The sequence below is a fragment of the Macaca thibetana genome, chromosome 7, assembly GCF_024542745.1.
Source record: "Macaca thibetana thibetana isolate TM-01 chromosome 7, ASM2454274v1, whole genome shotgun sequence".
NCBI lineage: Eukaryota > Metazoa > Chordata > Mammalia > Primates > Cercopithecidae > Macaca > Macaca thibetana.
This window is the reverse complement of record NC_065584.1, coordinates 66,735,299-66,807,387: the sequence shown is the minus strand read 5'-3', so window position 1 is coordinate 66,807,387 and position 72,089 is coordinate 66,735,299. Positions and strand designations below refer to the sequence as shown.

Sequence of the window (72,089 nt, the reverse complement as noted above, 5' to 3'; positions counted from 1 at the left end):
AATATAAAACAAAAAGTAAAAATACAATGGGTGATTTTATTTTATTTTTTTTTAATTTATTTATTATTATTATACTTTAAGTTGTAGGGTACATGTGCATAACGTGCAGGTTTGTTACATATGTATACTTGTGCCATGTTGCTGTGCTGCACCCATCAACTCGTCATTTACATCAGGTATAACTCCCAATGCAATCCCTCCCCCCTCCCCCCTCCCCATGATAGGCCCCGGTGTGTGATGTTCCCCTTCCTGAGTCCAAGTGATCTCATTGTTCAGTTCCCACCTATGAGTGAGAACATGCGGTGTTTGGTTTTCTGTTCTTGTGATAGTTTGCTAAGAATGATGGATTCCAGCTGCATCCAAGTCCCTACAAAAGACTCAAACTCATCCTTTTTTATGGCTGCATAGTATTCCATGGTGTATATGTGCCACATTTTCTTAATACAATCTGTCACTGATGGACATTTGGGTTGATTCCAAGTCTTTGCTATTGTGAATAGTGCTGCAATAAACATACGTGTGCATGTGTCTTTATAGCAGCATAATTTATAATCCTTTGGGTATATACCCAGTAATGGGATGGCTGGGTCATATGGTACATCTAGTTCTAGATCCTTGAGGAATCGCCATACTGTTTTCCATAATGGTTGAACTAGTTTACAATCCCACCAACAGTGTAAAAGTGTTCCTATTTCTCCACATCCTCTCCAGCACCTGTTGTCTCCTGACTTTTTAATGATTGCCATTCTAACTGGTGTGAGATGGTATCTCATTGTGGTTTTGATTTGCATTTCTCTGATGGCCAGTGATGATGAGCATTTTTTCATGTGTCTGTTGGCTGTATGAATGTCTTCTTTTGAGAAATGTCTGTTCATATCCTTTGCCCACTTTTTGATGGGGTTGTTTGTTTTTTTCTTGTAAATTTGTTTGAGTTCTTTGTAGGTTCTGGATATTAGCCCTTTGTCAGATGAGTAGATTGCAAAAATTTTCTCCCATTCTGTAGGTTGCCTGTTCACTCTGATGGTAGTGTCTTTTGCTGTGCAGAAGCTCTTTAGTTTAATGAGATCCCATTTGTCAATTTTGGCTTTTGCTGCCGTTGCTTTTGGTGTTTTAGACATGAAGTCTTTGCCCATGCCTATGTCCTGAATGGTACTACCTAGGTTTTCCTCTAGGATTTTTATGGTATTAGGTCTAACATTTAAGTCTCTAATCCATCTTGAATTAATTTTCGTATAAGGAGTAAGGAAAGGATCCAGTTTCAGCTTTCTACTTATGGCTAGCCAATTTTCCCAGCACCATTTATTAAATAGGGAATCCTTTCCCCATTTCTTGTTTCTCTCAGGTTTGTCAAAGATCAAATGGCTGTAGATGTGTGGTATTATTTCTGAGGACTCTGTTCAGTTCCATTGGTCTATATCTCTTTTTTGGTACCAGTACCATGCTGTTTTGGTTACTGTAGCCTTGTAGTATAGTTTGAAGTCAGGTAGCGTGATGCCTCCAGCTTTGTTCTTTTGACTTAGGATTGTCTTGGAGATGCGGGCTCTTTTTTGGTTCCATATGAACTTTAAAGCAGTTTTTTCCAATTCTGTGAAGAAACTCATTGGTAGCTTGATGGGGATGGCATTGAATCTATAAATTACCTTGGGCAGTATGGCCATTTTGACGATATTGATTCTTCCTATCCATGAGCATGGTATGTTCTTCCATTTGTTTGTGTCCTCTTTGATTTCACTGAGCAGTGGTTTGTAGTTCTCCTTGAAGAGGTCCTTTACATCCCTTGTAAGTTGGATTCCTAGGTATTTTATTCTCTTTGAAGCAATTGTGAATGGAAGTTCATTCCTGATTTGGCTCTCTGTTTGTCTGTTACTGGTGTATAAGAATGCTTGTGATTTTTGCACATTAATTTTGTATCCTGAGACTTTGCTGAAGTTGCTTATCAGCTTAAGGAGATTTTGGGCTGAGACAATGGGGTTTTCTAAATATACAATCATGTCATCTGCAAACAGGGACAATTTGACTTCTTCTTTTCCTAACTGAATACCCTTGATTTCTTTCTCTTGCCTGATTGCCCTAGCCAGAACTTCCAACACTATGTTGAATAGGAGTGGTGAGAGAGGGCATCCCTGTCTTGTGCCAGTTTTCAAAGGGAATTTTTCCAGTTTTTGCCCATTCAGTATGATATTGGCTGTGGGTTTGTCATAAATAGCTCTTATTATTTTGAGGTACGTTCCATCAATTCCAAATTTATTGAGCGTTTTTAGCATGAAGGGCTGTGGAATTTTGTCAAAAGCCTTTTCTGCATCAATTGAGATAATCATGTGGTTCCTGTCTTTGGTTCTGTTTATATGCTGGATTATGTTTATTGATTTGCGAATGTTGAACCAGCCTTGCATCCCAGGGATGAAGCCCACTTGATCATGGTGGATAAGCTTTTGGATGTGTTGCTGAATCCGGTTTTCCAGTATTTTATTGAGGATTTTTGCATCGATGTTAATCAGGGATATTGGTCTAAAATTCTCTTTTTTTGTTGTGTCTCTGCCAGGCTTTGGTATCTGGATGATGTTGGCCTCATAAAATGAGTTAGGGAGGATTCCCTCTTTTTCTATTGATTGGAATAGTTTCAGAAGGAATGGTACCAACTCCTCCTTGTACCTCTGGTAGAATTCAGCTGTGAATCCATCTGGTCCTGGACTTTTTTTGGTTGGTAGGCTATTAATTGTTGCCTCAATTTCAGAGCCCGCTATTGGTCTATTCAGGGATTCAACTTCTTCCTGATTTAGTCTTGGAAGAGTGTAAGTGTCCAGGAAATTATCCATTTCTTCTAGATTTTCCAGTTTATTTGCGTAGAGGTGTTTATAGTATTCTCTGATGGTAGTTTGTATTTCTGTGGGGTCGGTGGTGATATCCCCTTTATCATTTTTAATTGCATCGATTTGATTCTTCTCTCTTTTCTTCTTTATTAGTCTGGCTAGTGGTCTGTCAATTTTGTTGATCTTTTCAAAAAACCAACTCCTGGATTCATTGATTTTTTGGAGGGTTTTTTGTGTCTCTATCTCCTTCAGTTCTGCTCTGCTCTTAGTTATTTCTTGCCTTCTGCTAGCTTTTGAATGTGTTTGCTCTTGCTTCTCTAGTTCTTTTAATTGCGATGTTAGAGTGTCAATTTTAGATCTTTCCTGCTTTCTCTTGTGGGCATTTAGGGCTATAAATTTCCCTCTACACACTGCTTTAAATGTGTCCCAGAGATTCTCGTATGTTGTATCTTTGTTCTCATTGGTTTCAAAGAACATCTTTATTTCTGCCTTCATTTCGTTATGTACCCAGTAGTCATTCAGGAGCAGGTTGTTCAGTTTCCATGTAGTTGAGCGGTTTTGATTGAGTTTCTTAGTCCTGAGTTCTAGTTTGATTGCACTGTGGTCTGAGAGACAGTTTGTTATAATTTCTGTTCTTGTACATTTGCTGAGGAGTGCTTTACTTCCAATTACGTGGTCAATTTTGGAGTAAGTATGATGTGGTGCTGAGAAGAATGTATATTCTGTTGATTTGGGGTGGAGAGTTCTATAGATGTCTATTAGGTCTGCTTGCTGCAGAGATGAGTTCAATTCCTGGATATCCTTGTTAACTTTCTGTCTCGTTGATCTGTCTAATGTTGACAGTGGAGTGTTGAAGTCTCCCATTATTATTGTATGGGAGTCTAAGTCTCTTTGTAAGTCTCTAAGGACTTGCTTTATGAATCTGGGTGCTCCTGTATTGGGTGCATATATATTTAGGATAGTTAGCTCTTCCTGTTGAATTGATCCCTTTACCATTATGTAATGGCCTTCTTTGTCTCTTTTGATCTTTGATGGTTTAAAGTCTGTTTTATCAGAGACTAGTATTGCAACCCCTGCTTTTTTTTGTTCTCCATTTGCTTGGTAAATCTTCCTCCATCCCTTTATTTTGAGCCTATGTATGTCTCTGCCTGTGAGATGGGTCTCCTGAATACAGCAGACTGATGGGTCTTGACTCTTTATCCAGTTTGCCAGTCTGTGTCTTTTAATTGGAGCATTTAGTCCATTTACATTTAAGGTTAAGATTGTTATGTGTGAACTTGATCCTGCCATTATGATATTAACTGGTTATTTTGCTCGTTAGTTGATGCAGTTTCTTCCTAGCCTCGATGGTCTTTACATTTTGGCATGTTTTTGCAATGGCTGGTACCGGTTGTTCCTTTCCATGTTTAGTGCTTCCTTCAGGGTCTCTTGTAAGGCAGGCCTAGTGGTGACAAAATCTCTAAGCATTTGCTTATCTGTAAAGGATTTTATTTCTCCTTCACTTATGAAACTTAGTTTGGCTGGATATGAAATTCTGGGTTTAAAATTCTTTTCTTTAAGAATGTTTAATATTGGCCCCCACTCTCTTCTGGCTTGGAGAGTTTCTGCTGAGAGATCTGCTGTGAGTCTGATGGGCTTCCCTTTGTGGGTAACCCGACCTTTCTCTCTGGCTGCCCTTAACATTTTTTCCTTCATTTCAACTTTGGTGAATCTGGCAATTATGTGTCTTGGAGTTGCTCTTCTCGAGGAGTATCTTTGTGGCGTTCTCTGTATTTCCTGGATTTGAATGTTGGCCTGCCCTACTAGGTTGGGGAAGTTCTCCTGGATGATATCCTGAAGAGTGTTTTCCAACTTGGTTCCATTTTCCCCCTCACTTTCAGGCACCCCAATCAGACGTAGATTTGGTCTTTTTACATAATCCCATACTTCTTGCAGGCTTTGTTCATTTCTTTTTCTTCTTTTTTCTTTTGGTTTCTCTTCTCTCTTCATTTCATTCATTTGATCCTCAATCGCTGATACTCTTTCTTCCAGTTGATCGAGTCAGTTACTGAAGCTTGTGCATTTGTCACGTATTTCTCGTGTCATGGTTTTCATCTCTTTCATTTCGTTTAGGACCTTCTCTGCATTAATTACTCTAGTCATCAATTCTTCCACTTTTTTTTCAAGATTTTTAGTTTCTTTTCGCTGGGTACGTAATTCCTCCTTTAGCTCTGAGAAATTTGATGGACTGAAGCCTTCTTCTCTCATCTCGTCAAAGTCATTCTCCGTCCAGCTTTGATCCGTTGCTGGCGATGAGCTGCACTCCTTTGCCGGGGGAGATGCGCTCTTATTTTTTGAATTTCCAGCTTTTCTGCCCTGCTTTTTCCCCATCTTTGTGGTTTTATCTGCCTCTGGTCTTTGATGATGGTGATGTACTGATGGGGTTTTGGTGTAGGTGTCCTTCCTGTTTGATAGTTTTCCTTCTAACAGTCAGGACCCTCAGCTGTAGGTCTGTTGGAGATTGCTTGAGGTCCACTCCAGACCCTGTTTGCCTGGGTATCAGCAGCAGAGGCTGCAGAAGATAGAATATTTCTGAACAGCGAGTGTACCTGTCTGATTCTTGCTTTGGAAGCTTCCTCTCAGGGGTGTACTCCTCCCTGTGAGGTGTGGGGTGTCAGACTGCCCCTAGTGGGGGATGTCTCCCAGTTAGGCTACTCAGGGGTCAGGGACCCACTTGAGCAGGGAGTCTGTCCCTTCTCAGATCTCAACCTCCGTGTTGGGAGATCCACTGCTCTCTTCAAAGCTGTCAGACAGAGTCGTTTGCGTCTGCAGAGGACTGTCTGCTGTGTTTGTTTAGTTTACTGTGCCCTGTCCCCAGAGGTGGAGTCTACAGAGACAGGCAGGTTTCCTTGAGCTGCTGTGAGCTCCACCCAGTTCGAGCTTCCCAGCAGCTTTGTTTACCTACTTAAGCCTCAGCAATGGCGGGCGCCCCTCCCCCAGCCTCTCTGCTGCCTTGTTGGTAGATCACAGACTGCTGCGCTAGCAATGAGGGAGGCTCCGTGGGTGTGGGACCCTCCTGGCCAGGTGTGGGATATGATCTCCTGGTGTGCCTGTTTGCTTAAAGCGCAGTATTGGGGTGGGAGTTACCCGATTTTCCAGGTGTTGTGTGTCTCAGTTCCCCTGGCTAGGAAAAGGGACTCCCTTCCCCCTTGCGCTTCCCAGGTGAGGCAATGCCTCGCCCTGCTTCAGCTCTCGCTGGTTGGGCTGCAGCAGCTGACCAGCACCGATCGTCCGGCACTCCCCAGTGAGATGAACCCAGTACCTCAGTTGAAAATGCAGAAATCACCGGTCTTCTGTGTCGCTGGCGCTGGGAGTTGGAGACTGGAGCTGCTCCTATTCGGCCATCTTGCTCCGCCCCTACAATGGGTGATTTTAATACATATGATATTAGGTATTAAAATAGTGACATCACTATAGAGTTTTCAGATATTAAAATGTAGTATGAAGATATTTTGAACAACTTTACCACAAGTAATGTGAAGTTTTACACAAAATGGACAAAATTAGAAGAAATGTAAAAATATTTTTTGTAACTTTGGCTGGTGAATTTTGACATTGTTTTTAATCCAGATGCCAATTGTTCTGTTCACCTCCTTGCCCAGGTGTGCTGTGGTGTCAGTCCAGTCCATAGGCTTACTGTTTGTGCACTTCATACTTGTATCTGATGCATCTGTTGCTACCACTCATCCTCTTGAGCTCCCTTCTAATTTTAGCCTTGGGTATGGTGGGAAATCCCATGTGGAATTAGATTGAGTTTCAGTTGACAACATCTCCCTTCAACTACTCTTGGTTTTTCCCCTGGGACTCCTCTGTCAGCACATATATCAGAGTTACTCAGGCTGCACACAAGTGAAATACTAAAGTGTGTAGATTTAATACCATGCGGAAACCTCTCAAGCTTTTGGAGATTAGGGGACTAAACAAATGAATTAAATGTTCCTGGCTCCTTACGCCATCCTTTAAGTAGAGAATCATGGCAGGCATTTGGGTGTTTCACAGGAGTTCCCAGCAGAATCTGCTACCTTTGCCCAGAGCAGTAATCTTAGTAATGCACACACAAGTTGCCTTTTTTTCCTCTCCTGCATCGCTAAATAAACTACAAATATAGAGTAGAAATTGAAGATAATACTAGAACCTGGAGATCATTTCTTTCTTAAAGAAATTACATCAAAATATACAGCAGATGCTCAGATGTAGGAAGTTCTAGTCCAACATAGAACCTCTGCAGACACAAGTGGAAAATACCTGACACTGAGCTTTTATGAAACAACATTTTTTGAAATTGAACTACATATAAAGTTATCTCACTTTCTGTGGGGAAAATTATTCTGACTAAATAACAAACCTGCATGTAATTAAATATATGTACCAAAAGTAATATTGTGGCTGCATGTCTATGGACAACACAATATGATTTACAAATCATTAAAATTAGAATGCCAAGATTATTAGTAAAGTATCTAACTAACACTGATAGTGCAAAAAGAAAAAAGGCTGTGTTTAATTTGACATCAATAAGCTACTGCACGGAATATCGTGCAGACACTTTTTCTCCTAACCTTCACTACAACACTTCCGTGTAGATGTTATTATCATTTTATAGATGAAATAGCTTCAAAAGCATTAAGTAGTTTTCTTAGAAAATGGCAAATCAATTCATTTGTCACTATTCTGTCTCAAAATCCATAATCTTTCAGCTATGCATGGCCTTACTAAATAAAGATCTATTTCTGTATTTCAGCTTTTGCTTCCATTTCTAATAGTCTGTCTCCTCCAGAATTAAAAAAATTCTGCAAGCCCTAATAATTTCCCATCATTTATTTAATTTAAGTGCTATTCTTTCTTCTATAAGCAATAACTCTATTTGTGAACATCCACTCTTCTCCAAGATTCTCCATAGTTGTGTGCTGGTGAGTAGCTTTGAAACCTCAGTGTTAACAGTTTAAATACCATGCCTCTTGTATCTAGGGAAAACCTTCGGGATTCTGCTCCTTAAAGCTGTTTAGTGCGCGCACTGCCCACTTCTTCTAAACATGAGATGTTCCTTGCAATGGGCTGATTCTCTACTTCTCACCAGCTGAGTCTCTTAGGAGCAGAGTATAATGAAGATATAATTATGAGAACATATGTAAAATAATTTTGTTAAAACATTGAAAAGAGAAACAGAAATGAACCTTAAGAAAGAAAATGATCTGCCAGATTATTAACAAATTGATATTAAAAAACAAGAACTAAAAATGAAGTTATTTCACTTTCAGTTTCTTTTTTTTTGTTTAAACAAAACCTTTTAAGTAAGAACTTAAAGAGGAATAAAATTAGACTTTCTGGAAACTCTAAGAAATGGGAGGTCACACTAATCCTAATGAGAAGTGACCTAATGATTAATTAGGTGCAATTTTATAAATTGTATCTAAGCATAGCTTCTGCATTTAAAGTGTTAAGTGGTAACAAACTGTGGTCATTTAAGTGACTAACACATTTATAAAACAACATATGCTTGACGTTTAAATATAAGTTAAATATAAGTTTTGACTAGGAGTCCAATACTTATTAAGGAAAAAAATATTGTGAAAATTGTTAATGATGGCAAGAAAGACTTTATCCAAGAAGGAATTATTACTGCAGTGGGGATTTGTAGTATGAAAGAGAGATTAGGCTCAACTCTGAAAAAAAGGAAAAATAGGGATTTATAGTCAAGGAAGTGGGGAAAATTTCTAAGAGGAAACATTAATGGCAAGGGGTATTTAGGATTCTTGCTGAAGTCAGGCCAGGGTGAAATCAGATGTTGCCTGTCGGATGGTAAGGAATTAGGTATTTGATCAAATATCAAAAATAATTAGATATCAAAGGAAAGGGTCCTGATTAAAATAACTTAGCCAAATTCTTGGGTAATGCTAAGACTGACAAGAAAGTCCAAAGGTCAAGGGCTTGTCTAGACCATGACTCGGTGGAGCCTGAGTAATGTTTGGTCACTAATCCTTCATTTTATTTTATAGTGTACTTCCTGTTTACCTCTGTTAGCTACAATATTAGCCTTAGAGTTTTGATTTGTAAGAAATACAAAATGTTAGAGTAGGAAGTGAACTTAGGGTATCACTAAACACAATATGTTCATTACATGTCACAAAAATTGTAGCGCAGGAATATGATAGATGCAACATTAGAACATATATTTTTAGCAGAACCAAATTTCTTAATTTTAGTTTTACACTCTTTTTGTTATATAATACTGAGATATGAAGCCACATTTTTAAATGTTCACGAAGTTTATCCCTTTTAGCAAAAGAATATTCAGTGTTCTTAAATGAAGTTATTCGATAACTGCATCCAGTGGAATAAAATTGGCTCCATTTGAAATTTACCAGTTCCTTAAACACTGACTTTGGGGTCCTACTTACAATGTTATATAATTAGTTTTAATTTCATAAGATTTTTTATTTGATTCTAGCTCTGTAAACCTTTTTCTTTTGTGAGGTTTTTAGGTACATGTGATTTATTATCAGCCAATATTTGATAATGTCATACTCTTATTTTTATAAAAAGATTTCAGCTACGTTAAATGTGTGAACTTAGAAGTTTGGATGGCATCAACTACATGATCAGTGTCATTTTGAAGTAAAATTGTGGAAAATTCCTTTTTAAAAACAACTTACATCTTCTATGGTCAATAAATTATAATAATAAAATTGTGACTTTAGATTATACAAGTTTCTTTGAATATAAAATAGTACAAATTAAGATTATTCAATTTCATATTACATACTATATTAGGATCTGATCCAGGTTTTAATTAATTTTAAATAACATGTGCACAAAAATTCCCTTAACTTTTATGAAATCTTAGTTATATTGTCATTGATTTACATAAAATATCATGTAGCAAGCACTCCATGCTTTATGAAATGTCTGTTTCCCAGGTTCCACTGATAATTCTGGCAGAAGCTCTCAACCATCATTTCAAAGCCAGTATTTATATTGAAAGCTGAGTAATTTAGCATAACTTCTACATAAAATGTCATCCTATAACATATTCTACCTTTGAAATTGCAAAGACATTTACAAATTGCAGTATAAGTTGCAATTTCCTCAATTTGGATTCCATTAGAATTACCAAAGGGGAATCAAAGGCAGTGAAAAAATTGCCTTGAAATATAATTGTTTTCAACATACTCTCAAGACCCAGAATGATTATATTAACTTCTTGCAACTATTTTTTAATAGTCTATAACTTAAACTTTTTAGCATCTCAGCAGAAAAAAATACATATTATCACCCACTACACTTTGTATACCTCAAACAGGCTAGTTTTCAGAGTACCTACATCATTTATTTATTTAAAATTTATATATGTTAGATTTATAGTTCTTGTTTCTGGCTACATAAGGGTTAACTGTTATTATTATTGCTATTAGCAGAACTTGTGAGAACCATTAAAAATTAATCATTCTAATTAGGACCCAATGTAGCTATAGAAACTTACAAGAGATAATAGTACTGACAAACATTTGTTAAGCCCTTACTTAAGGAAAGTACACAGTGATTTACAAATATAATTTAATTTATAATTTCATTTATTCTTCATTTAACCCTCTAGATGACTCTTCTGTTTTCCATTTTTGAAGATGAAGCCATCTAATTAGGTCAAGACCACACAGACATCATCTGAGCTCATGTTATCTGACATTTTACCATTGTCTGTACCTATACCCAAATTTTGAAATCAATCATACATTTTTTCTCTTTTTTTTTTTTTTTTTTTTTTTTTTTCTTGAGAAGGAGTCTTGCTGTGTCGCTCAGGCTGGAGTGCAGTGGCGTGATCTTGGCTCATTGCAACCTCCGCCTCCTGGGTTCCAGAGATTCTCCTGCCTCAGCCTCCTGAGTAGCTGGGATTAGAGGCATGCACGTCTGGCTAATTTTTGTATTTTTAGTAGAGATGGCGTTTCACCTTGTTGGCCAGGCTCGTCTCGAACTCCTGACCTCAAGTGATCCACCCACCTTGGCCTCCCAAAGTGCTGGCATTACAGGCGTGAGCCACCGTGCCAGGCCAGAAATTACCATACCTTCATGAACATGCACACATATGCAGAAACTATATCAGCATTGTCTTACTATGTTTTTGTCTACTAGTTGGCAAAATTTTAATAACAAAGGTAAATTTTACATATGTCTGGGAGCAATTGGGACTTGAGAAGGCATTAAATGAGAGAAGAGGGTGGAAATGTTCACTTTTAGTCAATGTCATGTCAACAGCTATAAGTTAGAAATGAAAGAGTGTGAAATGACATTTAGGTTTTGATGATACTGATAATAGCTATTATCTTACAATGAATGCCCAGCATGTGTAAAGCACATCACATGCATCATTTTTTCCAGCTTTCACTAAACTCTTAGACATTTATTATCCCTGTTGATGATGATCAATCCGAAATGTAAGGTTAGTTTATCAAAAATAACCCAAGAAGTTAAAAGTAGTTAATGATAGAGCCATAATTAAACCCATAGAGGGAAGATATTCACTGTAATAAGAGAATAGGAGAAACTGCCACATGAACTTTTGGCTATTATTTTGAAGGCTGCTGTAAAAATAAAGGCTAGATGACAATGGCTAAAAAGTATATGTCAGCAATTAAGACTATTAACACAAATAGATAAAAGATATTGATCAAAATATATGTTGATACCAATGGGGTAAGAAAAATTTATGAAATAATTATATTCAGTAAATATATTGAGATCTTAATAATATTAATATAAAATGATTCCTTAATAGTCTGATGATTTAATTTTGCCTTATGATTATTTAAATCAATATTTAACTTTTCTATCACTGCTTACTAAAACAAAATGATAACTCTGGGGTATCTGTAGTGTCAGTTTTACGATATTTATAAAAACATGGAAATGTTTAAATATGACATTTGTATTTCAGAAAAATTTTTTCACACTGAATTTGAATATAAATGAGATGAATAAATTTACATTATTGACTTACATTTACATGTCTAGGAAATAAGCATAACATTTTTCTTTCCTTCAGGCAAAAAGTTGATATGCATCATGGCAATGTTCCCTAGGCTTGCAAATGTTCTTGTGCATACCAGAAGTCATTTTTATACTGTAATTTTGCAGAGTTTAACTAAACTATAGGGGTACAAATGTAAGCCTGAATTTCATTTTCTGTCTTTTCTTGACATCTGATACATATATGTGTGTATATATATAAAAAACAATGAAATTAAAATACATTGTTTTATATTATTTTTAATATGTTTTATATGACATACAGCAACCATAAATACTTCATAGTCACCAAAAACTGAGAATTGAACTTTTTTTAAAATGATGAGTTCCTGAGAAATACTTTGGTACAATTGAATCTTAGATAAATTCCACAACTAATTTTTAAAAACATAGACTACCTGAAATATTTAAAATATTTAGAGCCACTAAAACATTCTACAAACATTATTTTAGAGTACAGTTGTATTTTGTAATAGATAGGCTATGCCTTTTGAAGTCAGACAGTTGGCTTTGGAACTGTGCTTCTTTACTGACTAATTGTGTGGAGTTAGCCAAGTAATTTAATCTCTCATTCTCAGCGCTCTTGTTTGTGGAAAACAAACATAGAAAAAAGAAAAAGGAGGGAAGGAAGGAAGGAAGGAAGGAAGGAAGGAAGGAAGGAAGGAAGGAAGGAAGGAAGGAAGTTAGTTGAAGGAAAGAAGGAAGGAAGTAAGAAAGGAAATATTTTTGTCAAAGCAAACAGTGCCCAGAGAAAATTGATGTTGGTTGTACACTGCTGAGGGGAATGAAATAATATGATCATGTTGGGATATTCCTATGTAGGAATATGTTTTTGTTTTTCTCTTCCTGAAGTTGTCTACTATTTCTTCTAATGGGAGTTTTTATCTGTAAGATTCAGCTTTATTTTCCTTGTGTTACTTCAAAAATTCAGTCATAGCTAATTCGTGGAGATTAGAGCCAAGTATAGTGACTGTGTCCCACCATCTGAAAGTATAACAGGGCTAGGGATTTTATCATGATATGTATGCACTCTACTGTGCCTAGCAAAAAAAAAAAAAAAAGGTATGTGTATACGGAACCAGTGTTCATTGTATGACACTGTTTAGTGTACGAAATATTCTTTTAATCATCTGACATGAAATTTGAGGATTTAGCTATTTTCTACCAATGAAAAAAATAGTTCTAATAATGTAGCATTTAATATAATATATGCTTATGGGTAATGTGGAAAAGATTTTTTTTTTATCACATTACCTATGTTTATGTGATGCAAATATGAACAAGTCTTATGGACATTGGTTTGTGAAATCAAAAGGATTTTGCACTTCAAAATATCACATCATATCCCACAATATCCGAGGTATCATTTCCAGAAAAAAGCTCTGTCACTTGCTTTTATATATTCTACTGCTAACCATGATCATTACCTAACTCTGATAAACTTTGTACAAATAAGAAAATGCACTTATATAATACAGCTCCAATGGGGGATCCACTTTGTGCCAGTTTTAATTGTTTAGATGTTGAAATAAATTAAACTGAGTTACACGGTCTTACCATCAACGTGAAAGCTCCTTCTCTGAGCTATAGGCCAGAGACTGAGTTTCTGAAAAACAAACAAACAAACAAACAAAATGGTATGAGATGTGTATTAGTCCATTTTCATGTTGCTGATAAAGACATACCCAAGACTGGGAAATTTACAGAAGAAAGAGGTTTAATGGAGCCCTCACAGTTCCATGTTGCTGGGTAAGTCTCACAGTCATGGTGGAAGCCCAGGAGGTACAACTCTTGTTTTTAAAACCATCAGATCTCATGAGACTCATTCACTATCAGAAGAACAGCGGAGGAAAGACCTGCTCCCATAATTCAATCACCTCCCACTGGGTTCCTCCCACAACACCTGGGAATTGTGGAGTTACAATTCAAGATGAGATTTGTGTGGAGAAACAGCCAAATCATATCATTCTGCCCTGGCTCCTCTAAATCTCATGTCCTCACATTTCAAAACCAATTATGCCTTCCCAGCAGTCCCCCAAAGTCTTAACTCACTTCAGCATTAACTCAAAAGTCAACAGTCCGACATCTCATCTGAGACAAGGCAAGTTCCTTCCACGTATAAGCCTATAAAATCCAAAGCAAGTTAGTTGCTTCCTAGAAACAATAGAGGTACAGGCATTAGGTAAATACAGCTGTTCCAAATGGGAGAAACCGGCCAGAACACAGGGGCCACAGGCCCCATGAAAGTCCAAAATCCATCAGAGAAGTCAAATCTTAAAACACCAAAATGATCTCCTTTGACTCCATGTCTCAAATCAGGTCACACTGCTGCAAGAGGTGTCCTTCCATAGCCTTGGGCAGCTCCGTCCCTGTGATGTTGCAGGGTATAGCCCCAGCTCCTGGCTGCTTTCACTGGCTGCCGTCAAGAGTCTGTGGGTTTTACAGGCACGCAGTACAAGCTGTTGGTGGATTCTACCATTCTGGTGTCTGGATGATGGTGGCCCTCTTCTCACAGCTCCACTAGGTGATGCCCTAGTAGGGACATTGTGTGGTGGATCCAACCCCCTATTTCCCTTCTGCACTGTCCTAGCAGAGGTTTTCCATGAGGGCCCTGTCCCTAAAGCAAACTTCTGCTTGGGCATCCAGGTGTTTCCACACATCCTCTGAAATCTAAGCAGAAGTTTCCAAATCTCTATTCTTTTTTTTTTTTTCCTTTGAGACAGAGTCTTGCTGTCACCAGGCTGGAGTGAAGTGGTGTGATCTCTGATCACTGCAACCTCCGCCTCCCAGGTTCAAGCAATTTTCCTGCCGCAGCCTCCCAAGTAGCTGGCACTACAGGCCATCACCACCACGCCCAACTTAATTTTTGTAATTTTAGTAGAGATGGGTTTTCACCATGATGGCCAGGATGGTCTTGACTTTGTGATCCACTTGCCTTGGCCTCTCATAGTGCTGGGATTACAGGCATGAGCCACAGTGCTGGTCTCAATTCTTGATCTCTCTAAACCCACAGGCTGAACACCACATGAAAGCTGCCAAGACTTGTGGCTTCCCTCCTTAGAAGCAACAGCCCAAGCTGTTACCTTGGCCCCTTTTAGTCACAGCGGGAGCAGCTGAGACACAGGGAGCCATGTCCCTACACTGCACACAGCAGAGGGACCCTGGGTCCAGTCCATGAAACATATTTTTTCCTCCACCACTGGGCCCTTGATGGGAGCGGCTGCCACAAAGTTCTCTTACATACTCTGAAGACTTTTTTCTCGTTGTCTTTGTGGTTACCTTTCGGCTCCTTGTTCCTTATGCACATTTCTACAGCTGGCTTGAGTTTCTACTCAGAAAATGAGATTTTCTTTCTATCACATTGTCAGACTGCAAATTTTCCAATCTTTTATGTGCTGTTTCCCTTTTAAAACTGAATGGTTTCCCAAGTCACCCTTTAATGCTTTGCTGATTAAAAATTTCTTCCTCCAGATACTCTAAATTCTCTGTCTCGAGTTCAAAAGTTCCTCAATCCTCTACAGCAAGGGCAAAATGCTACCAGTCTCTTTGCTAAAACATAACATGAGTCACCTTTGCTCCAGTTCCCAACAAGTTCCTCATCTCCATCTGAGACCACCTCAGCCTGGACCTTATTGTTCATATCACTATCTGCATTTTTGTCAAAGCAATTCAACAAGTCTCTAGGAAGCTCCAAACTTTCCCACGTTTTCCTGTTTTACTGAGCCCTCCAAACTGTTTCAACTTCTGTCTGTTACCCAGTTCCAAAGTCACTTCCGCATTTTTGGTTTTCTTTTAAGCAACACCCCACTGCTGGGTATTACTGGGTATTTACTGTATTAGCCCATTTTCATGCTGCTAATAAAAACATAGCCGAGATTGGGCAATTTACAAAAGAAGGAGGTTTAATGGAGAACTCACAGTTCCACTTTGCTGGCCAAGCCTCACAATCCTGGTGAAAGCCAAGGAAGTACAAGTCACATCTTACTTGGATGGCAGCAGGCAAAGAGAGAGTTTGTGCAGGGAAACTCCCATTTGTAAAACCATCAGATCTAATGAGACTCATTCACTATCACGAGAACAGTGCAGGGAAGATCTACCCTCATAATTCAATCACCTCTCTCCAAGTTCCTCCCACAACAGGTGGAAATTGTGAGAGTTACAATTCAAGATGAGATTTGGGCGGGGACACAGCCAAACCATATCAAGGTACATTCAACTATTGATAATGCAGAGAATGACTTTAGGGAAAATGCTTCTACGGTTGGTTGACACCATGATGACACACAGACAACTGAAAGATACAGAATGTCTAAAAATATTTTTGTTAGGAATCTATGCCTTTAAGAATAATTAGGTGGGATTGAGTGAAACTTTAAATGGAAATTGATTTGTCTATTTATCTGAGACTACTGTTGTCACTACTTTCAATGGTCTATTTTCTAGTGGTAAAAAGTCCACCTTCCTTTTTTCCATAATTTACATTATCTTTCAACATCGTTTCTCAAGGTATACTTATGCAATCTAGAATTAACACTCTCTTGAAAACCCAAGCCTAAAAGACAATAACTTCAGCTACTGGCTTTTTAAAATTTCTTTTTGATTGGTTTATTGTTGTAGCAGCTACCTCAGAATCCATTAAAAAATATAATCCGGGTTTCCGCTGATCTACATTTAGGAATAAAATTAGGAATAAAAAGAAATTTAGAAACTAAATTTGTCAGAATAATTTTCACATTATTGCAGCATCCCATCAGAATCAAGAAAATACATAGATTTCCCTGGGTGGAATATAAGAAAGGAAATTATTAAGTAATAAGCTTAAAGTGAAAAATCACTAACACAAGCAAATGTGTCTCAAGAGAACTGAAGCATGATGCTTGTAATAATTGGAATTCAGAGGAGTGTTTTACAATAGACCAAGCTTACAAAAATCATAACCATTTTTATAAAAAGACATTGTGACAAATTTTACTCTTTTAAACCACATCACCTTTGAAAAATATTAAGCATATTTCTAGGTAATTGTTCTGTCTGGGTCAAAAATAATGGTGTAAAAATATAGGTTTATAACAATAATAAATGGTACAAATATTATTTGAAGTACCTTTATGATTCATTTTATGCTGCATGGAAATAAAGTTATGTTTTTAATTTTTGTAGGATTCAATCCTCCTTTATCCCTGATATAATTAAATTAACCAAGTTTGTGGGAAAAGTTATTTCTAGATATATTTTATTTTGTTATATGTGAGAAAAGTCACTACTACAGACCAAGATTTACCCTTCATATGTGGATATACATATACATATATATATGTGTGTATATATGTATATACATATACATATATATATGTGTGTATATATGTATATACATATACATATATATGTGTGTGTATATATGTATATACATATACATGTATATATGTATATGCCTATATCTTCTCCCAGAATACTGGTCTAATATTTTCTCTATGCTTTAGTTAGAGTTCAATTCATGTGATGATAACTCACATTAACAAACGTGAAAATCCCTGAGGAAAAAGTACTGTATTCTTTATTTCTGTCCTCTAAACATAATGGTTGATAAAGAAGGAAAATACTATTATTATTATTATTATTAAATATCTGGGAAAATAGAAGCAATAAAAATATGGCGCTCTATTCTTTTATTTAAGGAATTTTCTTGGCAGAAGTTAATTCTCTTGCCTGTACTTGTATGCATCACTTAGAACCAAGCTAGGAGGATTATGTGTGTTAAATATCATTGCACTCTCACACACACACACACACACACACACACACACACACGTACATTTTGTGTGTATGCCGAAAGGGAAAGAAAAAAATAAATTCAAGCATGCAAAATATAAAATTCTTGGTGTAAAGACTACATGAAATATATACCATGGAAGCTGAGTCAGAAGGAGATTTTGTTTAGAAATTCTCCCTTAATGTAGTAAATTTATGTAATGGAATCATATCAATGTATATACAGCTGTTACTGTTAGTCATAACAGTATGCTTATTGTATAAATTAGACTTTCAGCTGATTTTCAACATGGATATGAAATTTAAAAGACAATCAAATAACAAATTCAATTAATACTTTTCACACACACACACACCCACCCACCCACACACACACACACACACAAATTAAGCAGATCTTTTCTCATTGGGATTAGAGAAAGAAAATTGTCCCAAATCTCAGTGGTACAGAACATTTTTGCATGATGTAATTCAGCCCTTTGTGGATATAATTGGTATTCCACATTAAATACTTGAGTGATATTCTTATAGACTTTAATGAGATTAAAAACTCCTTCTGGGAAATTAGGGTTGCATACTCAACTGACTGACTAGCTTAATGATCTTTAGGCAGATAGTCCTGCATTGTATTATTTCTTTTAATACTATCTCCTTTCCATACTGCTCATCCTTCAAGGCCTATTTAATTCTCTCTTACTGCAAGCTTCAAATATAATTCTGATACATGGTTAAAATATTCTTTCTGATATATTTATTCACTATCACATACATTCCAATAAAGAAGAAAGTTTATATTCATCAATGTAAACAGTGTTATGCATTAGGGGTTTCAAAATAAAGAGCCACCACAGATGTCTTAGCTAAAATCTGCGCAGCTTATGCTATATGAAAAACCCTATTCTAACCTTTTATGTATTATATTAACTCATTCATCCTGAAAACAACCCTGCACATGAATGTGTTACTATTCTCACTTAACAAGTGAAAGTCTAAAGTTCAATGAGATTAGGAAGTGTGCACAAGTCCTCACAATAATGAGAAACACCTGATATATGTTCAAATTTTGATTTATTGCAGGAAAGAACAAAAATACATTCCCGGTGGTAATAATCAGAGCCATCATGCTGTTCAACTCCAAAAATGACAATTTATCCAATCATTGAAGATAAATCATATGAATTTATATTTTGCATAGTCTTTGAAAAAGAAGTTTAAATGTGATAAAATATGTAGAAGCACTTTATATAAAATATATATTTTTGTGGGTTAATGCAGAGAAATATATTCATGGCTTCAGAATATTACACATTAGTTAAAATATTTCATGGATCGGCCGGGCACGGTGGCTCAAGCCTGTAATCCCAGCACTTTGGGAGGCCGAGACGGGCGGATCACAAGGTCAGGAGATCGAGACCATCCTGGCTAACACAGTGAAACCCCGTCTCTACTAAAAAATACAAAAAAACTAGCCGGGTGAGGTGGCGGGCGCCTGTAGTCCCAGCTACTCGGGAGGCTGAGGCAGGAGAATGGCGTAAACCCGGGAGGCGGAGCTTGCAGTGAGCTGAGATCCGGCCACTGCACTCCAGCCTGGGTGACAGAGCGAGACTCCGTCTCAAAAAAAAAAAAAAAAAACAAACAAACAAAAAAAAAAAACAAAATATTTCATGGATCTTACAGTAATAAATTGTGAACTGTTTCAGTATTATAAAAGTAATGATTTATATGTTACATATAAAAATACATATATAGTTGGGTTTCCATATAAGCTTCTTTATTAATATTTTACCCTTTCCCCCCAAAACAGCATGAAATATTGAATCCATTGAAAAGCTTATATACATACACACATATATTTAAATATTGGTGGATCTTATGTTACATAAAAGGCAATAAGCATGATTGGTAAAAATGTTCTATTTCTCTAGTAAACTGCTCTAAATATATATTAGAATTTAGTTTTGATACATAATACATAATAATTGCACATATTTATGGGATACATGTGATATTATGATACATACATAGAATATGTCATGATCAAATCAGTTTGTTTAGGATGTTAATCCCCTACATTATTATTATCTCTTTGTACTAGGATCATTTGAAATCTTCTCTTTTAGCTATTAAAAAATATACAGGCTGGGCATGATGGCTCACACCTGTAATCACAGCACTTTGGGAAGCTGAGGAGGGTAGATCACTTGAGGTCAGGTGAAATGCTCTTTCTACCAAAAATACAAAAATTAGCCGGGCGTGGTGGTGCACCCCTATAATGCTAGCTACTTGGGAGACTGAGGCAGGAGAATTGCTTGAACCTGGGAGGTGGAGGTTGCAGTGAGTCAAAATCGCGTCACTGTACTCCATCCTGGGAGACAGGGCGAGACTCCGTGTGTGTATACATGTATACATACATACACACACAAACACATATATATAGTTACCTATAATCACCCAACCATGCTGTTAAGCTCTAGAACTTATTCCTTATAACTCTATGTTTGTACCCTTTAACTAACTTTTCTTCATTTCCAAACCCCACCCTTCCCAACCTCAGATAACTGTCATTCCACTCTCTACCTGGCATAGTTGAGAGGCTATGTTACTAATTCAATATTATTACTCATTATTAATCTGTTCAGGTTTTCTATTTCTTTCTTATTCAATCTTTGTAGGTTGTATATGTCCAGGAATTTATTAATTTCCTGAAGTTTTTTTTAAATATTTTAGTGTATAGTTGTTTATAATTATCTCTGATGATCTTTTCCTTGAAATATTTTAAGTATTATTTTCCTGGGTAATATACTTTTCCTCAGTCATTAAAGTGAAATATGACTGAGCTCCCAATTTTGTACTTACAGTTTCTAGGGATAAAGTAGGGGACAAATCATAAAATGTCCCCGCTTTCATGCATCCTATATTTTAATGGTAAAGGTTAAAAATAATGAATAAATAACAAATTTATATGTTAGATATAATTATATTAGATATAATATAATTGACATTTTGGACCATTCATTATTTTTGTTATGGGCCACTGTCTTGTTTATGTTTAACAGCATCCCTGGCTTCTTCCCACTAGATGCTGGAACACCTGACCTAATGTTCATGGGAATCAAAAATATCTCCAGATATTTCTAAATGTTCCTGAGGTTTAAGTTGGGGGATAATATTGCCCCCAGTAGAGAATGACTGGGGTAATGATACTGCGATGGAAAAATACAAATAACTAGAATAGGACTGAACTGTGTGTTAGGTGAGTTGATTGAGATCTTAAATAATGCCTTCCTAACCCTAACCCTCATGATTTGCCATCTTATAAAGAGTGCAGGAATTCCGACATGTCTTTAGAGGCAATGACACTTGGCTGAAGGTCTTTGCCTGGCTGTGTGTCTGCCTGTGTCAATTACCATCCTGTGTCAAATCTCATTCATCCCTTGCTGAGCTGAGAACAGACACTTACAGGGCAATTTAAATATCCAGTTATGGCACAAACTAATATAGGAAAATGCCTTGATGGCTTAGATTTACAGTTCTACACAAATTTGATCACGAGCACTGGTCAAGCACAAGGCTCTATGTGTCCCCCTAGCAAGTGACATTGTGCTGTATCCTTAAAATGCTGGGTCTCTCTGCCCCCAAAATGTACTTAATTGGCCAGATGCAATGATTCAGCCTGTAATCCCAGCACTCTGGGAGGCTGAGGAGGGCGGATCACCTGAGGTTGGGAGTTCGAGACCAGCCTGACCAACATGGAGAACCTTCATCTCTACTAAAAATACAAAATTAGTTGGGTGAGGTACTGCATACCTGTAAACCCGGCTACCCGGGAGGCTGAGGCAGGAGAATTGGTTGAACCCGGGAGGCAGAGTTTGCAGTGAGCCGAGATTGTGCCATTGCGCTTCAGACTGGGTGACAAGAGAAAAACTCCTCCGTCTCAGGAAAAAAAAAAAAAAAAAAAAAAAAAAACATATATATATATATACACACACACACACACACACACACACACTCTTAATCATAAGTATTAAGTCAATGATCAATGACATCCAGAAATGATTGTTATTTTAAGCAGTCTACATGGGTTATCGCAATTAAAATCCCAATAACATTATGCTCTTACTCATTATATTAGTTTTCTGTGGCTTCCATAATAAATATTTATGAATTTAATGAAGTAAAATAAGGAAAATCTATTCTTCCACAGTTGGGTTCAGAAATCTGAAATCAAGGTTTCAGGGGGTCCATACTCCCTCAGAAGGTCCTTGATGAGAATCTGTTTATTACTTCTTCTGGATTTCGATGTCTCCAGGCATTCCTAGTTGTTCCTTGGTTTGTGGCCACATCACTTCAATTTCTGCCTCCATCTTTGCAAGACCTGTGTGTCTCATCTCCTTTCGTATCTCTTTCCTAAGGACACTTACAAATGGTGCTTAGGACATGCTTGGATAATTCTAGGTAATTTCCTTCTCTGAGATCCTTAGTTTGACCACATCTGTTAATTTATCAGGTAATATTCACATTGACCACTCTTTTATCTACCTAGACCCTATTGTTTTTTCAAGACTATGAATAAACTCGATTTGCTCAAAAAGTTTCCCTCTGGGTATTGTAGACAACTTCAATATTTCGTTTAAAATTTATTTGAAATTATAACATAATATCTCACCATACTTTTTCCTTATTTCAGGAATCATATCTTCCCTGTTTCAAATAACAAGCATTGTGATAATGTGGACACTAAGGAGCAACAATTTATCTAAAGGTAAGAATAAAGATAGACTTTCAGACTATGAGATGGGCCTGAACAAATATCTGATCAAGCTACTCAGTTTTACAGACAAAAGGGTGAAGGCTGGAAAACCTAAAAAACCTGTATACGGTTCTCAGATAGACACTATGTTGTCTGCTTGAATGAAGAAAATTTGTTAACGATTGCGGATCTTAATCTACTCTACATTTTTTTTAGCTTGTCAACTTGAACAAGTGTTTCAATTATTTCCTTATTTATTTTCTCTGATAAACTTAACCTAATCCTGTAAAAGGAATGTTTTGAAAAGGTATATCTTAAAGGAGCATTTTCTAATTTAATATTGACATTTTATTATTTGCTGAATCAAGGAAGTTATGCATATTTTGCATAAATATGTGATACCATATATATGATAATATTTTTCTCCATAGTCACATATTAATCTGTTCTGACATTTTTCTATAATAAACATCATTATCTTAGACAGAAATGATGGAAAAATTTTATCCATTATAATGATATCTAATTAAAACTTGTGTCTAACCTTAATTGAAATATATATATATATGTATATATCTATATCTATATCTATATATTTCAGTCAGTGAAAAAAGAAAGTCAGTTGATGTTGCATTAAGTGTCAGCATTATTACAAAGAGATTGGAAGACATTAGGTACAAATGTGAATCTGCAGGAGTACCATTTGTATATTGCTAATTACTTGATATTGTGTCTTTTTGAGAAAGCTGTTGCTCTTTATTCACACTAGAGCATTTCAGACAATTAATTTGGCGTTCATTAATAAATAACTAAGCATTTTGTCTCTACGTTGCTTGAAAGGAGTTGTAAATTACATCTTGCCCGTGTTACTAATTAGCTATCCAGGAAATGGATTTGCCTGTGGAAATTTTGTCAATCAAGCGTATGATATATTGGCCATAGTTTGTCTGTCTTCCAATTCCTCTTAGCTGTTGATAATGCAAATCAAGCCACATGAATGATAACCTAACAGAAGACACTGTTTTGAAAAGCTATATTCATATTAATACAAACTGTTCAGAATTGTTATGTGGAACATTTCTGTCTATAATTAAGAAGATAAACATGACAAATAATATGCTGCTTCATTAAGTTTTGCATGTGAATCATTTCCAAAGTGAACTTTGAAAAGAGCTCCATAAATTCCATCAGAAAAGAATGAAATAAAACATCACAGTCCTTTACCATAGCTAAGTCAGCAAATAAATATCAGGTATGAAAACTTATATTGATAAAAACTAAACTCTACTTAATGTTATAGAAGTCCAAATGATTGTATCAAGATAATATGTAAGTCTAATTTATGAATCTATAATAAAAAATTCTGAGGCTGAGTGTGGTGCCTCATGCCTGTAATTCTAGCACTTTGGGAGGCCAAGGCGGGCAGATCACCTGACGTTAGGAGTTTGAGACCAACCTGGCCAACATGGCCAGACCCCATCTCTACTAAGAATACAAAAATTAGCCAGGTGTGTTAGCTCATGCCCATAATCCCAGCTACTCAGGAGGCTGAAGCATGAGAACTGCTTGAACCTGGAGGCTGCAGTGAGCCGAGATCATGCCACTGCACTCCAGCCTGGGCAACAGAGCAAGACTCAGTCTCAGGAAAAAAAAAAAAAAAAATCTGGTCACACAAATTTCTAGAAAATCAGCCTATTTCTGAGATAGCCCAGAGGTGACATCAACTGACTAACCCACTGGGAGTATGTTTCATTCTTTGCTGAACTACTAGAACCTAGACTACAGCCTCACATGCAGAAAACATTCAGTAAAAATTATATTTACATAAAATTACTACAGGACAATAATTATATCTTATAAGTGGGTTTGTTTAAAGGGTTTATCATATATTCTAAGTCACACATTTTGCTCAGAAAAACTAGCTTTGTCCTGGAAATGTGACTTAAATAGAGAAAAGGAACAAGAACATACGTTCAAGCCAAAATAAGCAAAGCTCTGTCTCAAGAAGGGTTGATGGAAACAACAGAAAACAGAAAGTGCTGCAGTTTAATCAGTTACAGACTGCTCATCAGAAAACACAACAGAGACATATAGTACATGTCTTTCTGCTAATATATTCCACTCTTTGTGCTAAAACTAAGTATGGATGTTACTTTGGAACATTTTGAATGTGGAAAATTAGTTTCCTCCTCAACATTGTCCTCTACTACTTTTCAGAGTATAATGTGTATGACAAGCTCCCAATAAAATTTTGAAACACTTAATAGTTGAAGGTTAAACAAGAGTAGAAATCATGTTAACACCTTACTACTGGGAAATTTTTGCATAGGAATATACATAATTTCCAGAAAATTACATTTTTATAGAGGGCAACATACATAATAACACCTTTTGACTCAAAATAGAAATTATTTTTAAGCTTATACTTCTGCCATACATTAGAGCAACTACTGGTTTATGTTGTTCTGTTTTACTGTTCTACAGTCATTCCACACTTGACTCTTGGCATCCATAATCAGAAAAGTAAATCAAGAAATGAACTATAAACTCATCAATGTTTTATGATTTTCCTTATAGCCTTTTATTTTACCTTGAGGAGTTTCTGTATGTAAGGCACTTTAGAATATGAATGATTTTCATGGCATACACATAAGGGACTATTAAAAACAATTGACATGTTTTTGGTAAAGTATTTGACTGTATATTCTTCATGTAACTGAAAATATTCAGCATTGAAAGAGTTTGCATTTAATGATGGCTACAAAGTTGACATTTACATTCTGGTTTCCTTAAGGCAGGAACTACATTCTGCAGAGGGCAAATTTCAAAAGACAAAACTTAATCCTTATACTAGCAAAAGTTTGATTAGATATGTTCTACATACTTAGCTGCTTACATAAGTATAGGTGTCTGAGGCTGAAAATGAATGCCCCAGGAAGAAGTAAATCAACTTTAGAAAAATTATCAAATGGCGTAATTATGGGCACACAATGCCCTCCACCCACAGCTGTTCTTGCATTTCCAACATGAAAGGCAGCACAAGACAGAAGGGAAACACTGGCAAATAGATTGGTTCTGCCATTTCCTCAGTATTATGTGCCCTGTCACTGTTTGAGTTACTTAGATAAGATGCAATTTCTCCTTAGTTTTTAATGCCCTTTCAGATATTTTTTGTTACAGGATTCGTCACTGTGAATCCAAGGGACTTTATTTTGTCACTTTGGCAGAAAGGATTGGACTGCTTAAGCAGAACTAATAAATAGCTTCCATTTCCTACATGAAAAAAGTAATACATGCTTATGCTGTGTTCCTGGATTGCACATGTAACTGGCAGCAAGAAACACCCTGAGAAAAGTAATCATAAAATATCCTTGTTTATTCCAAAGCATAACAATAGAAATGTGTGACAATCTGAATTTCTTTTGTATGCTGAAATACGCTGAGAAAGTATTAATGAATGCTGTGCCATTCTAATTTTGTATTAATGAAATAATTTATTATTTTTTCAGTTTTAATTAAAATTGGCTTTGCATCAAACCATGCTTATCACATTGATCAGGTGATAAAAATAAAATTTTGTCATGTATCAATAAAAAATGATTATTTGTATTATCTAACCATTAATGACACATTTTAGAGTGTGAAGATGTTGGTACACATTTTCATTTTTTTTGTTTCCTGAAAAACTAACTTATTATTGCCATGTTTATAGTTCCATCGTGTGCAATTAATTATTACACACCAAGGCAACATTAACGAAACTTCTGATAGTAATACAACCAGTCAGACTGAAATTTCAGTCTTTTGGCTATTAACATAAGTTTTATATCAGTAATAAATTACATGAGGTGTCAACATATACTGAAATTAACATTATCTATTAATGCATTGTTTCAAATTATGACATGTATTGATATGTTAAAATATATTTACATAATCTGTTCTTAAAAATTTCAGTAATCTTTTCCATTTTGTAATGCAATTGTCTATTCCCAGTCAAACTCCACTCCCACTTCCTCTCCAATTGTTTTCAGAAATGTGCAGTTTGTGATATCACATGTTAAAAAGAAAGAAAATGGATTCCTCTGAAGACAGTACCCACACAGAAGAGGAATCACTGAAGTTTCTCATTGCTACAACACTTGCATTTATAAACAAAGTGATCAGAAAGTAGTGAAGAGAAAAAAGGTATTTTGTTTAATCTGAGAGCAGCTTCTTTCTGTTTTTGGTGGAAGAACATGCACAACCATTGATAATTTCAGTCCAGACTCAAAATTAAGCGTAACTCATCCTAGATTGTTGCAAATCTGCAGTCCTAGATTTTAGCAATGATGGCTGATTTATTCCTTTCTGAAGATGTTTAAATAGACGTTTGTAAATGACTTTTATTTAACCATAATCAGCTGAAATTAAGTGATTTTTTAAAAAAATATTCTCATTTAGAAGTGTATATGTTTAACTAGGTTTGGAAACTATCATATGAATTACAAATTTCCCCCAAGTGATGTTCTAATAAAAAGCAGTGTAGCAGGTATTAATTAACTCATTTGAGGGAAAAAAAAAATCCACCAGCAAACAGATCCATGATAACAAATGTAATACTTACCAGAATCAATTGATCATCTATTATGCAATCACTTTACACAGTGTTTTTAAGTGAATAATCTCGCTCGCTGCTTACAATAGTAATGCAAGAGGGACTATCCCTATTTTGCAGGTTAAATAACAATCACAATAATAGCAATGGTTGTAGAATGATAAAGTAGATTTTTAAAGACCATATAGTTAGCAAAAAATTAACCTGACATTTTCACTTAGATTCTGAAAACATACTCTTAAAAGCTCCACCTTAAAGTAGTTAACTGTTATAGGTTAAAGAGACATCTTAGTTGGAAAATAACTCAGAACATCTAGAAGATAAAATTGCATTGTATATAGTCTACTATATTCTGTAACTCATCCTCCTCCCAGCACCACGTACCATTTCTCTATTACCAAAAATGATTAAATTCAATTATTTAAGTTGCTTATTTCCATATTTGTATTCATATATCTAATAAATATATATGACATTTCTTATATTTTTGGCTTCTGGCATTGGTTATTAACTACCTACCTTGGGAAATTAGTATTTAGCAAACTTTTACTACCTCTGTCCATTTACCATGGTACACATGTAGGTTTTCTGTTTCCCATGATATATATTTATATATATTCATGCATATTTATGTGTAATACACACACACGATCACACACACATACCCCTACACATCTTTGGGTAAATCTATATTCAGTATTTTCATTTTTATAACTAGGTAAATGTGGCTCACAGATAGTCAATACATTATTTGTGATTTTTTTTAACTTTTAATTTTCCTTTGGGTTAATAAATTATTTGGTCTTATTAGTTTTATTTTCTCTGTTCTTATAACTAATTCATTTCCGTACAATGCCCTAGGTGTCTGTATATTTCTTCTCAATACATTCAAACTAATCAAGTATTAATGATGATCAATTGATCTTATCTTTCTAAAGTCATATCTTCCTAAAGTCTAAAGTCATATCTACTATGGAGAGGTTGCTCTAATGGTTTGCTGTATAGCTGTCATTTAGAAACTTTCCATAACCATTATATAGAGTATTTCCTTTTCTTCTCTTGTGACTGAATTGACTCCTTTGGATTCCAAGTCTTCCTTCTTCTTTTATTACCTCATCTTACAGGAATATCAACTCTAGTAATTTCCTGAAAAAGGAGAGGAGTGGGGATTGAAGGCAACATCCATTAAAATCTCTCTCTCTCTCTTTTTTTTTGAGACGGAGTATTGCTCTATAGCCCAGGTTGGAGCGCAGTGGTGTGATCTCCACTCACTCCAACCTCTGCCTCTTGAGTCCAAGCTATTCTCCTGCCTCAGCCTCCCTAGTAGCTGGGATTAAAGGCACTTGCCACCATGCCCAGTTACTTTTTGCATTTCAGTAGAGATGGGGTTTCACCATGTTGGCCAGGCTGGTCTCGAACTCCTGACCTCAAGTGATTTGCCCACCTCGGCCTCCAAAAGTGCTGGAATTACATGTGTGAGCCACCACGCCCAGCCTGTTAAAATCTTGTATGTCTGAAAAACCTTAATTTTCTTTCATATTAACATCATAATTAGATTAGATATGGAATTCTAAGTGGAAAAATATTTTCTTCCTAAGCCTTTTGAAGTACTGTTCCATTGACTTTTGTTGCCGATATTGTTACCAGAACACTTTTGTTCTTTTTCCATAAGCATAATATATTTTTTACTTATGGAGAAATTTTGGAATTGTCCTCCCCTTACACAGTTTCTTATTCCTCCAAGTTGCTATAATTTGTATGTTTTAATCTCAGTATTTCTTGTTAGACAATTCCTTTAGATATCTGCCTGTGCTTGACTGTCCACTTGGAAATAAAGGCCACACTAGACTCTGCTGGTAGTCTGTGTCCATGTGTGCATGGCTATCTCCTCTGGCCATCAATGTAGGATGATATGGATAGGCTATTTCATTTTAGATTTCCCTATCACTATCTACAGGTCATTTTTCCTATGTATTCATAGTTCATAACAAAGGCACCTTCAATCTCCAAATAGAGAGGATGAACTTTGATGCCAGTATTCCGGGAGTAAAGTTAGGAAGAGAGCTGGTGGTTTCAGAACTCATTTAACATACGCCTAGTTTTTACTGTGGTGTTTCTCTTCAAATGGGTCTTAGTTTTCTAAATACTCTGTGCCCTTTGTTTTACTCCCACCAGAGGCTAATTCTGCAGTCTTCCATTGGTTGTGCTAAGAGTACTAAGTGTGTAATTGCTCTTAAGATCTTTCAGCCTATAATTGCTTTTTGTGTCCCTCCTAAATTCTACATCTAGGGGTACCCATTGTCAAATATTCCTGAGCATTTTTATGTTTTATATTTTCTCATATTGCTTTCCACCTTCCTCCATTGAGTAATTAGAATTTGGGCTGCCAAAGAAGATACAGGACTCCCAGTTAAATTTGAATATACTTATTATAAAAGAAGTATTCTTTATTTATCTGAGATTAAATTTAACTGACCATCTTGTACTGGCATTTGATAAATATTACAATCCTTTTTAAAAATAATTTTCTGGGTCTGATCAATAAGCTTCTACTTATCCTTTAGTTTATACATTTCAAAATTTGTGACAACCATCATATCTCTTGGATTTTTTTGTACTTATGTATTTATGCTTTAAACATCCTTTTTCTGTCACTTTAGTGCAAGTTGGAAAGGAATCTAAGGTTCTTTTGTTCTGTCCACTATATTATTGAAAATATTTTTTAAAATGTGATGTGAACAGAAACAAGAGTAAAAGCAATTATTTTTAAGGCAATTCCCAGAATTATTTCTTAGGTACTAAAAGAGTAGCTGAATTCTGTTGATCTGGCCTGCTTAGAAATCATTAGCCACTCAAAGTATACATTAATTTGCTTTTAAATTGGATATTATTGCTGGGATTACATTGCCTTAAAGTCCCACAGAAACATTTCATTAACTATGAATGTGAATTTTGGAAACGAAATTTGTAATATGTGTTTTTGTTTACTGCCATCACTTAATTGAATAATTTCATAAAACAAGAAAGACAAAAATATAAAATTCCTCAGGAGTTATTAATACATTCATCTGCTTGAAATAAGTTGGCATATTATGCAAATTATTCTTGGATTCATTATATAAAATTCAAGCCAACTTGAGTCTGTAGTCCAGTTCATAAAATGACATAGAAGAGTTTAAAATTTTTCTGGAACGGAATGTGAGTACTAGAGGAAGTCTTGACGCTCATTTTGTAACCGGAACCAGGTTTGGCTGCTGGTCACTCAAATTCCAAACACAAGAGGTAGGGGTTGTTAGGAAGAAAAGCAGCCTTTAATCAGAGAGCCAGCAAACTGAGAACATGGTGAACTAGCATCCTAAAGTACCATTAAATTTTAAAATTTACTGTAGAATTTTTAAAAGGAAACTCTGTATGGAAAGCATGCGGGGGTGGTGCAGGATGCAGGGCTGTGTGTGTTGTTCTGATGCCTATCTTGGGTAATCGCCGGACTGGGGATCTGACTGGCATTTTCTTGACTTCAGCCTGGAGATGGCAGACAAACCGTTTGCTACTCTCCCTACGGAAGATTCCTCAGGGGCTCCTTGCTTGGTATGTTTCAAGATTAGCCGCTGGAATTTCTGAAGCAAGAGCACAATTAGGTGAGCATGGATTGCTGGAGGCTAGTGTCTATAGAGGGAAGGAGTGAAGAGCTAGGAGGGGAGGAAAGAAAGAAAAAGAAAGTGGGTGATTTTTAAAACAGGTCCCCTGTTACAATTTTTCCTGTCTTCCGACTTTCTATATGACTCTTGTCTTCTTCACAAGTTCCAACTTTTCTGCTAACTTATTAAAGCCTGTACATTTTAAAATGAAGTCTTAAAAATAGTGTAATGTACAACACACCAATTGGGTTCCATTTTATGAATACTGATAGCTATATTTAAGTAAATAACCTGATTTCATATATAAAACCTTAATCTCTTGATTTTCTATACCACTAAGACTCACACAATCTGAAAATGGGTTTTAAATTAGTCATAATGCATTTATTTAAAAATCATATAGTGCACAGAACTTTTTATTCTCTATCCTGGGAGAGTTTTAGTGAATTAAGATGACTGAGAAAAGTTGCATATACATTGGCCGGGCGCGGTGGCTCACGCCTGTAATCCCAGCACTTTAGGAGGCAGAGGCAGGCGGATCACAAAGTCAAGAGTCTGAACTAGCCTGACCAACACGGTGAAACCCCGTCTCTACTAAAAATACAAAAATTATCCAGGTGCGGTGTCGGGCGCCTGTAATCGCAGCTACTCGGGTGGCTGAGTCAGGAGAATGGCGTGAACCCAGGAGGCGGAGGTTGAAGTGAGCCGAGATCTCGCCACTGCACTCCAGCCTGGGCGACGGAGCAAGACTCCGTCTTAAAAAAAGAAAAAAAAAAAAAGAAAAGAAAAGATAAAAAGGAAAAAAGAAAAAAAAGAAAAAATTACATATACATTAACCGTGTTTATAAGGTTTCTGTAAGTTTTGTGAAATTGTGGTCAGAACAATTTCTATTACCCTAAAATCGTATCTTGGAGGCCATTATGAGATGCTATTTCTTTTAGGGAACACTCTGGAATATTATGTTCTAACGCCCTTTAACTTTATGTCTCAGGGAGATATTTGGCTTCAATTACATAAGTTTTTATATGGAGTTCAATGTAGTGTGAGTGTGTGTGCGCGCGCGGCGCACCCACGCACCGGTGTCTGGGTGTAAAACAGGGACCCCTGATGTGCTTGTTTCTCATTTCTACTGTTAACATTACTGCACTCTGCCAACTGGGTCGGTGTTACCATCTGTCACTTAGGGAATGTGTCTGTCAATTAGCACTTCTACAATGCTATCTGTCGACTCACAAAAGTTACCAGGAAAATAACTTGTAAGCTACTGTCAGGAGGAAATTGAACTAGGTATCAAGTTCTTTAGAGGTACATTTATTTCAACAGTATCTGTGTGTCAAATAGTGATGAACGCCCTTTTTAACTAGATGAGAAAGTGAAATTTGTCTCTTCAAAGAAACTTCTATAAGGTAGGCTATGTTCTTTTTGCAATGCCATTAGATTTATTAAGTTTTTCAAATGTTTAAATTTATTTTTCATATACAATTTTAAAGTATATTCAGGAAAAATCTCATTATTGTTAAGCTCCTAGATTTAAGAAATGATTCATACCTATATTTAGAATATCACTGATATAAAAGTGTCTGATACTCCATTTATCCTACTACAGTGTAATCCATAATATCTTCTTAATATCTTGAGGTTAAACTATTGAAAGTGAACATAATTTCCCAAATCGTTTCTTTTTATGCCATGACCAAACGCTTTTCCAAAGTTTATTTTAGAAGATGATTTCCCACGAACTCTGTTGTCCATAACAATATGACATCTATTTAAATGAAAGAGTTCTAAAACTTCACACACTGGAGTACAGTTGTGAAGATATAAGTACAAATGTCTTCTCAGTTGCCATTTGTTCTGCTTGTTTTAACTTCATACTCTGATTATACATTTTAGAGCTTAAAAATAAAGTTTATTTAGCCTAAGAGTCTCATAAGCAAGCAGCTACCTACTTTTCCTAAACTAAATAGAATGAATGAATTTATACACAATTGTAAATGTATGTATGTGTGTACATATGTATGTAAACATCAACGTATATGGACACACACATATGTGTTTTACATATGTGTGACTATGTGACACATATGTATATGTATGCATATCTGTGACTATGTGTGTATATATGTATGTATATGTGTTTATCTACACATGTGTATGTATACTTAAATGCATTAATCTTCAATATAGTAGGTTAAAAACAGAAAATTACAAAAATAGATTAAGTTATTTTAAAAGCACAGCAACAGAGTTCATTTAGCAAGAGAATTGTATGCATACTAGTTAATATCCAGGGAGTCTGGAATCAAACAATGGCTCAGATTCAGCACATAATAGCAATGTCATAGCAAAATTTTTTTTATGTCTCTCAGTTTTAGGTCCCTAATCTATAAAATGAGAATGGGAATATTCTACTGGATATTTATTAATATAATAAATAATAATGTGTCTAGGTAGAAGACAGTATGCAATAAGTACCCAGTAAGTGTTACCAAAAATTGGTAAAATTATTTTATTCATTTTAAGAACCTCTAAAAAAAACTGTATTGTAATACAGTAAAATAATTCCATAATAATAGCGTTAAGTCATCTGAGTCATACATATGTTTAGATTTTATAGCAGGAGTAGATCTTAAAGATTATCCATTCTCTTCTTTCATAGACAATGAAAATGAATTCCCAAAATCCTTGATGAAGAGAAATTTAATTATTTTCAATTTACCTAAATTACGAAAAGGAATAATAAATACTTGAACATTCCTCTCATCGTATTAAACACTTTTGTTCTTATCTAGCTTCAGGGTGACTTAGGTTCTTGACATCAAGTCTTTAAATGACTATGATAGTAAGTTTTGGCACACTTCATAGATGTCTGGCTCTGCAAACCGACGTGCCATTCATCACTATACACCTGCAAAAGCAAACTTTGTAACCATAAAGGTCAGACTTATTCTGGTATTCAAATGATGTTTGGGGAAGGAGAAAAGTTTTCATAAGCCCCCACTTGGAGCCTGACACTACTGTCACCAACCCGAGTGTTTTTCTCGCAGGAACCTACAGCAATCAATGAGGCAAGCTTCCAGCCAGCTACAATATATATTCTTAACTGAGAGTGTTTCCTTGAAACGTTGGAAAGTAAATTGAAGTTTCTTCAAGTTTCTTATTTTAGAGTATTCATTTTTATCAAACTTCAAACGCTGTACTCTGTGAGAATTCTTTCTACTCTATATTTAACATATATTTATGTATATTATTTAATGTATGTATACATTTATGTATATATTTAATGCATATTAATTGTGTCTACTCTATATTTAATATCAGGGAAAATATTTATGTTTTTTAGTGCAGAGTTATGTTTATATTTTGGTTAAACATAAAAGCATTGCTGCCTTCCATGTCAGCTTGAGATTTTCCCCAATATTACAAAAGACATCACTAAATTCTGTTCCCACAATAGACAATTTACCTACTCTAAAGCAATTTGCGAAATATATATGGCTTAATAATGGATAAAATATTGCCTGAAACAAAAGAAATAATGAAATTGTTAGGTTCAGGTTGTATGCATGCCATTGTTGCATGTCATGTCACCATTAGCGTAACTGACTCTAAACTTCCTTTCTTGCCTAGATTGTTTGGGCATTGAGACAATCCTCTGATAAAGCCTTGATTCTGACACACATCAGGGACCAAATGAATTAATATGGTCTGGGAGGGACAAAAAAATATGGTCTGAAGGGTAAATTATTGGTTAAGTATTAATTTTTTTATTTTAATTTCTCAGCTGGGCAAGTTCCTTAAGCATAGATCTGTTAAATTTTTGGAAATACAGTGTTGTTTTGACAAATCCAAGATTTGAAGATTTGGAAGCAACTAGAAATAAAAATAACAGGCTTCCCCGAATTAAGTAGGTGGGACAAATAAACCATTTATATGCATATTGATCAATACAGAAGAAATTCGTATGTCAAAATGAAAGCTTCCAGATGTTCACTATGACATTTAGTAGGATAGTCTTCTACTAACTGCAAAAGACTGAAAATGTTATGTGCTATATCACATAAACTTGTATTTCATCATAAGAACTGTATAGTTTCTATTGGTTTTTTCTATTTTTACCCTTTCCTTCTTGCTCTTAATCCTTCCCTCTCTCTCTGTTTCTCATTGTACATGGGAGGAACTTAAAGCTCTATATAGCAAGTAGTAGATGAACTGAGACACAACAAATAAGAGCAAGACACTATTACTCATAACACAACAGCAGAAACACTAGTGGAAATATGCCAATTTCCCTGCTCTGAAGTTGTATGGGCAACACAATGGACCCAGACGGAGGACATGAATCCAATACTGTATGTCATCACCCAACTAGTGGTACTGGTGGTAGGAGTATAAAGATTCTTCACAGTACTGTAGGCTACTAAGGTTGGATAGACAGAGAAGCATTAAAACAAAATGACCAATGATAACTTCGGTTATTTCTCTTTCTCCCTTATACAGGCAAAGGAGAAGTCATTGTCCTCACAATGCTGACTATGCCCTCCATCACCACTGAAGAGGCAATTTACTAGTGTCTGCTGAGACAAGGAAGCTCCAAATTACTGAGAAAAAAAATGTATTTCAACACCTCTGGATGTTTCTCCTGTACCATATCCCATAGCCACTGCTCAATAATTTCATGAGGCAGATGAATGCCACCTAGATGGTGGTATGAATAAACAAGGCAGGTTGGACCGAGTGTACTTGGGTAGTTACTTTAAAAACAAGAACTAGATCTGGCCAACCAGTGGCCAGCAGGCCATTCTTGGGGGACCATTAACCTGTGATTGCTATAAGTCATTCAGGGAGAACACAATTGTAAATTGTATTTTCTTTCCAGGGTCACCTATGAACTCTCAGGAACTTTGCTTTTTGTGTGAAAGCCAAGCATTAACTTGCAATGTGCCTTTCTTTCAAAAATCTTGGTGTCTTATACCATATGAATAATCACAAAAGACTTTCAACTACAGAAGGAAACTTCATTTTAGATTATGCAGTTCTCAGATGTAGGCCAAAAAATGTCTCCAAAATGAGATTACCTTTGTTTATGCAGGGGAGTTAATAAATGACCTAAATGGGAATGGTCCCATTAGAAAAAGTGGTTTGAAATTTATCCCTGACATTAGCTGAAATGATCAATAAAACCAACTCAGCCCCAGAAGGCATTCAGGTCAGCCTCTGCTCGCTGACCAAGATTATTATGGATGATAAAATTGTCCTGGACTTACAACTTTGGAGTCAAGACAGTGTCTGTGCAATAGCTAATGAAATTAATGCATCAGAGCAAGTGGAAAGATCAATTAAAAAATTAAGGAGGAATGCCCTAAGGGTTCCCCTCAGCTGCTTGCGTCCAGAACCCTGGAGATATGGTTGAGTTCAATACTGCACATTGGCCTCTTTCTGCTGTTTGGAGTCTAATAGTAGCCTTAATTAGATGCCATATGAGACAAATTGAATAGATTTGTTTTCAGTTTCTGTTAGTGAGATTAATCAGAGTAGCCAGCAGAATGAAGTACTTACAGGAAAATTAGCCAGAGGCCGAGGCAGTGTAGGACCAAGGAGTGGATATTGATGAAAGACCATTCTCTATAAGTCTCTCATTTCTGAATGCCTTATGAAGGGACTGTGATTGTTTTATTTATAACTATTTTTAAAGAATGTTTGTAATGCAAACAGCATTGGAAATTAGAGGTAGTGATTCTTTGGGGAGCAAAAGTTGAGTTTCCTTGCATACGGCCATAGAATATAGAGATCGTATGTTCCTCCAAAGTAAAGGGCAGACATTCTTATTGTCTTGGATACTACAGATGTCATCTCATGCTGCAGTAAAGTACAAACATAGTTACTGAATATTATAAAAACCTTGGCTTCCTAATTTCAGGTTTCTTTCCCTATAACATAGCCCATTGCATGTGGAAACTTCCATCAAGGCCCAGTCAGTTGCCCCGGTAGAACTTGGGTAAAAGGATAAATGACACAAAATGCTAATGCTCATAGTGTTTGCTGTACTACAACTAGTACAGTTCCCTGTATCTGATCTAAGAATCTCATTTTTTTTTTTAATCAGTTTCCATGAAACTGTGCCAGGTTAAACGTTGCTTTGTAAGTAGACCGAAATTCAAGATCTTTCGTAGCTCATGATACTACTCTAAATTAGACAGGGAAATGCATTTCTCTCTTATAAAATATTTTGCTATAAGTTTTTTAAATAAGTTTCTTTTTATTTTTAGTCTAGTAAAACAATTTATCTAATGCTTTTTATACATCACTTGAAATTTTTCTCTTAAATCTGCTAGTGGAGTGATTTCACTTACAAATTCCTGATATTAAATCACTCTTGCATCCCAATGATAAAACATACTTTAAAACAATATTTTATTTTGTAAATTGTTGTTAATTTCCTTTTAAAAATTATGTTATTTTGGAACTATGCTTTATTTTCGTGTGTAAAATTTGCATCATCCACACATTGGCTCCCCAACTGATGGATGATTCTTTGGTGAGAAAGGCTCATTATTAACCTGTGGAACTTTACCCTCCTTTCAAAATTGTAAACCAAAGGCAAAATTTCATTTTAGAGAAATTTCAAAGAACTGCCATCATCCATTAAGTTCAAAGATAAAGAAATGAGGAATCTTATCACTTTCTTATTTATCTCACTTGATTAAGTTTTGAATGTGCACAAGTTATCATACTTTAACCTTACAACTGCTATTCAAGACATTACCTCTCACCTGAAAAAATATCACCCATGGAATTTGATATGCAACCATTTTTTTCTAGAAAATAATTTTATCCTATATGTATTCTATTAGACTTGTGCAGAGAAACATAATCAATAGGTTATTAGACACACACAGATGCACACGCACACAGAATTGGAACACGTGATAATGAAGGGTGAACAGCCCCACAGTCTTCAGCTGGCAAGTTGGAGTCCTAGGGAAGCTAGTGGTGCAGATAATTTTGAGTTGAAAGGCCTGAGAACCAGGAAAGTCAATAGGGTAAGACCCAGTCTCAGGGCATGAGAAAGTAGATAATCTAGCTCAGTCAGGCATAAGATAGAGCAAATTCTCCCTTACTTTTTATTCATTTCTGGCCAGCCTTCAGTGGATTGAGTCATTCCCACACACACTGGGGAAGGCAATTTCTTTACTCCGTCTGTCCAGTCAAATGCTAATCTTACCCAGAAATGTCTTCACAGACAAACTAAGAAATAATGTTTAATCAAATATCTGGGTACCCAGTTCCTCAAATTGATATATAAAATTAACTACCATATCTGTTGACCAGTAAAACTAGAATCAGTTTTATTTCCCATGAGAGTAAAAGGTATGCTTTTACAAGAATATATCTTCTTAGTGTTTTCTTGAAGATAATTAAACTATTTTGGGTTTTGCCAGATGTTAGTCAAAAAGGGCATTGCCATTGTGGCACAGAACACTATGTTGTTCCTCAGAAAACATAATATTTATTAGAATTGATGAGCTGAAAGTATCAGCTATCCTAGAAGAACTTAGTAAGTCATAGGAATAAATGCTGGGTGAAAAACCTTAATAAAAATTCAAAGATCAGCTTCCTTGGTGAAGTTACCAGAGATTCGGTAGTCTGCAAGCAAAACTTTATACCATCTATAGCCAATACAAATCCCAATGTCTTGTGGAAATTTGGATTTTTTAAAGTAAATAGGTACATATTTACGTAGGCTTTAAAAAGTTAGCTGCCAAGTAGCCTATAAGACTTGCAGTTTTGAAAGATCACGTGAAGGGGAACACTGTATAGCAAGTTTAGAGTTCAGCACAGCTGTCTTCTATGTGGAAATCGTGACACAGTTGTTACAAATGTGTTTTAAGTGTCTATGGCAGTGGTTGAAAAATTCCAACCTCTGGCAAAGTCCAGCTCATCATCTGTTTGGGCACACAGATTAGTATTTGAACACACTCATTTGATTCTATATTGTCTATGTCTACTTTTTTATTACAATGGTAGAGTTGGGTAGTTGTGTCAGAAACCATACAGTCTTCAAAGTCCAAAAACTTTACTATCTGTCTCTTTATAGAAAATCTTTGCTCACCCTTGGTTTATGACATTTAGGGATTTGTAGAGGAATCATGTAATCTTCTGCAAGCAAACACTCTCCTTTGCCAATGGGCCTTGATAGAGAAGTGAATGGCTTGACCTTGGAATACCAAGTGACAATGGAGGCTAAACCGCCCATTGCAAATTAGGCATTTTCTGATTCTCTTAACAAAATGTTTAGCATACAGCAGTTCTACATTATCAAATGGTACTGAATGTCATAAGAATCATGAACAGACAGGTCAAATTCTCAAAGCATCTATTTCTATTGCTTGTATTCTCCTTTCACTCATACCTACATCTTAAGAATATAATTTAGAAATACCCTGTGTCCAATTAGTGGAGGAAGAAAAACCTTGCTTTTGTTTACAGATGGTTTTGTGCTATATACTGGCACCAAGAAGGGGTCCTTTTCAGCATAAGAGTATGCTTTCAGTTGGCCTTGGCCTTGAAAGATAGGGGAAAAAGAGAACATTTGTCCTTTTCCATCTACATCCCCTCCCACGCCCTCTTCTTCACTCTCCCAGAGGAACACTCTTAACCATGCATCTGTTTTCCAGTGTGCCTAGATGGAGACAGGGTCAAAGGGGCAGATATTCTCTGATTCACATATACTGTCAAAGAATTTGGCAGTATAAGCAAGGAGTAGGTACGAACAAGTTTGCAGGATTGGTGTCATAAAGGGTGGATAAAAAGAATAAGATGAATCTCTCAGAATGGGCACAGATTATGTCAGTATTGTATGCTATGAGAGGCGCACAAAAGATCTCTCAGGACAAATAAAGTGTTCAACTTTCTGATAGAAATGATTTTTAAAACAATTTGACTCCCATTATGATTAGGAGATGGTAATATCTCCAGATATTAATCAAGCCAACAAGGTTTTGTTTGTAAATATAGCTGTTCAAAATTGTTGTTCAAATTTCTAATATATATTATTTGTAGTTATTTTTCTCTTTCCTTTTATTTTTATTAGCTTTCATTTTTTCACTCATTTTTCTTTATGTTTCACAATGTTATTAGTATTTCTTCATGGTATAGATTTTAATTTACAATTATATGTGAGTTTTAACCACCTGATGTTATTTATTTCTGATTAGAGTGTGTTAGTGTTAGAGGATAATGTTTTTTTCTGATACAGGTTCTTTGGATTGTGGTCTAGTTTCATTTTTATTAATGCTCACTAATTATTAACACACGCATGGCATATCAAGTGTCAACCAAAGAAGTGGTCCTGGTAGAAGATAGTTATTAACAGAATTAGTGTAAGGCTTTGACTTATGCAGTCATGGAGTTTGGCTAGGCAAGTCTGCAATCCCTAGGGCAGGCCACTAGGTAGGGCACCCTGGAACCACAGGCAAGAGCTGAAGCTGCTGTGTACATGGAGCATTTCTTCTTCAGAAAATCCTCATCTCTGTTTTCAACTAATTGTATCAGGCCTACCCAGCTTATCTAGCATAATTCCAATTTATTATGAATTTAAATCACATACACACAATACCTCTACAGCAACACCCTTATTAATGTTTAATTGAATAACTGGAGACTTGTAGCCTAAGTTAATATATCAAAACCACCATCTCATATGCTAATAAAATGGTGTATTCTATATTATTTGTGGTCAAACGTTATTTCACACCTCTGTATTTATGTAAGAAATACATAAATTGATGCCTACCAATTTATTTTAAGACATTAATTAATATATAAATATGTTATTTATACCAATTGTAGCCTCCTCTTTGTGTCTATTGTTTTTCATACCAAGTCTGGATTTGTCAGATATAAATATTGGTATTTTAGATATCTTGATGTTGGTTCATGGTATCATTTTCTGCTCCTTACATCATCAACCAAAGAAATGAAAAACAAACCAGAAATTGACAAAAATAATGAATATTCTATTTGTTGTTATCTTCAGTGTTTCTCTCATAAGCAATGTATTTCTTGTTTAAATTTTTACTTTCAATTTTGGCTGGGACATAATAGGTGTATGTATGGGGTACATGAGATATTTTGACACAGGCATGCAATGTGAAATAAGCACGTCGTGGAGAATGGGGTATCCATCCACTCAAGCATTTATCCTTTGAGTTACAAACAAGTCACTTATATTCTTCAAGTTATCTCAAAATGTACAGTTAAGTTATCATTGACCATAGTCACCCTATTGTGCTATCAACTACTAGGTCTCATAGCAGTGTGGTTCTGGATTTTGTTATATCTAAGAATCCTAAGATTTTGTCAATAGTCATTTTAATCAAAGTAAGTACCCATATTTTTCAGAGCATAATTCACTGAAAGGAGCCATCCCTGAGGTTAGTGAGTTTGTGGTATGTCAAAGAGAAATTCAACCCTATAAAGCCAACACTCAGTTTTCCGTCAGAGCACCTACTTCACTTTATACATACTCTAAGAACTGCTTTGTACAAAAGATTGTCTCACACTGAATTATGCTGCTTAAAAAGTGATGTGGAGGAGAGTTGACAACACCAGGTCAGATAACCTGTCATTACTGGTTGTTTTCTGCTCCCCCTGCCAAGGAGGTCATTATAGTCATGATATTACCACACTGCCCTGTGCTGCATTAGCTGGCATCTGCTGCTTTTGAGAAGCAAAGATGCAAACGCTGATCCATGCAAGCAATGAAGGAAAAAAAGCGAGTGGACAATTAGAAGTTCTCTGTCACTCTAACTTATAGTTGTAGTCTCTAACATCTAACCCTCTCCCTCCTTAGGCTCGTCAGGTCTCCAATGGATCAGATATCTCCTAGAATAACAAGCCCACATTTTATCATAATATGAATAAAATGAAAAATAAACCACGTAATTATATAGACTAAAAAGTTAAAACTTCTACATACTACTCTCCAGATTTATGTTTTTAGGACTATGAGTTACTCTGTTACTTTAATGTTTCAATAGCATTTATATACATGTCAAAATATTATATGGAGTGACCATATTGATTAAAGTGACTTTTTGTTGACACATTTTTACTGGGTTGTACTGTGGAATATTGTATACTTCTAAAGGCATGCAAAAATATATTCAATTCAAAACGAATCAAACAGAAGCATTAATATTCTAAGTGCTTCTCAGAAGGAAATTCATTTATTACCTTAGAAAAATAAACTGTATTTTAAATGTATATATACTAAATTGTTATTTATGGCTCTAGACTAAGAGAATGACTCTGCAACAGAATATATATGATGCTGATCATCCTCCCTCAAAGCCCACCCGCATTCTTTTACCCTCCTCCTCTCTCTCCTCCCATCCTCAGCCCCAGTACCACACACACCTTATTTCTTTTTCACCTTTGCCTTCGGAGTCCCCACTATGGTTCGCCTTCCACTCTCAAACTTCTGAACTCTCTTCAGGATTTTGTCAGGGACCCAAACACATTAAAACCATCCCTCACTAACTTACAAATGGCTTTTAATATTAAATGTTGGTAAAATAATCTATGTAATGGTTAAATAGAAATAATTTTTGTGTTAGAATTTCTGGGATCAAAACTCTGGGAAGATTCATGTGATTCTTTCTTGGAGATGCTCTCAATTATAGTGATACAGCAGCATGTAACTTTGTAATCATAACTGTGAACTATATAATATGATAAGTTAATTATAATATAGATGGTTTAGAAAAAGAGTAAGCATGTTATACATGCCACATCACTGTTTAATGATAATTGTAAAATATGCTAACACTTTAGTGATTGCACTTAATTTGAGAGGTGCAGTTTCTTCATAGATAGCTAAAAGTATTTTGATTTCATAGATGTTTTACAGTGGCAGTAGATTAACTCACATGGTCAATGATTAACAATATATTGTTTACCTCTGGTATTAAAATGTGGCAAAAGTAGTTCCCTTGTTAAAACTATTTTCACTGGAGGAAATATATCATAATTTTTATTATGAATCTGTGAATATATAACAGACATAATATTTGCTTATCAATTTCTATTGAAGTCATTCATAAATTTTAATGAATATTAAATTTTAATAATCAATTTATTAAATTTTAATTTTACAAGTAATAGATAGCTATATTCTCCCTTATAACATTTGTATATTATTACTGAAATTAAATTGCTCCATAATCATCACACACCCTAGTCACTTCCCTTCCAAAAAATGATCACGAATTTTTGTATCAATTTTGATTGAGTTTTGAACTTTTACACATATTAAACATATCTTGAAAATTATAGACATTATTTTTGTATAATTTTCTATATGTTTTCAAATAAATGCTATCTTACTTTAATACTGCTCAGGAGTTTACCTTTTCTTTACCAACTTTTCTTTATAGAATATACAGATTAAAACATGTAGAGACAACATTCTTTTACATATGCTTTTTTTTAGATTGCATGTTTTACCATGTTTAATCTACACTTTTTTTTTTTTTTTGTCTTTTTTGAGTTGGAGTTTTGCTCTTGTCACTCAGGCTGGAGTGCAATGGCGCCATCTTGACTCACTGAAACCTCAACCTCCAGGGTTCAAGTGATTCTCCTGTCTCAGCCTACCGAGTAGCTGGGATTGCAGGTCTATGCCACCATGCCCAGCTAATTTTTGTATTTTTAGTAGAGACAGGGTTTCACCATGTCAGCCAGGCTGGAACTCCTGACCTCAAGTGATCCACCCACCTCAGCCTCCCAAAGTGCTATGATTATAGGTGTAAGCCACCATGCCCAGCCTACACATTTATTCTTGATGGACATTTAGATGGTAATTTTTTTGATACTAAATGATGGAATTAACATCTAGGATATCTCATGTATAGTTGGAAATGTTTCTCAAATTTACATACTTGAGATAGAATTGCTGGGCCAAGAGAATAAACATCCTCAATTTTAAATGTTGGTTCTAAGCTACCCCATATATTGATATGTAAATTCATACTCTCTAAAAAAATTTGCATTAAAATACCATTTGTCTATAATGTTGCCAACTGAGTCATGTGTTTATTGCCAACACTGTGTATATCTAAGAGTGAAACATTTTAAAAAGTTAACATTAAGAAATTTAATTAATTCAGGTAATCTGTTGATACTATACTGGTAAAGAGAGACAGATTCCAAAATAGAGGCCAAATCTCATGACATAGGCTTCACTGTCTCTCTTCAATGCCCCTGAAGAGTGACATGTCTGCTTGGATTCACAGAAACCATGTATTAGGCCATAGAGTTAGCCAGTTATGGTGGGGGCAGTGTCCCTTGGCTTCCATGTGTGAGTACAAGACAGACAATGTCTCTGATAAAAACGGGAACAGAAACAGGAGGGAAGCAAACTAGGATTTGGATTTAAAACCCTTTTAACAAGAATCTCAGAATAATTTAGTACAGTGTGACCATGAACAGGTCATTCCAGTTTCCTATACATTTCATTTCTAATTTACTGTTCTCAAAATTAATACTATATATTGTGTCTGTTCCTTTAGGCTGTATCAAAAGGAGTATGTCCCTAATTTTATTTTGTATAATCTTGAGATTCATATAGAGATTTGACCTCCAACAGAGAGCTAAAATAAAATCCCATCAGACTTCTTTTTAATTGGAGAGAAAACATCATTTATTCGGCATAGGAAACTTTGGTGAGAACCTTTATCTCCAACAAAGCAAGTTAATGGAATGCCATTGGAAAAAATGTTTTGATTTAACTACGTGATGGTACATTTGGGAGTCCTCAGAAATAGGTTCTTTTGTTTGTATTAGACATAAGGACATTTTAAATCCAAGACCGGCGTTTGGGATTTACACATATTCTGTCTGACTGTGGCTAATAAAAGCATTTTGCTTTATTCTTTCATTCAATTATGTGTTTTCTTCCTTTGGCTTTCTCTAGGGAATTCGTTACTTTTAATATTGGCTCTAATTGACATTTTGCATGGTGTTTTATAGAAAATGAGAAAAAAGTAGGAAGTTCATTTGTAATTTGGGAAAATAATGAGCACACTATCATCATCTACCAGTAGAGGAGAGCATGCCCCCAGGCACAGGCACACACAATTAGCTGCCGGACCCACTCCTCTTCTCTCCATTGATCATAGTCCCTTGTTAGAGTTCCCAAGTGATCAATACAAGATATATTGAGAAACAGTTAACATAGTTCCCATTTAGGAATGACAAATACATTCAGTACCAGGGTTTTTACTAAAATTTAAGAAATAAAAAAAAAAAATCTAAAACTTAAAAAATAACCACTCGACCACTTGTTGTAAATTTTTAGAGGTCTTTACTTGATTTTAAGCAACTAAATCTGATTAGGAAGTAATAATTCTCTGTTACATGAAATCTAATCAAAAGTAAAATTTCCTGAGAATTGTATTTTTCTTTCACAGCTATTAAATCGACACCTGTGCACTAAATAATGTATACATTATAAGCATTAAGGGGAAAAACAGCATTATAATGTATAACCACATTTTAAAAGAAGATGAAGGGTTTGTATAACAATCTAACTTCTAAAAGTATAACTTTTATAACTTTGTAGTTGCTACTTCAAAACATTGCCACTGATATCTAATGGATCTGAAGAATTTGCCATATCAAAATGCAGGGAAAGAGCAGAATGTTTTCGTGAGAAGATAATTGAATTACAGAAGGTAAACATCCACAGTTCATGACAGTTTATCAGTAATGAATTAGAAATCAAGTAAGGTATGTATGTGTGTGTGTGTGTATGCATACACATATATACATGTGGGTGTGTATATGTACATGTATGTATGAAAAGAGAGTGAGAACCAACAAATAGCCATGATAGAAATGATCTAAATGAAGTTTCAAATATCCAATTAAATAGAACAAAGACAAAAGAAGCTTAGCATCCTTAGTTTAGATATACAGATTAAATAACAATGATATACCTCTACACACCCAGTAGAATGGCTATAAACAAAAAAGACTAAAAATAACAAGTGTTGGTGAGGACATAAACTGGAATCTTCTCACTTTTTTATGGGAATATAAAATGGTGCATCCATTTTGAAAAACTGAAAGGAAGGTTTCTTGTTTTCTTGTTTTTGTAAATAAGTTAAATAAAAATGTACTATATAATCCCACAATTTTGATTCCAGTTTATCTATCCAAAGAAAATAGAAATATATCTTCACAAAACGACTTGGATGTGAATGTTTATACTAGGATTATTTGAATATTATGACATTGAAAAAGTAGAACCAATTCGGATATTCAAAATTGGTTAATGGATAATCAAACAGTGGCATATCTGTACAATGGAATACTATTCAGTAGTAAGAAGGAAATGAAGTGTTGATGATGCCACACCGTGGATGAATCTCCAAAGCAATATGCCAAGTAAAGGAAACCAGATTCCAAATATTACATATATTTCTGGTGGTGGTTTCACAACTCTGTAAATTTATTAAATGTACTAGGCTGTTCTTGCATTTCTATAAAGAAAAGCCTGAAGCTAGGTAATTTATAATTTAAAGAAGTTTAATTGACTCTCAGTTCTTCCAGCTATGCAGGAAGTATGACATTGGCCTCTGCTCAGCCTCTGGGAAGGCCATAGGAAGATTGCAATCACGGCAGAAGTCAAAGAGGAAGTAGATGTCTCTCACAGGAAGAGAGCAGGAATGAGGGTTGGGGAGTTACCCTGCACCTTTAAACAATCAGGTCTTACATGACACGGATCCTTCATGATATTGAGGACAGCATAAAGCCATGAAGTATCCATAGTATGAGCTAATCACCTGCTCAACAAGCCCAACCTTCAACATTGGGGATTACATTTCAACATGAGATTTGGCAGGGACAAATATTCAAGCTGTATCACTAAAAGTCATTGAATTGTACATTCCAATGTAAAATGAGTAAATTTTATGATACCTAAATTACAGCTCAACAAATCTATTCAAAATAAGTTCAACAGGGAATATTTTATCATGGCCAAATAAGAAATGAGGAAGCAAAGATGGAAGAACTAAAAGGAAAAGCTAACAAAGCACCAAGATTCCAAACTGACAAATAAATCACTTATTCTCTTTTTTCTCTGATTAGAAACATTTCATTTCTTATCGTATAATAAATGCAAGTTAAGTAGATGATTATAAGGTCTTTGGTATTATCAAACCAGATTTTAAACTGAAAAAATATTGGGAGACTCTATAAAAATAATATTTAAAATTTCCCCAAGTTTGTTTTCTTTTTTTTCTTTCTTTTTTTTTTTTTATTATACTTTAAATTCTAGGGTACATGTACACAATATGCAGGTTTGTTTCATATGTACACATGTGTCATGTTGGTGTGCTGCATCTGTTAACTCGTCATTTACATTAGGTATATTTCCTAATGCTATACCTCCCCACGCCCCCCACCCCATGACAGGCCCCAGTGTGTGATGTTCCCCACCCTGTGTCCAAGTGATCTCATTGTTCAATTCCCACCTATGAGTGAGAACATGTAGTATTTGGTTTTCTGTGGATAGTTTGCTCAGAATGATAGTTTCCGGCTTCATCCATGACCCTACAAAGGACATGAACCCATCCCTTTTTATGGCTGCATAGTATTCCATGGTGTACATGTGCCACACTTTCTTAATCCAGTCTATCATTGATGGACATTTGGGTTGGTTCCAACTCTTTCCTATTGTGAATATGCCACAATAATCATACGTATGCATGTGTCTTTATAGCAGCATGATTTATAATCCTTTGGGTATATACCCAGTAATGGGATGGCTGGATCAAATTGTATTTCTAGTTCTAGATCCTTGAGGAATCGCCACACTATCTTCCACAATGGTTGAACTAGTTTACAGTCCCACCAACAGTGTAAAAGTGTTCCTATTTCTCCACATCCTCTCTAGCACCTGTTGTTTCCTGACTTTTTAATGATCACCATTCTAACTGGTGTGAGATGGTATCTCATTGTGGTTTTGATTTGCATTTCTCTGATGGCCACTGATGATGACCATTTTTTCAAGTGTCTGTTGGCTGCATAAATGTCTTCTTTTGAGAAGTGTCTGTTCATATCCTTTTCCCACCTTTTGATGGGGTTGTTTGACTTTTTCTTGTAAATATGTTTAAGTTCTTTGTAGATTCTGGATGTTAGCCCTTTGTCAGACGGGTAGATTGTAAAAATTTTCTCCCATTCTGTAGGTTGCCTGTTCACTCTGATGGTAGTTTCTTTTGCTGTGCAGAAGCTCTTTAGTTTAATTAGATCCCATTTGTCAATTTTGGCTTTTGTTGCCATTGCTTTTGGTGTCTTAGTCATGAAGTCCTTGCCCATGCCTATGTCCTGAATGATATTGCCTAGGTTTTCTTCCAGGGATTTTGTGGTTTTAGAGCTAACATTTAAGTGTTTAATCCATCTTGAATTAATTTTTGTGTAAGGTGTAAGGAAAGCATCCAGTTTCAGCTTTCTACATATGCCTAGCCAGTTTTCCCAACACCATTTATTGAATAGGGAATCCTTTCCCTATTTCTTGTTTTTGTCAGGTTTGTCAAAGATCAGATGGTTGTAGATGTGTAGTATTATTTCTGAGGGCTCTGTTCTGTTCCATTGGTCTATATCTCTGTTTTGGTACCAGTACCATGCTGTTTTGGTTACTGTAGCATTGTAGTACAGTTTGAAGTTAGGTAGCGTGATGCCCCCAGCTTTGTTCTTTTGGCTTAGGATTGTCTTGGCAATGTGGGCTCTTTTTTAGTTCCATATGAACTTTAAAATAGTTTTTTCCAGTTCTGTGAAGAAAGTCTTTGGTATCTTGATGGGGATGGCATTGAATCTATAAATTACCTTGGGCAATATGGCCATTTTCACGATATGGATTCTTCCTATCCATGAGCATGGAATGTTCTTCCATTTGTTTGTGTCCTCTTTTATTTCACTGAGCAGTGGTTTGTAGTCCTCCTTGAAGAGGTACTTCACATCCCTTGTAAGTTGGATTCTTACGTATTTTATTCTCTTTGAGGCAATTGTGAATGGGAGTTCACTCATGATTTGGCTCTCTGTTTGTCTGTCTTTGGTGTATAGGAATGCTTGTGATTTTTGCACGTTGATTTTGTATCCTGAGACTGCTGAAGTTGCTTATCAGCTTAAGGAGGTTTTGGGCTGAGATCATGGGGTTTTCTAAATATGTAATCATGTCATCTGCAAACAGGGACAATTTGACTTCATCTTTTCCTAATCGAATACACTTTATTTCTTTCTCCTACCTGATTGTCCTACCCAGAACTTCCAACACTATGTTGAATAGGAGTGGTGAGAGAGGGCATCCCTGTCTTGTGCCAGTTTTCAAAGGGAATGCTTCCAGTTTTTGCCCATTTGGTTTGATATTGGCTGTGGTTTGTCATAAATACCTCTTATTATTTTGAGATATGTCCCATCAATGCATAGCATATTGAAAGTTTTTAGCATGAAGTGCTGTTGAATTTTATTGAAGGCCTTTTCTGCATCTATTGAGATAATCATGTGGTTTTTGTCTTTGATTCTGTTTATATGATGGGTTACATTTATTGATTTGCATATGTTGAACCAGCCTTGCATCCCAGGGATGAAGCCAACTTGATCGTGGTGGATAAGCTTTTTGATGTGCTGCTGGATTCAGTTTGCCAGTCTTTTATTGAGGATTTTTGCATTGATGTTAATCAGGGGTATTGGTCTGGCAGGCTTTGGTATCAGAATGATGCTGACCTCATACAATGAGTTAGGGAGGATTCCTTCTTTTTCTATTGATTGGAATAGTTTCAGAAGGAATGGTACCATCTCCTCTTTGTACCTCTGGTAGAATTTGACTGTGTATTTGTCTGGTACTGGACTTTTTTTTTGTTAGTAGGCTATTAATTATTGCCTCAAATTCAGAGACTGTTATTGGTCAATTCAGCGATTCAACTTCCTCCTGGTTTAGCCTTGGGAGGGTGTATGTGTCCAGGAATTTATCCATTTCTTCTTCTAAATTTTCTAGTTTATTTGCATAGAGGTGCTTATAATATTCTCTGATTGTAGTTTGTATTTCTGTGTGATCAGTGGTGATATCCCCTTTATCATTTTTTATTGCATCTATTTAATTCTTCTCTCTTTTCTTCTTTATTAATCCTGCTAGCTGTCTATCAATTTTGTTGATCTTTTCAAAAAACCAGCTCCTGGATTCATTGATTTTTTTGAAGGATTTTTTTGTGTCTCTATCTTCTTCAGTTCTGCTCTGATCTTATTATTTCTTGCCTTCTGCTGGCTTTTGAATGTGTTTGCTCTTGCTTCTCTAGTTCTTTCAATTGTGATGTTAGGGTGCCAATTTTAGATCTTTCCTGCTTCTCTCGTGGGCATTTAGTACTATAAATTTCCCTCTACACACTGCTATAAATGTGTCCCAGAGATTCTGGTATGTTGTGTCTTTGTTCTCATTGGTTTCAAAGAACATCTTTATTTCTGCCTTCATTTCGTTATGTACCCAGTAGTCATTCAGGAGCAGGTTGTTCAGTTTCCATGCAGTTGAGCAGTTTTGAGTGAGTTAGTTAATCCTGAGTTCTAGTTTGATTGTGCTGTGGTCTGAGAGACAGTCTGTTATAATTTCTGTTCTTGTACATTTGCTGAGGAGTGCTTTACTTCCAACTATGTGGTCAATTTTGGAATAAGCACTACGTAGTGCTTTGAAGAATGTATATTCTGTTGATTTGGGGTGGAGAGTTCTGTAGATGTCTGTTAGGTCTGCTTAGTGCAGAGCTGAGTTCAATTCCTGGATATCTTTGTTAACTTTCTCTCTTGTGGGTCTGTCTAATGTTGACAGTGGGGTGTTAAAATCTCCCATTATTATTGTGTGGCAGTGTAAGTCTCTTTGTAGGTTTCTAAGGGCTTGCTTTATGAATCTGGGTGCTCCTATATTGGGTGGATACATATTTAGTACAGTTAGCTCTAGTTATTGAATTGATCCCTTTATCATTATATAATGGCCTTCTTTGTTTCTTTTGATCCTTGTTGGTTTAAAGTCTGTTTTTTCAGAGACTAGGATTGCAACCCCTGCTTTTTTTTGTTTCCCATTTGCTTGGTAGATCTTTCTCCATCCCTTTATTTTGAGCCTGTGTGTGTCACTGCACGTGAGATGGGTCTCCTGAATACAGCACACTGATGGGTCTTGACTCTTTATCAAATTTGCCAGTCTACGTCTTTTAATTGGGCATTTAGCCCATTTACATTTAAGGTTAATATAGTTATGTGTGAATCCGATCCTGTCATTATGATGTTAACTGATTATTTTGCTCGTTAGTTGATGCAGTTTCTTCCTAGCATCAATGGTCTTTACAATTTGGCATGTTTTTGAAGAAATCACTTATTCTCTTTTATTCTCCAACCTAAGTTTGGTAACATGGAGCTTACTCTTTTGGTTCACTATAAAATCCTGTTCATTAAATTAGCAGTAAATACTTTAGAAGGAACAACAAAGAAAAAAATGATATGTACTTGGAGGCATCTCTATCTGAAGGATGGCAAAATATTCAGAAACCCTTTGAAACTTCATGGGAGTAGTATGTTAGGTGTCTTGGCAACATTGGATGGGATTGCCAATCAAATGACACCGTCCAGAGGAGGCTTGAATGTACTTAAAATTGGTTTCATTTTTGCAGTGAGAATTCTGGCTCCCTGTTTTGATAATTGACTGCTGACACCTCTTCAGCATTAACCTTTCCTCTTCTCCTGGTGCCACACATCTGGGCCAACTCAAATGAAAGGCTGGGTGTTCCCTCCTTTGGCCCAGGCATGAGAGTCAAACCTCTAAGCAGGAGCAGTAACCCTGGCCCCACTTCTTAACTATAGTAAACAGCCAGGCCAATCTTCATTCCTTGCTCTCTCAAGCTATTTCACACCTGCTAAATTATATAAGTGATGTACTTTTGCATACTCAGGTGTCATCAGCCTTGATATCTAAACCTGAACTTTGGATGGGAGTCTATCTGCTTCTGCAGGCAACCATAAACATTACTATCATACTGAAACCTGATTTTAAAAATGGTAAGAGTGAAGACAAAAGAATAACTCGTAATCCTTTAAGTTGGACTTTGATTTTGTGTGTGGCCGTGATAATTACTTTCTTGTTCAATATCACTTCTTCTCTTCACACCTTTTAAAATAATTTCATTTTTTGTTCATGTTAGCAATACCTCTAATTATAAAAGAACAATAGAATCCACATTGCAACAGATTCTCTTACAATGAAAGGCATTCCTTACTATCTTTGACCAATGAAATGTAAGCAGACTTGCAGCAGATAAGGTTTCTAGAAAATCTGCTATATGCCTAAGTAGTGAAAATGGTTTCTCAATTGACCTGTTTATTGTCCTGTGCCTCCCCTCTTCTTCATGCCTAGAGGGAAGATATGATGTCCAGAGTTATTACAATCATTGATTAAGCATAAAGATGAGAGTGTAATGCTAAGCCTGATGGACAAGAAAATGAAGTCCTTGTGAAACTTCAGTGATGGAGTGCCTGCCTCATGATGTGTTAATGAGAGAAAAGCAAATAAACAAAACCTCTCTCTCTCTCTCTCTCTCTCTCTCTATATATATATATATATACACACACACACACACACACATATGTATATATAAAATAAATACAGATATGTGTGTGTTTATATGTAAAATATATTATACCCAATTACCTGACTTTCAATTGAGTGTGAACTGCATCTTTTTTAATGGTTATTCTCTTAATAACACTATTATTGCCACCTAAGTCATTTATCAGAAATTATAATTATGATAGCATGATAATTTGTCATTGTTGTTTTTATCCTCAACCTATAAAATTATGTGGTATTGAAAAAAGGATGTTCAATCAGAAAAATTTGGAGGATGTAGTTTGAAGACAAAGACATTACACAACTACCTTTTGTCATTTTTCTTTATATCAAAACCAGGGTTGGCCATCATTTCCTTGATGGTAAATGTCTCTGATTGTAAAATGATCTTTTGGGCGCTCACTTTGGCAGCACACATACCAAAATGATCTTACACTTTCTCTGAATTAAAGGTTTTATGAGAAAGCATCTTCAGTGTAAGACATTTTGAGGAAGTGGAGTTCAAAAAACCCTTTATTTGGGAGTATTCGAAAATAAAAGAACTCATGAAGTATAACATAATTTTGACATAAAAGTGCTCAAGATTTGGTTAATACTTAAAGAAAATCAGTTATGTGGTGGTGAGTGGCAAGCTGTGTGTGCTACTTGTTGTGCAAAAGAAAATCCCCATTCTCATTAATCAGTCTTTAATTTCATGCTTTCTCTGCTTTAATTTCATGCTTTTTAATATGTATCCCATTAGTACAATGTCAGTTTCTCAGAGTGATGAAAACTCTATGTTACTTTACTCTTTTTATTAAAAATTATTTGTACCTGGCACTACAAAGCATCATATCCATTGTTTCTCTTTCTCTCCCGCTAAGATACCCACTCCATGAGAATATAGTCCTTTTCTTGTTCTCATCTGCATCTTTTTTTTTCCCCAAAAGTGATGCAACAGAGAAAACACAATAAATAAATCCACCTCCAAAATTCAAACATCGAAAACTTCCTTTATTTCCAGTGATCAACAAGCAGAGCATTTTTCAGCCATAGACTTCATTGACTGGGAAGATTCTAGAAACAATACAATATTTGAATATTGCCATCATAATTTTAAAGAATATTTCATTATTTTCTATCACTTGCATTGCTAGGTGTTTCTAATCTCAGATTCATTACTTTAACTAAGTTCTATTTATCAATTGCATTCTCATGTGAAATATTTCTTTGAAAGCATAATGAGAAAATACAAAACAACTAGATGAGTTTTTTCCCACATAAAATAGGATAATTCAACATGTCAAGTCTATTAACACAGTAATGTGATGTTTTGCTTATAACTAAGAAAATAAAGTTGTCATATCAAGCAATTTTCAAATTACTTGGAGGAAAATTTTTATAGAAACCTACGCTTTCTCCTGATCATGTAATATAATTTATTATTTACTTGGGGGAATTCTTCAACAAATATTCGAAAGAGGTTTTGCGAATATCAGAAGTAAAATTGTGCTATTGTGGTTATTAAATTTGTCACACAAGTGAATTGTTACGTTTTATATATTTTTCAGTTTCTTATTTTTTAAATATGTCTAGACATATTACCACTAAGTTATTTATATAGAACTGTGAATATATATGGATAGAATTAATTTGCAGATGGTTTACAGTAGTTCTATGCTTATCTACAAAAACACCTGGTCCATTATACTGAACCTTGGACAAGATAGAGATGAAATGCACTAGCTAGAGATTTGTAATTTTCTCTTTAACTTGACATTTGTATTGAAAATATGTAGATTACTGACCTGCCCTTGATTTGTGGTATATCTGCCTGTTTTTGGCTACATAATTAATGGGTATTAAAGACCCCTCAGTACATGTGTGCTTTGAGTTCTCCAAGACTAAGATAAGACCCATTTATCTTGGTAGCTTTTGTTTTATAATCTAAAGTTTGTCCTGTAAATCTGAAAATGGACGTTGGAAGTTCCTCCTTTGTGGATGGCTTGTATGATTGTCAGGTTGCCTGTGTCTTAATTTTCCTGCTCTATTGTACCTTTTGTCTTTATCAATGCATTATGTAACTATTTTTTGTGGAGTCTCATGACTTATTTTAATTTTCTGATCCTGGAATTGCTGTAGTTGACACTGAGAAAAAAATCATTGAAATGGTTCTTCACTTAATACTTTATATAATCACCAATGCTTATTTTGGGAGAAAGAGGAAGAATAGAATAATGATTTAGAATTGTTGAAGCCAGGCTAGCTGGAGAATAAACCTTCTGTGAAATGACTCAAGAGCTGCTACCATCACGGAGAAGAAAAGCGTATCAATGGCATTTGGAAGTGGTAGATCCACAAACAGGAAAAATAGTTAAGAGTTTTCAAAGGAATTTAAAAGGGTCAGCAGGAGGGGGTTGGGGAATTAAACTGATAATTCTGTTCCTTAGCTGTCTGTGAACATGATAGAGCCCCAGGTTGCCAAGTCAGCTGTGCTACAGACAATAATCATGTTTGTAAAGGAAAGGGCCATGCTGTCAAAAAGTGTGTGTGTGTGTGTGTGTGTATGTGTGTGTGTGTGTGTGTGTGTAAAATATAATTTGATGTGCTCCTCATCTCACTAAGAATATTACATAGGTTATAGGTTATAGAGGCATGGCATAAAGGGAGTGAACATGCTATGCCATGTTCGTAGAAGCATTATTTACCATAGTCAAAAGATAGAAGCAATCCAAGTGTTGAACCACAGATGAATAGGGAAACAAAATATGGTATACACATAAAATAAAATATTACTCATCCTCAAACAAAGAAATTTCGACACAGCCTACAATACTGATGAACCTTGAAGATACGGTAAATAAAATAATCTTGTTACAAAAGAACAAATATGATATGGTTCCTCTTATATGAGTTTCCTACAGTCCTAGAATTCATAGAAACATAAAGTAGAATGACGGTTTCCAGGGGCTGGGGGTAGTGAGGAATAGAAAATTAGTGTTTATTGGATACAGAATTTCAGTTGGGGAAAATAAAAAACCATTAGGGATGGATGGTGTGTAACGACTGCAGAACACTATGTATTTAATGCTACCTGATTGTATTTAAAAAATTGATAAATTATAAAATTTATGACGTATATTTTACCACAATAATAAAAATAATAATATGCAAGAGAAGGAGCACTGCAAGTAACTATTGCCTGCATGAGATAGTGGCACCTGTGCCATGCATTAACTCTCTCTAAGGAATTATCTGACCCCATAATTCAATGGATACCGCAATATGCTTGGTTACTGGAGGATGCCAAAGGACAACATAAATTATGGACAGTAACACAATGATGAGGAACAACACTTGATCTGGAAGGTAGTTGTGTTGCATTCTCTTAGAATTGCATTCTAAACACTGCTGGAATAAGGAAGGAATAAATATGTTCAAAAAGTAAAATTATGAGAAGCACTCCTTGCAGTATCATAGGAACTAAATGATAATAAAAAAATGTGGTATGGATTTATATTGATTCTTGGCCCATAGCCAGTGATTTGGCTACATGGTCAAGAAATGGTTTTACTATATTGGAATTTACATTACTGGAAAATAAAAAGTATTCTGACATGCGGAGCTATGTTATGAAAACCGTATAGACATAGAAAGGAGAAATTAAGGTAGGACTTGTTGATACTCATAAGATAAACCCTTTTCTAAACTTAGAAAGGAACTGGAATCGACAAGTCATACTCTAGCCTGCGCCTTGGAGATGATTTATTGTGTGCATAAAATAAGCAGATGAGAAGTCACAGGAACATCCAAATGATGTAATAATTCACAAGAAAAAGTCATATTTTACTGAGTCTCTGAAGCTAAAAATGTAATGAAAAAATTTTTTTTCAACAACATCTGTAGGCCTTTTATAGAGACTATCTTATGCTCCCAACATTACTGCCATGTGTCTGACTCTGGCTTTGATACTTGCTATGTCTTTTTAGATATTTTTAAAAATTTTTTATTATTTTTGTTTTGAGATAGAGTCTTACTCTGTCGCCCAGGCTGGAATGCAGTGGCACAATCTCAGCTCACTGCAACCTCTATCTTCCGAGTTCAAGTGATTATCCTGCCTCAGCCTCCCGAGTAGCTGGGACTACAGGCGTGTGCCACCACACTCAGCTAATTTTTGTATTTTTAGTAGAGACGGGGTTTCACCATATTGGCCAGGCGGGTCTCGAACTTCTGACTTCACGATCAGTCTGCCTCAGCCTCCCAAAGTGCTGAGACCACAGGCATGAGTCACTGCGCCCGGCCTGCTATGTCTTGCTTTAATGCTTTATTTTTGTCTTTCAATGTGTCTGTTAATTATCTCTTGATAGCTGAACATGAAATACTGAGTTAGAGGATTTGCTATAAATAAACCTTTAGTAATGTGGTGAGATGCTGGGTAGGGGAAGAGTTCTATAGTCCTGAGTAGGTCTCAGTCCCTTGGTGTGCCTGCACCTCTGTATTAAGAACTTTATATGTGCTTGTCAGTCCATTGGCATCTCATACACTGTAACAATATTTCTAAATATAATAACATAAATTCCTAAAGAATGATGAGTGAATTCTTCCTTCTCCTCCCCTAAGATAGGATTCAATATTTCAGACTCTTGAAAACTGTGAATGAGAGAAATGTGTAAGATTATACTTACACAACTTTACTCTGTTCAGCTAGAATGGGACAAGGGGGAAACATTGGCCAAATTCATATTACTGCCACTTTATGGATAAGCACTCTTATTAAACCAGATGTTAGTACTCTCAGGCAACAATAAGAAACAGAAGAGGTAAGGATGAAAAGTAATGATACATGATAATGAGAGAAAGTGATTGTTGAAGGAAAGGGGGCCAATAAAAGCATAACCCCAAAAGGTAAATCTAGTATTTCTTTGATACTTTGTGATAGATTGAAGCAGGAAAATAGTATTGTCTCTTAACTACCTTCTCAGATGACAAGAAAAGTAAAGTTATTTGTATTCTAAAATCATCTTCATTACTGAAAAGTTAAGGATATAAATTAGAACCCAGAAGACCTTAGGAATATTTAAGCCCATATGACTCACACGAGACAGTTTGAATAATTGGAAAACACGTTTTTAATACACCTTTTGAATGTTTTCAATATGTACCTCATCTTCACTGCATCCCTGTGAGGTAGTGAAATTCCTCTGCATTAGCAGAGCACTATTGTAAACACCGAAGGAGAGTAAGAAAGCTCAGAATGGAAGGATCTATCCTCTAGGAATTGAAAAGTTACTAAAAAAAAATTTTACTTAAAAAAGTTAAATTAAAAAAAAAAGTTAAATTAAAAGTTACTTAAAAAGAAAATTTTAAGACCCAGTTAAGATACATTGCAAGTATTTATTTAAATTTAATTACATGATAAATTGAAAAAATGAGTGTCACTGAGTTTCAGAGACAGAGTGCAATGTTATTTTACACATCTGGATAGTATTTCATTCAATAAAGAGGAATTAAGATAAATAAGAGAAAGTATGTGTTGAAGTGAATATGAGAAGTGGGATTAATTGTGTTTGAGATATATTTAGGTAAATATGCCTTATTGCATCCCAATAAAGATGTCTGATAGGCTGTTTCATAAACTTATCTGAAGTTCAGAAGATAAACAGTGTGGGAATTTTGATCTAAAAATTAGTGTATTTTATTTGATGGTTAAAGTTATAGAAGATGATGAAAGGAAAACATGAAGGTTGGAAGAAAAAATATATATGAAATCTTGTCAATCATCAAAATTTTAAGAATTAGCAGATACAGATATACTTGCAAGTATATATATCACTGAACAGAGAGAGGTGGGCATAGGAGAACATGGAGTTGAGATGAGAATCCCTGTGGTATCCTGTGGAATCCAGTGGAAGAGAATTTCAAAAAGAAGAAAGTTGTCCACAGTGGCAAATGCTGCAAAACAAAGTAAGATCAGAATAGGTAACTAAGGAAAATATAAGAATAACTGGTGTACTAGGGAGAACAAATCCAGTGAGTAGTGGAAAGAAAACATAAATGTCCTGTTTTGCTTTGAGTAGTTAATGTGAGGGAGTTATTGAAACCTGTAAAAATATAGTAATATTTCGAGAAACACAAAAGAAAACAAAACGTACGTTAGTGATATTGTGATTTTTTAAAAAGTTTTATTTTAGCATGGGCAAGACATGAAGTCAAAAAGCCAATCAACTTGGAGAAATTAAAGTTGCAATACAGGGCAGAGAAAAGAAAAAATGATCAAGGGAATACACTGAAGAAATAAGAGGAGATAAGGTATAGAGTACATACAGGTGCATAACTGAACCTGGATCAGAAGATCAGTGAAATGAAAAGGAAGTACATACGAATATTATAATCAATGCAAAATTGTTTCAGGGAGACAGAGCTAGTTCTGTAATGCAACGTGTCAATAAATAGTGTCTAAATCCAGGGCCCGTAATATTTTGGCAGTTACAAAAAATAAGGAAATTTATAGAAACTTCTAAAATACGAAGTTCAGAAGAGAAATACAAATAGGGATATGTAACTAATTTGATGTTAACTAGCCTATTAATCTTAAACACAATTACATGCCCACATTCACATACTTACATGAATATATTAAAATTATTTTATGGTAATTAAATTACATGAGGTAAGTTGTCTTAAATTTATACCTCACACATTCTGACAATACAAAGGTCCTAAATGTATAATATATTATAATCCAGTTTGTTCATTTTTGGCGATGTAAAATTTCATTATTTTTATAACTACTATTGAATGGTAATGTATTAATATTCCAGGTAAGTATTAAATAAGGACCAATATATTATATGATATGATCTATTATATGTAATATTAGATTTTTTTTTACTATTCTCATGTCCATTCTTTCTCAAGAGATGAATCTATAATTCCTAAGAGAGTAATACTTAATATTTAAAATAGATTATTCTAAGTTAGCCTGGATATGTTTATTTTCTAGATTGGAATTAAAATGCACTCAATTACACAAATGACCAGATTAGGGAAATTAATGAGATTTAGTTTTTATTGTTACTCTATGATTTATTTGTGAATTAAATCTCTACTAAGAGAAGACAAGCTTAAGGCAAAAAGTACAAGAAATAAAATATAAAGGAATTTGAAAATGATGGATGTTTTTAAATGTGCCAAAGTAGTAATGACATAAAATAATATCTATAAATGCTAAGTAGTTTGAATATTTTGACTCTTAAAGCTGTCAAATTATGGGGTTTAATGCTTGTGTGGAGAATAATTTTTTCTGAATATTAAAATATCCTACTTACAAACGGCTGAAATGCATTTTATATCCCAAGAAGTTTAGAAACTTAGCATTAATAATACTTTTTTACAATTACTTCTGAAAATGTACATTTATAAGACACATTATTCCTTAAAGGAATAAGTAGTTGTATTCCATTATTGAATAAATGGAGATCTAACCCATTCGTATTTGGTTCTTGTGAGACCAAAGTACATACTGAATTTTAAAATATTTATTACATATATTCCAAATGTTTACAAATAAGAACCCCTGCTATATGCCAAACAATATGTGAAATGCTGAATACACAGTGGAGAACAGTTAAGGCAGATATTCCAAATACTTTGGATATATATTACATTTTTTAATGTAGATTAAGAACGGTTTGTTTTTAATACTGTAAACAGAAAAAGAAAACATGATAAGCAGTTGTAATTTTAATTTTTTTTTTTTTTTTTTGAGATGGAATCTCACTCTGTCCCCCACACCAGAGTGCAGTGGCGCGATCTCTGCTCACTGCAAGCTCCGCCTCCCGGGTTCAAGCCACTCTTCCGCCTCAGCCTCCGAGTAGCTGGGACCACAGGCGCCCGCCACCACGCCCGACTAATTTTTTCATATTTTTAGTAGAGACGGAGTTTCACCGTGTTAGCCAGGATGGTCTGGATCTTCTGACCTCGTAATCCGCCTGCCTCAGCCTCCCAAAGTACTGGAATGGCAGGCGTGAGTCACCATACCCAGTCTTAATTTTCTTAAATTAAGAGTAAAACTTAATTAGTATATACACATTTTAGAATTCTAACTATTAAAATTGTATAAGTGATGTGTGGTTAATGACTATACATTCCATTTTAGTACCACCAATACAAAGCATTAGTAGTTTTTTACAAACTATATAATAAAAAGTGATGTGTGGTTAATGACTATACATTCCATTTTAGTACCACCAATACAAAGCATTAGTAGTTTTTTACAAACTATATAATAAAAATCACATGTAGGCACAAAATTTAAAACTCACTTTATTCATACTTAAATCTAGCTCCATAATCATTTAAAGAAAGGGCAGTAACAAGTAAAAGAAAAGCAAAAGATCTATGGATACAATAGCCTATTGAGAAAAAAACTCGAATGCATATGAAATATTATGATTATATTAAATGTTAACTCCTTCTTCCTCTTAACGGTCATTGGTTCTATTACATTATTTTTTCCTGCTTACCAGTCTAATCTACTAACAAGTGTAATAATCTTTTATAATAGGCAAATTGTAGGAGCAGTAATGCCTGTATTATAATTAATCATCAATATCAAATTGGCATGAATAAAGTAAATATATTTTATGTGAAAGTTGCCTAACCTTTCTATTACCTTAAAGGATATAACTCAATCATTAAAAATATTACTCAATATATTACCTGCAAAAAAACTTCAGGTCATCATTCTATACTATCAAATAGTCCTTAATATAGATTATTTTCAGGGTCAGGTGCCGTGGCGCACACCGATAATCCTAGCACTTTAGGAGGCCAAGGTGGGCAGATCACTTGAGCCCAGGAGTTTGAGACCAGCCTGGCCAACATGGTGAGACCCCATCTATACCAAAAATACAAAAATTAGCTGAGCATGGTGGCGGAGTCTGTAGTCCCAGCTACTCGGGATGCTGAGGCACGAGGATAGCTTGAACTTGGGAGGCAGAAATTGCAGTTAGTGAAGAATCTCTGCACTGCACTCCAACCTGGATGACAAAGCAAGACCCTGTGTCAAAATAATAAATAAAAAAAATAGATTAGTTTCAAAGGATAGAAATTCATAAAATCAACTATGCTGGTGTTCACTATTATAACCCTTTGAAATTTCTGGGTAGAGTTTTGTCTTTATTACACTTTGTACTGGATAAAATCCGTTGTCTCTTTTATAAGTAGTGTAATATTATTCATAAAATATCAGTCACAGAATACAGACAGTTTCAAGTGAAATAAAATTTAACAAGGAGACCATGAACACAAGATTAATTCATCTGCAGCTGTAAAAATTTCTTTTACGTTTTTCCCCAATTTATATTTCTATCAATTTGAAGGAATAACTGTGTCCAACGTTTTAAATGCCCCATAATGACAGGAAAATTTAGCAAGTATACCTCATCTAATTTCAGGCAACAATGTATAGAAAGTCGCAACTATTTACTCATTTTATCTTCTTTTTTTCCACTTTGCAAAGTTTGACTAAGGTTCTACTGGATTACTAAAACTATTTCACTGTCTTGATTTTTGAAGAGGAGAACAAAAAGTGTAACTAGTAGTTCTTACGTAGCTAAGAGTCTTTTGGAAAACATTTTTTAAACTTTTATTTTAAGTTCAAAAGTACATTTGCAGGTTTGTTACATAGAAAAACTTATGTCATAGGGGTGTTAGCCTAGTACCCATTAGTTATTTTTCTTGATACTCTCCCTCCTGCCAGCCTTCACCCCCCAATAGGCCTCAGCGTGTGTTGTCCCCTTCTAATGTGTCCATGTGTCCTAATCATTTAACTCGCACTTATAAATGAGAACATGTGATAATTTGGTTTTCTGTTCCTGCCTTAGTTTGCTAAGAATAATGGCCTCCAGCTGCATCCATTTCCTTGCAAAGGACATGATCTTGTTCTTTTTCATAGTATTCCATGGTGTATATATGGCACATTTTCTTCGTCCAATTTAGCATTGATGGACATTTAAGTTGATTCCATATCTTTGCTATTGTGAATACTGGTGCAGTGAATATACACTACATGTGCATGTGTCTTTGTAATAGAATGATTTATATTTCTCTGGGTATCTACCCAGTAATGAGATTGCTGGGTCGAGAGTATTTCTGTCTTAAGTCTTTGAGGAATTGCCACACTGTCTTCCACAACGGGTGAACTAATTAACCTTCTGACCAACAGTGTATAAGCATTCCTTTTTCTCCACAACCTCGCCAGCATCTATTATTTTTTGACTTGTTAAAATAGCCATTCTGACTGGTGTGAGCTGGTATCTCATTAAGGTTTTGATTTGCATTTCTCTAATGATCAGTGATGATGAGCCTTTTTTCATGAGATTGTTGGCTGCATGTATGTCTCCTTTTGAAAAGTGTCTGTTCATGTCCATTGCCCACTTGTTAATGGGACTAGTTTCTTTTTTGTCGCAAATTTGTTCAAGTTTCTTACAGATGCTGGATATTAGACCTTCGTTGGATGCATACTTTACAACAGAATGAGAGAAAAAATTTGTAAACTCTGCATCAGACAATTGTCTAATATCCAGCATTTATTTAAAAAAAAAAAAAGTTTTCCAAGCTTTGATATCAATAAATATCATCTAGCAGCATTTGCTAAAATACAGATCCCTAGGGAACTCTTTTGATAACACACATCAAAACTTTTAGACAAGGGTTCTGCATTAATTTCCCAAACAGCTGTCCCTTGATTTAGGTAAAATGCATTCACGTTAATTTGAAATCTTCATTTTCATATTCTACAAACCCATATATATTCTTTGACCAGATTAAATTAAAATATTGAACTTGGATTAAACATGATAAGCCTTTTTATATAGACATTTCTTTGATCACTCCATGAAGTCCCTCTGGAACTTAGGAAAAGATAGAATCTCCTGGTTATGCTAAAAAAAAAAAAATACATTTTTCCACAGCAATAATGAAACACATTTCTTAAATAAATTATTTTGCTCAGCACAAATACATCATGTATTGATGTGGGTCTCATACATAGAAACCTGCTAACAAATAATATGAAATGCAAGATTATATTTTAAAGTAAATGGTCAGAAAAATAAAACAACTTTATTTTGTCTTTTTAAATTTTGGATGATATATATGAATACTATGGAGAATTTATGAAATGTATTACTTTTTAATTTGTTTTCAGGATGTAATCTGTAGAGGTGACTCAGTTACCACAATACAAATTTAAATGCTTGAATCCATAATTCCTAAAGATGTTGGCACTGAGCCACAAATTGGGCAAAAATGACAAAAGTATTGTCAATTTAATAAGATAAAAATAGCAACCTGCCTTTTTCTCTTTACAAGGTTCTAAAAATATGGTGAGATATAGGTATAATAAAACACATTTCGATGATTCTTGCACCTGTAAGTAAAGATAATTTGGAAAGAGATCTTTGAATTTGCAGTCAAAACAACTAGGTTACAATTCTGCATTATTCTTCTCTAGAGTATGATCATAGGTGACATATGTATGTATATTCACACATATACGCACACACATAAATGTAGATAAAATATATATACATGTTTAACTCAGGGTATTTTGGATCAAGTAAAATTGCATATCTGAAATTACTTTTTAAGAAAATACGGTTATTGTGTTTATTGAATATAACACAGACTTTTAATAAATAGAAACCCAGATTCCAAGAGAGTGACACATATTTCATTGCCCCTCCTGGTTGTCAGAGAGCTGTCTGCTTTTGGTCAGTGAGGAATGGAAAAGATATTGTTGATGCTTTCATAGTCCTTCGAATTATGAAGTGAATAAAGGCAGAAGGAGTCATAGTAGTGACGATGGATTACATTCAGTAAATAGTTTTGAAATGCACATTTCCATTAGGTACAACATTATGTTTTGTGGCAAATAGGAACATACCATTGAGTAAAACATGTATTCTCCAGTTATGTTTCCTAATTTTAGTAACATAGCATATTCATACCTAATCATAGTCAAGTTTAAATAAAATAGTTGTATAGGTTTGAACAATATGCTGTATTAGTAAAAGAGATGCTTTGTAAATTTGGGGATTACACACACATTTTTTATTTTGTCTTAAATGTATTTGACACACACAGATTAGCAGTTCAAAGAAAGACATTTCAGGCAGAGACTGACAAAGCCCAGATGTATGAAACAGCATGCCAAGGTCATGGCAGTGGGCAGTTTGGTTATGTTCCACTATTCCATTAGCAGAAGATGAGGACTAATTAAAAACTCAGCTGGAAATGTAAATTGAAATTACGTTGCATTATCCTGAATAACTTATTCTGGATGTGAAAACAGGTCACTGAAAATTTTATAAGAATGTGGTAACATAATCAAATACATGACACAAAAATAATTTGATCATCGGTGGGTAGGATAGATAGAAAAGAAGAAGAGGAAAAAGGAACTAGAGAAAATGATAATATTTGAAGATTCTCTCTCTAGTTTAGGTCAGGGTTTTCTGTTTGCAAATTGTGAAAATTCAGGTGCAGTATTCATGTTTTACTCAATTGTTTTGTTCTGTTTTACTCGGACACTGTTATGAGGGAAATTTTGTGTTCTGGGAAATACGATAACATATACTTGAGAAACACTGTATTCTTCTCTCAGAGATTCTATAATAGAGAATTGTGAGTAGTGTTAAAAACTCTAAGAAATCCTGAAGTAAAGTGTCTGGAAGACTTTTATCATGGTACATGTATTGATGTGCTTGAGATCACCAGTTTAGAATATTGTCCAGTGCAAGACAATGAAAGAAACTAGGACATCAGGAGTAGGAAGAGAAAGAAGATAGGACCACAGGCGATATTGTGAAAGTAAAATAGATAGGATTTAGCTATTGATTCACAGTGGAAGATAAAGGAAAGAAGGAGTCAGAGGCAAATTGATATCCCTAGCAGAAGCCTTCCTAACAGCGCGTCTTTCAGAGTTATTGGTATCTTGTCAACTTTCTTAGTTTGCTCTATAGTCCTCGAAACTTGCTCAGTCTTTGTAGAAGTGAGGGTAAGAAATATATTCTGTGTTTTCTTTCTGATGCAAAACACAGAACAGCTATTTCCTTACAATATTTTAACAGAAAATTAGATAACCCCTAAATATAGTAAGAACAATTATGTTTACTTGCAAAATAAACTACCCATTGAGTTGTTATTATCTTTCAAGCTGCCTACTAATATATAAAAAATATATTATATAATCAATATTATATATTTATATAACTAATAATAATATATAATGTATATATAATATAAAAGTAGGCAGCTTAAAATATATATATTAGTAGGCAGCTTAAAAAATATATATAAGCATATACATATTTTGTAGTTACCACATATTTCTTACCCATATTTATTTCCTCATTTTTTCCTTACTAATAGAAACAAGATTTTGTTCCCAGATAAAATTGATGTATTTTATTCCTAGCAGCTATTGGCGTAACACATGATATGTTTCTGGCTATTAGATATTTACAGAAGTTCTTGGTGCAATATGAGTACACACATACATACATTTATATATTTTATGCAGGCATACATGCATATATGCATGTGTGTATATTTCTAACTACCTGTCTATCTATTCATCCTATGAGAGATTGTCTAATACATTTTGCTCTTTACCTTTCTCCGTTTATCTCTTTTTCCAAATTGGGAGTTGGCTGCAGCGACGAGAATTGAAACACCCATCTTGAGACAATGAAGAAAAATGTCACAAGCTAAGGCAGATTCAGGAGGAACACAGATATTTTTGATTCTTTGAGTATTCTCCCCAGTTCTGTATGTTTATGCCACAGAATTTTTAAATCATGTATATCTCACAAATAAATGCTATATATGCTTCTAATAATATTAGTTTGAAACCTGAAGTGGCAGAATAATTGTAATACGTATATACCACAAATAACCTCCTTATCGCTAATGAGAGACAGCATGTTGCAATAGGTCCAACACTAATTTAGGAGACACAAGCTCTAGTATCTTATGTCAGTTCAAGTTCTAGTCTGTCACTCATGCAGGAGATGTAAAATGGAGAGACAATCTAATAAAATAATTAAGCTAAAGGAAGATATTAATTTGTTAAAACTAGGCTACAAGAAGTAGAAAAAGCATCAGTTTTTCAAATGTGACTGAGTGGATGTTTTATTATATATTGTTTTTAATGTGGTAATATCTTATGAATGTATATGGAAGGTTTAGCAGATCTGATTAAAAAGTTCAAACCTATTGTAGAAATCAATAAATCTAGACATGGGAAAAGTAACACATTTTACAAGCCTAAGCTTTTATTCATAATTCAGGAACTTGGTAATTAACTGAAATTTAGCTGTTAAATCTATCTGAAAATCAACTCATATACTCGTTAGAGATGAGAGAATAAAATTAAATTAGAATTTAACATTTTTTAAAGTTTTAGAAAACGCAATGTATGAATTTTGCTACATTCGAATTAACTTCAAGAATATCCTTATTTTAGAACTGTGACAGTTATTTTAGGTGTCAACTTGACTGGACTAAGGGATCCCAGAGAGCTGGTAAAGTATCATTTCTGGGCATGTCTTTGAGGGCATTTCTGGAAGAGATGGGCATTTGAATCACTGAATTGAATAAGGACAATTTGCTCTCACCCAATGTGGGTGAGCACCATCTGATTCACTGAGGGCTCAGATAAAACAAAATGTCAGAGGGATTTACTTCTGCCCATCCCTGCCCCTCCCCTCATCTGGATCTAAGACACTCTTCTTCTTCTGTCCTTGGACATCAGATCTCCGGGTTGTACAGTGTTTGGACTCCACCACTTGCATCAGTGGCTTGCCAGATGCTTAGACATTCAGCCTTAGACAGAGAGTTACATCATCAACTTGGGTTTTGAGGCCTTCACCTGGACTGAGACATGTTATTGTCTTCCTGGTTCTACAATTTGCAAACAACCTATCACAGGACTTCTCAGTCTCCATAATCGTGTGAACCACATCCTCTAACAAATCTTGTCTCATATGTCTCTATCTATCTATCTATCTATCTATCTATCTATCTATCTATCCATCCATCCATCCTATTGGTTTTGTTTCTCTGAAGAATCCTAATACAAAAACATTTTTAATTTAGCCTTTTTAAGCTTTATTGAGCTAAATTGATGTATAAAATTGCACATATTTAATATGTATTTTGATGAGCTTGGACATATGTATACACTCATGATACTAACACCATAATCAAAGTATTAAATATATCCATTACCTCCAAAAATGCTATTATCTTCTTGTGTATGCATATGCATATGTGTTTGTGGTAAAACATTCAAGGTGACACCCATCCTTTTAACATATTTAAATGTGTAAAATACCATATTGTTAATTACAAGTACAAGGTTTTACAGCAGTTCTTTAGAACTAATTCAGCTTGTATAACTGAAGTTTCTTGATTATGTCTGTTACTGCAAGTAAAAAGCAATATAAAAGCAAGCATGGATAATTTATATTCTATTTTTGGTATATAAATTTTTTATTTTTAGAGGTTACTACTTCAAGTGACCACACTGTAATGAAGCTCATTCAAATCATAATGAAAATACAAAGCAATTCATAAAATTATTCTGTTCTATCAAATTTGGCCTTAAAAGAAGAAACTGTATTTTGTGATAATGCATTGTACTTCTTTAGCACTTCCTCTCCAAACTCAAGGATATATTTGTTCATTTAAGCATTCTAACAATTGAATATTTTCCTCTTAACATGTTATATAATTTTTATACTGAATAGAGGATCTTAGAGATTCTTCACCATACCATCAGATGCACGTGGCTTCCCCATCCCTGATACAGATTTCATGAACATATAAATATGTAAGACTCCAGGGCTGACTTACTCAATTGACACTATATTATTTGTTTATCATCCCTTCAAATATCAAATCAACACAGAGAATCAGAAGTAGTCTACAGTTAATTTGCACAATAAAATATGACTTTCCAAAATTTATTCCTTCTGGTATGTACCTCTCAAACTCTGAATAGGTAGCAATATAGTACTTTGAAATAGTATTGGTTTGCTTACTTTTTGGCATTTTCTGTAAATTACTCAGAGGCACTTAAATTGTAGGAGAAGGTCAGGTGTGGTGGCTCACGCCTGTAACCCCAGCACTTTGAGAGGCCGAGGCGTGTGGATCACTTGAGGTCAGGAATTTGAGACCAGCCTGGCCAATATGGTGAAACCCCGCCTCTACTAAAACAAACAAACAAACAAACAAACAAAAACAGAAAAATTAACTGGACGTGATGGCACATGCCTGTAGTTCCAGCTACTTGGGAGGCTGAGGCAGGAGAATCACTTCACTCCAGAAAGGGAGGTTGCAGTGAGCCAAGATAGAACCACTGTACTCAAGCCTGCATGACAGAGAAAAAAAAAGGTCTATCGGAGAAATATGATTATTAGAACAAAATACAGAAAGAAACATGTGTTTGATTCTCAGCTTTATCTTAAAAAAAAGCTCTTGATGGTCATAGTGGAAACAAACCCTATGGGTCTCAAACTGCTGACCTGCAGCTTGTTTCCATGTAATCCTGTCTGATGCCCTCTGATTGCTGTGAAGACTGACTTTTGACAATGGTCTGCATGGAACCTATGGAATACTTTGCACAAGTCTTTCCTGAGGGTTAAATATATGTACAACCCCGATGAAAACATGGAATTGCTATCTGAGTGTATATGCACATATGTGCACACACACACAAGCGCACACACAACATGATGCTCCTCACTATTATGTACCCAGACGTTACACCATCAACTTAGGTCTGAGGGCTTCATACTTGGACGGAGCCATGTTATTGGCCTGCTGGGTTTGTCTAAAATTTGCAAGCAACCTATCATAAACCCTCTCACCCTCCATAATCTTGGGAACCAGCTCTCCTCACAAATCTTCTTGTGTATATCTCTATCTATTCTATTACTTTGATTCTTTCTCTACAAAGAAAAAACTCCTTTGATTCTTGGATTCTTCTTCTGCTAGGAAAATTGTAAACTTGATTCTTTTTCTACAAGGAGAATCCTAACTGGACATAGCTGCACGTTGTTCTTTGCATTTTAAATGAACCTTGGATATTTCTAAAGTAAGGACACAAAACTAATTTTACCATCACTCTGTGTCATGACTGTATTTACATATACTTTCCTTCAAAATGTTACCTTTTATTCTCATATTTGCCACATTTTTCTTTGCTAAGTTTAGTTCAAAATATTTTTTAATCATTATTCATCAATAAAAATAATTTGTTTATAAATTATATAGATTTTTTAAGATATAATAAATCTTTAAAGACGGATAACTTTTCACAGTATTGAACTCAAAACTTGCAAAAACTACCTGATTCATAGCAAGTACAGCTTTGTTTTATGATTCGCTTTCTCCATGCATGTTGGAAGTCCTATTTACAATGAAGTAAACATTAATGTTGAGACCCATGATACACAGTACCTTACTCAGATATGAATTATATTTATATGTACTTTTTATAATAATATTGTGATTATTTGTAATGGATGAAAATATGATATGTAGATATTTCTTATATGCACCACTGGGAGACAATTGAAAAGGAAAATTACATCATGGTAGAAATTACCTTCAAAATATGCACACACTTATTTCTTTTCCCTTAATCAATTTTCTATATTGTGTTTTTTTATACTCATTAATTTAAACATCATTTTTAAATTCATGTATCATAAATTATTCTAATTTTCTTGTTTATATGCAAATAAGTTAAAATATGCTGACTACAGTGGAATGATAGTGAGCCAAGCCTCAAGAAATTCATTTGTCTCAATTTAACATTTCTGAAAAAAAAGCAATAATTTTAATTGCAGTATATTATATTTTAAATCATAGCACTTAAAGTTAACAATGTCTTCCCCATAATGATTTTTGTCGTTTCAAAAAAAACCTGTTATCTATCTATTTATCTATCTATCTATAAATTATGGCTTATGATTTAATTTCATTTATATATTTATATATGAGAATTTAGTTTTGCCAAATTTAAAATCCAATTTTTCCTATTTTATGTGCATGTAATTATACTTAATATAAATTTGTTATTATAGACCTTCACTTCACTTCACTTCCCTAAATTTCTATTTTTATCCAAAGATTCTGTCATCATTAAATAGCTAGCCTTTCCACCAGGGCTGCTAATCAAATAGACTGAAATAAAAGCATTTATTTAATAGTAATTGCAGAACACTACAGTAATAGTGGATACCAAAATGTTTACTCTGATGAGTAAGAGTAATGAGAAAACTTTTAGTCTTTATTTATTTTTTGATGAAATGGAATATAATAATAATGTTAGCTATTTAAGATGAGCTACCCTTTTTTCATCTTAGACTGGGAAATGACCCCCATGTTTACATAATCAATTTACCATGTGCACTCTAACAGAATCTATATCACCCCTGTATTCCAACAGACAAGAATAAGCAAGTATAATGTAAAGCCAATTGGACTTAGCATCAAAATAGCTTATGGAATAATGTCAAATTTGATATCTGGTAAAACTTACATAGCAATTGTTATATCATCTTTATGCCTATTTTTATCATCCATAGTATTAATTTAAAAATATAAAAGTGTAACAATGTGATAGATTGAAAGATCTCTAAATAATTTATATTTTATATAATTTTATACTAAATTGACAACGGTTAAACGAATTTGCATTGTTTTAATGTTGGAAACAATGGTCCAAGATGCCATAAAAATAATAAAAGGACAGCAGTTTCTTTCTCATTCAAAAATCATTTATTAAGCATTTACAATATGCAGCTGTTGTAAACACTGTGGAATTAATAATGGATTTTGGTCTCTGCATTGAATGAGTTCACATTAGAGGGACAATTGTAAACACAGGGTATAATTCAGTTTGACAATTACTATGATGGACACTGCTTTCGATACTAGCAAGGAAAAACCCATTGGCGGATTACCAAAAGTTTCATGAAGATATGACTGATGTATACATCTTATAAAATTAAAATTTTAAATATATATTAATTCAACAGTATTGTTGCTCTTAGGGAAATGGTCTTTCAAGAAAATCTAATTGAGCATGTGTTTCTGGCAAAAGACCAACTTTGACTTTAACTCATTTTTTAAAATTTTTTATTTAAAAACAACATGCTGTTTTTTAAAAATTCAATCGCCATCAGTACTTAACATACTTACTGTGTCCTGATTGGGAGCTTGAACAAACTAGAATCTGAAATTTTATTCTTTAATTGTCAAAGAAGCCAATTGAGGTTACATGTCATTTGTCGTATAAAAACCAAAAAAAAAAAATTCTTTTTATATTTTGCAATGGAAGCCAATTTTGTTTCAAAGGAATAAAATGACCTTTAGTTCTTTTTATGGAAACAGTAGCACTGTTTGATGAATTCTTCATATTGACCATTATTTTCTTAAAAACAAGTCTATCCACCTTTTCTATTTTTCAAATTTTTATAAATTAAATTTTTGGAGAGCATTTTCCTATGTTAGAGACATTAATTTCTTTGAGCTAAACACTCCAGTTTTTTTTAATGGCCCCCAAGGCACAAGGTTAAAACCCCTGGGTCCTCTTAACTAATCCCGTTATAAGTTCCTGGAATTTAAGAAGGTTTCCTTTTTTGTTTGTTTACCTGAATTTACATAACACTTGAAATGATATCAACATATCATAAAATTTTGAAGATCTACTTAGAGCATATTATCTCATCGGTATAC

General features: G+C 34.9%; 1 long non-coding RNA gene across 1 annotated transcript; it reads left to right on the top strand.

Moving 5' to 3' along the window:
- The first annotated feature begins 20,748 nt into the window (after positions 1 to 20,748).
- Positions 20,749 to 35,356, top strand: LOC126959622 (uncharacterized). Its single transcript, XR_007727584.1, has 5 exons — positions 20,749 to 20,892; positions 22,327 to 22,401; positions 26,424 to 26,577; positions 30,508 to 30,624; positions 35,126 to 35,356. It is a non-coding gene; the product is annotated as an uncharacterized LOC126959622 (long non-coding RNA).
- The last annotated feature ends 36,733 nt before the right edge of the window (positions 35,357 to 72,089 follow it).